The 72,089-nt window shown below is 34.4% G+C and overlaps 3 protein-coding genes across 6 annotated transcripts; 2 read left to right on the top strand and 1 right to left on the bottom strand.

The window, feature by feature from the left end:
- The first annotated feature begins 21,426 nt into the window (after nucleotides 1–21,426).
- On the top strand, nucleotides 21,427–33,894 carry LOC127858792 (uncharacterized). 3 transcript variants are annotated; one of them, XM_052396077.1, is made up of 6 exons: nucleotides 21,427–21,550; nucleotides 25,044–25,154; nucleotides 25,550–25,711; nucleotides 26,143–26,304; nucleotides 30,743–30,905; nucleotides 31,835–33,893. In XM_052396077.1, exons 2-6 carry the CDS (start codon nucleotides 25,082–25,084, stop codon nucleotides 32,139–32,141), a joined length of 867 nt encoding a protein of 288 aa, XP_052252037.1. In that variant the 5' UTR covers nucleotides 21,427–21,550; nucleotides 25,044–25,081; the 3' UTR covers nucleotides 32,142–33,893. The 3 variants fall into 3 exon arrangements, with proteins under 3 accessions (XP_052252037.1, XP_052252036.1, XP_052252035.1); XM_052396076.1 differs by lacking the exon at nucleotides 21,427–21,550 and adding an exon at nucleotides 22,307–22,483 and having other exon boundaries at nucleotides 26,143–26,295; nucleotides 31,835–33,894; XM_052396075.1 differs by lacking the exon at nucleotides 21,427–21,550 and adding an exon at nucleotides 22,307–22,483.
- Nucleotides 33,895–40,109: 6,215 nt separating this feature from the next.
- On the bottom strand, nucleotides 40,110–55,892 carry LOC127858786 (uncharacterized). Of its 2 annotated transcripts, none has more exons than XM_052396069.1 (6): nucleotides 55,758–55,892; nucleotides 45,864–46,042; nucleotides 45,336–45,465; nucleotides 44,590–44,772; nucleotides 44,047–44,214; nucleotides 40,110–43,424 (listed from the first exon to the last, which is right to left on the bottom strand). In XM_052396069.1, the coding sequence occupies exons 2-6, from the start codon at nucleotides 45,999–46,001 to the stop codon at nucleotides 42,514–42,516; spliced, it is 1,530 nt and encodes a 509-aa protein (XP_052252029.1). In that variant the 5' UTR covers nucleotides 46,002–46,042; nucleotides 55,758–55,892; the 3' UTR covers nucleotides 40,110–42,513. The 2 variants fall into 2 exon arrangements, with proteins under 2 accessions (XP_052252029.1, XP_052252028.1); XM_052396068.1 differs by lacking the exon at nucleotides 55,758–55,892 and adding an exon at nucleotides 51,657–52,077.
- Nucleotides 55,893–58,677: 2,785 nt separating this feature from the next.
- LOC127858787 (uncharacterized) lies at nucleotides 58,678–70,805 on the top strand. Its single transcript, XM_052396070.1, has 10 exons — nucleotides 58,678–58,926; nucleotides 60,167–60,333; nucleotides 62,045–62,177; nucleotides 62,981–63,172; nucleotides 65,051–65,218; nucleotides 66,027–66,125; nucleotides 67,005–67,232; nucleotides 67,492–67,659; nucleotides 69,635–69,797; nucleotides 70,344–70,805. Exons 2-10 carry the CDS (start codon nucleotides 60,175–60,177, stop codon nucleotides 70,696–70,698), a joined length of 1,665 nt encoding a protein of 554 aa, XP_052252030.1. The 5' UTR covers nucleotides 58,678–58,926; nucleotides 60,167–60,174; the 3' UTR covers nucleotides 70,699–70,805.
- Nucleotides 70,806–72,089: the final 1,284 nt, after the last annotated feature.

Below are 72,089 nucleotides of genomic sequence, written 5' to 3'. Positions count from 1 at the left end.
CCGCATTAGAACAAATTTTAAGGCTTTGCACGTTAAACCTTTTTAAGACGCTCCTCTCGTTCAACAGTGCATTTGTTGTCAGTATCGAAAAACATGTAAAGGCACATGATCTCTCATCTTTTGTATTCCATTAAAAATAAGGCGTAAGAGATCGTAAAAGTAAAAAGTTCATATTTTCAGTATATTTTCAGTATATTCGGTAATAAAATTTTGCGATGTGAAATCGAATGTACATCGCGAAAATAGGTGACATAACGATATACACACTATAAATAACGCTAGTAGATTGATCATTATATATATAAAAAATATACAATTCACTACGCTTGCACAATTTGCACTCCTGTGTTTACCACTTGATGATGATGATCAATCTACTGGCGTTAACTGGTAGTTACCTGGTACCGGTACCCAGTAAAATTTATTACCGACTATACTGAAAATATGAAAACTTAAGACCTTTTTTTCAAGTAATGTAATATACCAGTCGTGATATTTAAATCAATATAAACTAATAATTGTAAAAAATACGGTATTTTACAACTTGTTTTCTTCGTCGTCGTGGTTGACTGTACCTTTAAAGTTTTTTATTATCTTAATTGAAAAGTAAGATACAATATTGACCATCGATATGTCCCTTTAATATCAACAATCACTCAATAAGCAAAGTCTGTTTGAGAAAAAGGTTGTTTGCGACGATGTAAAGCATCCGGCGACGGAATATATACCAATTGGGTATGCCATTATACCATATATGCAATCGTTTACCTCTAATGCACAACTTCTTACATAAAACTAATTATTTAAATCATACTAGATAGTGTGTCAGTGTATCGAATATGTAAACATGATCATCACCATTCAGACGTCGTATATAATAATTCACTTAATGAACGATCCGTTTGCAATGAAGTTCATTCTAAGCGGTAACACGTGGGTCTTGCTACTTGTATGTTGGTCTTTGACTAGCAGTCGGAAAAGATCATATTTATTTATCAGGTGCTTTCTAGAACTACATTTTATGAAATTCAAGTAAACATAACAACCGATCAGGTGCTGTATGTATAAACAGTTGAACATCGTTATTTCAAAGTATATGCAATGTCTGAAAACATTATCAACAAAAAGATATTATTCAGATATATCATAGTCAGCAAAACGTAAGGTTGTCATCACGATCAACGTCGATGAAACAGTCTGCATCAAACAACTTAACAAGGATGATCTCTTCAAGAGTTTTTCCATGTCAAAGGTCGTTTTTAACAATATTCAGAAGATGTTGGGATATCCATTTGAATGAATTGTAAATGCAGGTATCCACCAATGCCTCAAAGCCTCCTGACATATCATGTACTGATGTGCTGATAACGATTGAAGCACTTCGTCTATATAAGCCGTGTTTCCAATTTTATATCAGCCGCGGGCCCTTTTCCTAATAATCTCAGACCATAAAGGAAATAATCAAGCAACATTTTTTTTCAAAAATATGTTTATGCATCTAAATATATTTGAGTCATTACCGCGAATCCTGCGGACGGAACATTGATCAGCCTGAATTGATGAAAACGCGGATGCAGAGGAAACAGCGATGAGTCCACTAAAACAACATATTTATAGATGCAGATAAAAGATAATGATTGATCAAAACACTGAGGAGATAACCCATTCAGGTTTCAGACATTCCATAAAAAACATAACAATTCAATACTGCTGTTTAATAATAAGATTAAATAAAGAATGCACAGAGCTAGTCAATACATAGAGAATACTAGGTAAGCGTTGAATACAGAGAAGTTAATGTTGCGAGGCTTAGAACGCCGGGAGCGCGAGCCTTGGCGAGCGCTTTCGGTGTTCGAGCCGAGCAACATAAATTTCTCTGTATTCAACGCTAATCCTAGTATTCTATTTATCCCATTTGATGTTTTTCAACGTGACATTTAACATAAATAGATCTAATAACCTTAACAATAATTTTAATTCATTCTTAAAAGCGATTAAAATCTAACGAATGTAACCATGCGTAGTGATATAAATGTATTTGTTCTGTTACGCAAAATAGTCTTTAAAAAATTCACACACAAACTGTAAAATTAGTAAAAATATCACCATATGCCTCGATTCAATTTTACGCAGCATGCGAATTGTTACACATTACGACCGCGAAAAGAAGATTTTACTTTACTATAATTCATTTTATTTTCGAAAAAAAATGATCAAAATCCAATATGGCGGCGATTGCTCCTGACAAAATGATGTCGATGTCAACATAGATGTACACCATCGACGACCTTGACAATTTCGACGAGTAAACAGAAAATTGCAGCGACTGACACTTTATTTGACTTAATATACAGGGCAATACGTTTTCCGACTTCGGACGACGAATTTAAGGACGCGCAGAACGTGTTTTTTTAATATAATGTTATGAGTATGCCGTGTGAGATCCGATGCATCAATGGCGCCCATGTTAAAATAATTTCCCCGAGAACAGGGAACGACAAAAGTACAAACAAAAACCAAAACACGTTCGAACTAGTATCTTACCTTTAATTATCCTTTAAAATCCATCTAATAAACCATTTAACTGAATAATTGACGATTTTGCATCTAAGGTCTTTAATAATAATTTAAACATAATTAAATAAAGACCCTTATGCCATCATATCACTATATTCAAATGAGAACTTAATAAACTTTCTTCTTCGTCACACGCTACGTCATGTACTCTATATACATTACTGCTGTTAAAATGAACCGGAGTAGTTTATCAAATAATAGCCGTTGGTAAACACGGTTGCATCTGCAGTTTTCTGCATACAAACATAATAATGTTTAAACTTGCACAATGTTTTATTTGTCTATGGTAAATGCCCTTATTTTACAAGAAAATAATTTAATATATAAATACAGAAAGAATGGAAAATATTCCATTACACAACAGATAAATGAGTGGATAATACTCCTGTACAAAATGGGACGTTCCGAATTCCAGTTTGGTGCTATTTTTACCATCTTATACTTTACACAGCTCTATGCCTAACGTGAATTAAATCGGAAAGCAAATATTGCAGATTATTTATGAATTGTGCGATATTTGTATGGCTTGTTGTACATTCTTAAATGTCAAAAGTACATGCATGGATTATAAACAATGCACATTACACGAAATAAGAAAAATGTGATAAATTGACAATTCAAATATGTCGATATACAGTACTCCTATCATATCATACATGTACAATAAGTCGCGTTTATAATAAATCGTCAAAAAAATTGGGGAAAATGACGCAATAATTATGTCATTTTATGACGCCACCAATAAGCTGATTCATTATACGGATGGCGAAAAATTATGTCATATGACTAGATTTAAAGGTTGAAGGTCGTATAATTTTGAAGCTAAAGTTTTCTCGACTTTATTTCTTATGAAAATTCATTCAGTGGTAAAGTAAAAAGTAGTCCGTGCACGCGACAGATATATCCCACAAGGTTGAATACAGGCTAGTATATTCCATAAGGTGTTATACCGTCAATGTCGCGTTGAAAATGGGATAAATTGTACCCTGAACTTGTTAATATCCATAATTATCCCTGAATAAAAGAGGAAAGCATAGCTTATATTGGGGTCCTGTGAAAGATTGACGCTTAAGGTTCATGTAGAGGCTTCATTTTGAAAAATGTGGGACCCCTAGCATTGAACTCAAATTTGACTAAAGGAAGAGTGCCACATTGAAAATGTATACATATATGCTTTAAAGGATGTTTTTCCTTCAAACTGCTACCAATTTTGTACATCAACGTATCATAACATCCACAAAATCAATCAAAATACAAAGCGATTTTAACACTAAAATAAACATTATTTTCAAAAATCTGAATCATGTTTATTCCACGTATTTCGGCGGAAAATTATATAACTAGTGAATAATATCGACATTGACGAGGGCAAGTTACGCTTAAATAGTAAAAAAAGTTTACATATCTAGAAATATCAAAACTCGAACACATGTCATTTCATCACCATGGGGGAGGCCATTTTTAAATCAATAAAATAGAAAGAAACATGCTAAAAACTCACTCATCGCCTAATTGACATTCCAAACGGTTGACGATGACAAATGCATTGGATTGTAATCTTTCCGTTGATGTTTGCAAACTGCACGATCAGACCTCATAAACACTCAAAAGAATAACTATGTAAGAAGCATTTCACCAATGTTTACAATCGTTGTCGAATCACACGACATATATTATTGCGCATAAAATAGTACGCTTACAGACTGATAGAAAGATCGATACGTAACTCTGTTCAATACATCACGGTATACTATTCTATAGATAATATATAATAATACATCGCTTTAACAATCTAAAAGTAGAAATAATTCTTTTAAACGGAGTTTTTAATAACGAAAGTGAAAACAACGGAAGTTGGATGGATAGTCTGTGAGATGCACTTCGGCTCCAGAAAAACAATACAAATAATCTAAAAAAGACGTGTGGGGGACAATTTTCAGCTGGATAATATTTGTAATAAGGTAAGTGATGATATCTCTACGTGGTCATTTCTATTATTTAGTGCGATCTCTTGCTGATTAATGTTAAAAGTTGTTTTACTAGTTGCCACCCAACTGTCAAAATAAGTATTGTGTTTTCTCAGGTATGTGTATACACATACCCGTTTTTCTCAACACTGCACGTGGTTTCGACCGATTTGTTTTGCACGTTTTTCTACGGATCACAGCGATGGCCACGCTTTCAAAATGGGTAGAAGGAATAGAAATATAAAATCAATCGTTTGCCAATTTCTTTTTATTCCTTTACAATTTTAAATGTCGTCTGCAATCTATTTCAATTTGAGATGGTTTAAAATTTGCAATTTGGTTGAGAGGTAAATAACACAATTGTTAAGCCTTTGAAATAGAATTGTGACTCTTATTATCCACCATACCTGGATTTTTAAAAAGTAGTTACGTTTTAGTTATTTTTTGAACTTTGTTTAGGATATTTATCCAAAAAAGGCAGTTGAATAAAAACTCATTTGTTGTTTTATGAAAATAATTTTCTGTGAAATGTTGCTAACTTGACCTTGTATATGTATATAGCTTTGTATTTATTCCACTTAAGGTAGTGCATATCCTTCCTAACTTTAGATTGAGATTTTGTAAATTAGTGTAAACATATATTGGTTTTAAACCAAAATATGAATAAAGCACACAAATATTGACTGTCAAAAATGTGTTTATGTTATTCTATCCGTCTTTAGCTTTAAAATGATATATAGTTTGACCATATTGTACCACATTCAATGAAGAAAAACCAAAGCGAAGTTTTAATGAATTTTATCCCCCCCATGAACCTTAAGAAGCGACAAACAAAGCAATCAAATTACAGGAAACAATTCTTATATCTCATTAAAACAAATCCTCAATCATAAGTGTCATCAACATTCTCTTTATGTATTATGTATTTTAAGTTTTTCACACAAAACCATAGACCGTTTTTTCGCATATCACGTTAAAGACTAGTTTTGTTTTAACCTATTTTTTAGCTCGATTGAATTGAAAGCATCAGGCTTATTGAAACGCTGTCGAGTCGGTTTCCTGGGCCTAGAGCCAGCACTTGGTGTCTTTTGGGGGAAATCTAAAGAACGCTACCACAGTGGGGATCGAACCCATGACCACCCGGTCGCTATGCAGACACCTTATTCATTACAACAAGACGACCTCAAAGAAGTTTTAAGAAGGTATAACGCACTATGTGTATTTTCCATACAGTGTATTAGTATAAATATCTGTATAAACTATTTTTTCAGCTTACTTTGAAATGGGTTTCTGCCCTGATAAGGGTTGAGGAACCCTGGCTACAGTTCAGTAACAGGGATAATATAATATATGTGAATGAAGAGGGGGCAAAATAAAGAAGTTTTAAAATTAGGCCTTTAAACTCTCGTAAAACATTGTCGTTTTGATTTAGGCTCACTCGTATGACAAATATTGACAATCGTGCAGTGAGAAACTTTTGATTAAAAATTGATTAACACTGATTAAATGACAGTATACTTAAGCGGTTAATGTTATACAGAGTTTGAAGTGAAGTACTTATATACACTTTGAGGGTATAGTAGCTTGCTTTTACTATCGACATCTTGAAATCTTAATACGATCAGTAACATTAAAACAAAACTTGTGTTGAAGTTTTCTTCGTATTAATTTGAAAAAGTATTTACCAAGTATTGACCACTGACAAACTGTGAACGTATCATACATTCATCATTACTTATTTGTCATAATATGTACACTGTGATGATGATGCAGTGGTCGTATTTGTGTAATCCTTCCTTTATTTAAGTATGATTATCTATACCAAAACTTTAACTTCCTTGATCACAAGACAAAAATGATAAAGAAAGTAGGATTGTCAAATTATTCCTGCTTATGTTCTTGTCTACCTCAGTAGTACTTTGTCAACACATTGTCATATATAGCACATGCGCATAGAAAATTAGAAATACATTTACTTGGTACTAATTTTCGTTGCGTTCATTATTATAGCCGCGTTAAAGCTCTAAAAAAAATGGTAAGACGAAGCTAAATTAATTGATTTGTTTTTATTGATCACATTTGCTTTAGATGTACTTTGTGTGTTCTTGGTTTTATATAAATAAAGTTGAACATCAATCGGAATTGCATATGGATTTGTATCCGATCGTAGTAAAAACAAAAAAGCACCATCTAGATGGTGGAAATGGTGTTAGTGCTGAAGATGTTGGTGGTCATGGTGATGATAATAATTATGCTGATTATTGTGTGTTTTATATAAAATATAAGTCCAATTATTGTCCTTTACAAAGCTTGACTGTGTGTGTTGCTGTTTGTCATTGGCTCTTACAACTTTGTTTATAAAAAACAAAATTACCTTCGACACAAGCAGTGAAAAGTTATGTTATGCGCCATCAACCGTGCTTGCTGCTGATGGTAGTTATAATGGCAAAATCTCTAACTTAACAGCCTTCCTCACGACAAAAAAAATCTGCCTTGATGTATATTTTAAGTGGAAAAAGAGATCATGCCTTTTGAGGTTTAAACTGTAGACGATTATAAACGCTTGGACCAATCCTTTCTTAATTAATATTGATTTTATTTTGACACTCTAATCAACATATAAACTATGAGTTGACTTACCATTCAACCATAGTTTGGGCATCATGTATGGCCACTCAATAACTGATCCATATTTATTCAAGGGCACTTCTTATTGGTGTAGAAAATAATATGAATTAAAATATTTATCACAAAGATATATCCTAGTCAGATCGTAATTCACACTTTTTAAAGCCCCATCGTAGGGACACAGTGTATATCTGCTTTTCATGTTGGTGTGTTTAAAGACAGACAGACAGATAGTTTATTCAGACTTATACAACAGTACATCGTCTTTAACTCAAATTTACAAATTATTTCCTGTCACGTGAATACGAGTAATAACATAACATTATGTAACATAAAAGTTAATTACAAAATACAAATACAAATAAACAGAATATATGTCAAGAACACGTAAGTTATATCGAGGGGTGATGAAATCTATCAAACAGTATTATTTAGTAATGTATTTCTTATGAATAAAGCTTCTTTGATATATTTACATACTTTTGAAATTACTAGTCTATCACTTGAAACTAACAACTTGTGGAATTTATACAAAGATGGGTTAATATAAAATTTACGACTAATATATCTTTTTCTTAAATCTATAACAGTGGCATATACATATAAAATGGTATTCGTCTTCTAAATCAACGGAATCACAACACAAACAATAACGCTCATTTCGTGGAATGTTGTTTTGAGCATATCTGCCAGTTTAGATTCTCAGTGGATATGCAGAGACTCTTAATCTTACAAAAAATTAACGCAGACGTCTAGGAAGTAAGTCTAAATATTCTTCGTATTCTAAAGAGGATTTATACACATCTAATACAGGACTGTTGTTCATTTTACCATACCATTATTGTTTAAAATTGTCAACAAGTCTGCATTTGAACTCTCTAATAAAACTATTTACTTGCACAACGTTTGGATTTTCATATACATAACCATATCAACAATTATTTAACATCTTCTTAACATATGTGACCCAATTTTTATAACCTTTATTGCAATCGTTTAAAGCTTGTTTATAAACAATCTGCATAATAATATTTTAATTGTTAAGAATTTTAAACCAAAACTTTATAATTTTAACATACCTGTTTACAAACAATGGGTATCTACCTAATTCTCCATAGTCAGCAACATTACATGTATTTATTTTAACTTGAAGCATTTGTTTGCAAAATTTTAAATGTATGAGTTCAATATCATCTGACTTTGTGAAACCCCACACACTTCTGAAGCATAATTTAATATAGAACCCACAAAGGAGTCAAACAACTGACAGAATATTTTTGGTTTTATATCAAAGTCATGACATTTTATCAATAATGTATTCAATGCTTTAAGGGATTTACCAACCAAATGTTCTTGGTTAAATTTAAAACTTCCAGTATAATTCAACACCGTGCCTAAATAGTTTAAGTTATCAACAACTTCAATATCATTACCATTGTATGACCATTCTGCATTTTCTTTTAATCATCCTCTTTTCCGAAAAACCATTATTTTAGTTTTTGAAATGTTAACATTTAGCCCCCAAGCATTGCAGTATACATATAATTTATCTAAATGTGATTGGACTTCAGCAGGAGACTTGCCTAAAATAGCCATGTCATCGGAAAATAATAATAAAATCAACACAATTTAAAAGGCTACACAACTTAAACACGCAAGAACTAATATGCCCATCCAAAACGTGTATTTGTAAGTGTTAATTTCAGTCCCGACTATGAACAGCATGATATATTTGATAAACACATCATTACGAGGGCAATTGTTTGGTTTGATTGGCGCCGCGAAAATAGATCTCACTACCCTAGTAATAAAGGGAGACTACCTCCAAAGTGTTCCTCACCCAAGATATAAAGGTTACTTATCTTATATTTTTTAAGCAAACGATACAAAATGCGTCTCATCATAGTCATTCGATTACCTGATTGTTGTGATCCACTCAAATATTTGATAAATTCGTCAACGATTAAGTTCTTGTACTCTGTTTAATCTGTATATGTATTAGCGGTTGATCAATATGTTTTATATAATAATTATACCAATTCCCATGCACGCATACCCCTGTAACACCGGAGTTGCCCCTGCGAAATGTTTAAGAATGCTTCATGAACTATTCGCATTGTCTTCATGAACAATTCATGATGGTACTTAATGAAGTTTTCACGGAAACATGTGAAGACAAAATGAGACTTATTCCTGAAAAGTTCATAAAACAGAGTTCATGAACTATTCATCAAGGGGAAAATGCATCAAATCTTCATCATATCATGCATCCTTAATGCCCATGAAGAATTCATGAACAGTTCAAGAAGTTTACACACCCTTATATTCATGAATTATTCATGAAGTATGAACATTTAAGTTTTATTCAAGAAACTGTACATATCTGATATTCATGAAGAATTCATGAATTTCTTGCTCCGTTGTTCATGAAACTTTACTTCATGAAGAGTTCATGCATTTGTTTGTTTTAATATTTTAATGTCTCATTTTTAGTTCAGGAGTATTTACTCCATGAAGTTGAACAATTCATGAATATAATTATTCTTGAAACTTCATGAAAATTTACTTCTTGAAGTTTTCATGAAGTGAAACCTCTACATTAGCCTTGTCATTAGACAAAAAAGTCTGATCACTAAAAAACTCAAACATTAAATACAGCACAGAAAACAAATTTAGTTTAGGAATGTAGTTTAGATGGGATCAGTCTGCTCTGTACAAACAACTTGTCACGTCTTTCACAAGGCTCTGTAGGTGTTTGATCTGAAATCATTTATATAACAAATGAAGTCACAACTCAACTTAAACAAGAAAACTACATGACTACACGGTCTGATACTGTTATATTCTTTTTTTATTTAGTCAGTATTGAGTGAACTCAAATTACTTACATGCAAATATTATATAAAGTGACATTTAGTTCAACTTGTATTAAAAATAAAGATAAGAAGAATGAACCATTGAGCCGCTATTTCTGCAGTCGCGAAAACATGTAATTTAACTTGGAAACTCATGACATCATTCCAGAAATACAAAACAATACGAATGCAGTTCACTTCAAACATTAATCGACAAAGAACCATACCTTATAACCAACGTATCTACTTTCAAATAACTGTCATGGAAGAACGACTAAACAAAGACTGAAGACGTCTTTCTGCATTCAAATTTTTCTTCCAACTGACCACCTGATCAAGTAATGTGCCACAACTTAAGTAAAATAAACCATAAGAGAAAGGTTACGCCTCACTATTAGAAAACGTAAAATATTGACGGGGCTACACTATGATCAATATTACATATATGTATATAGTTATGAAATGCAGGGTCAAGTTTGATTTTGGGTCCTGTACGATAATATTTTATTCTGAGTAATGGCGCAATTGTTTCCTTCATTCTGACAAAAATACCTGATCTGCTAAATGACTTGAAACATTCATAAAATAATTGATGAATAGTTCATGGATGGTTTAAGAATCTTAAATTTAAAAAAAATCATAAAACATGCATTTAATGATTTACGAATAGTTCATTGGTGGTTTAAGAATATTAAATTCCAAAAATAATCTTCATTTATTCTTAAAACATTTTATGAATAGTTCATGGATTGTTTAAGAATCTTAAATTCAAAATATATTCATAAAACATTTATATAATAACTTATGAATAGTTAATTGGTGATTTAAGAATACTAAATTCCAAAAGTATTCTTTATTTATTCTTAAAACATTTTATGAATAATTCATGGGTCGTTTAAGAATCTTAAATTCAAAAAATATTCATAAAATATTCATAAAATAATTTATGAATTGTTCATTGATGGTTCAAGAATATTAAATTACAAATATATTCTTAATTTATAATTAAAACATTTTATGCATAATTCATGAATTTTGGGAATCCTTGATATATTTTTGATATCTTCATGAATTGGAAAAACCTCACTTCATGAAGAAAACTTCATGAAGTGACGTGAAGAATTAATGAAGAAGAGTTCATGAACAATTCTTTAAAGTATGAAAAATTCATGACTTCATGAATATCATTTCGCAGGGGAGCGTCCTAACCACGACCAAAACAATATTTTTTTTTAACATTCAGATAATTCTTCTTAAAACGCCAATGTTTGTTCTTTCCGAGAAATCAAAATACCATCAACGATATCGCCGGGATCCAATATCTGTTTTCAACGCGTTTTTATTTCTTCGCTTAAACTTTTATTACATACATTTATTTTTTATAACTTGTTATCTATGGAAGAGCGCCATGAAATGTGAGTGGTTTCAGCCAAGAAGAACTTGGGTTTGTTATAAACAAAGTGTCATAAAATTAAAACATAGTATAATTTAAGTAATATTTTGAACTTAGTTTTTATAGATACACTATAGACATAAAAAATACCAAGAAATAGACAGATTAACAGTTTACTTTTTGAAATAAAAATAAAAATGCAACATGCATGATTTTCAGAAGTAAATCACCCAATTTAGCGATAACGTTGTTTTAATTAAAAAAAATGAAGAAAGTGCATACAAATTGCAAAATATTTCATGTTAAACTAATGAGTATGAATGAAAGCAGTATTATTAAGCTATCCAAAGTAATTATTTTTAGCATACAAACATATCTAATTCTATTAACTGTAACGGAAGAGGCTATACTGTCAGACTCTGAAGTGCCTCAATTTCACAATTCAAGCCAATATATATGTACTATCTACTTTGACAAAAGCTTCTATTAATAACACATATGTAAGATAAATAGAGGATATTTGTTTGTTCTGAGCGAATATGAAACATTTATTTCAATGCGAAGTGAGGAAATTGCAATGATTTCGCGAGCCCATGGCGCTAATGAAATATGAAAATTTTGTACTTCGATGCATAGTTTGGTTTATACAGGTAGTTATTGCAATTTTTGAGTTATTGCTGGAAAACCGGCTTACTATTTAACAATAAACGTAGCTTGTATGCTATATTAAATCAAATTACGTTAGAAAAGAAATAAAACGCATCGCAAAAAGTATGCGTTGTCGGCAGGATTCGAACCTGCGCGGGAAGATCCCAAATGGTGTCTAGACTATCGCCTTAACCACTCGGCAACGACAACTTCACATTAGAACCTGCGTAAATTAGATATCCATAAGTAAACAGGTAAAACGGCTCGTCAATCTTCAAAGAAATCGCGGGAAATCATTACAGTTGCGCTTCCTTAAGTTTAAGTCTCGACCTATATGTTTCCGGCTTTTCCCGAAAAAATATTTGGTCGACATAATCTAGGTAATTTCACTAGTATACTACGGAAGCGTAAATGGTACATCCCAATAATATGGTCATGCCGGATTAATTTATATCGACTTACTGTGAAATAACATGGTATGCCGACATAGTTTTGTAGCTTTTTCCCACTTAATTTTACTCGCCATAACGACATTAAGTTAAAGTCTCGACGTAAATGTTTCCGGCTTTTCCCGAAAAAAATATGTGGTGGACATGATCTAACTCGACAAATAACATAATGTTTGGCGTCATGCTTTTGTGAAAATGACTTGCCGTCATAGTTTTAGTCGACACGATGTGTGATTTTTTACGCCATGACACCTTTTTCATATCATGCCGTCATATAATGTTGACATCATCACAGCATCAGGGTGTACTATATACGCTTCCATACGTTTGAAAAACTTATCTCACTTTGATCAAAATGTATTTTTCTTCATGAACAGTTTAGTGAATCTCACGCCGAAAAGTTAAAATCATCTCTCAATTAAAAAACACCCTTTGATATTACCTTAATTACAAATAGCCGCTAATTAAACACTTATTTCAATCAGATTACCTCATCTTGTTAACTTAATAATGCACTTACCTCGCATTCAGTAAGGAGCAGACAATCAAGGCGGTGCTAGACGGGAATAGCCTCCATTGTCACGTGCAGTTCCCCAGGGACAGATTCATCAGCGTTGGAGGTCAGACCATCAGCACCAACCACATCCCCAAACTGCAGTTCCGGCATGTCTTTGATGAGTTGTACCTGCTGGGAAACTTCATTGTTGATGGTAGGTCTAGAGAAAGATGGAAATAATGAACTGATTTGGTACAGACAATTCTTTTAAAATGTCGCCATTTGTTACTGACAAAAATGACAGTATTGACCTAATGTCTCATTAACCATATAGCAAATATGAGATGTAATTGACTTGCCTTAATATCTCTCTACGTTAACCCTGGTGGGTAATTAAGGATTGTGGACTAGTCAAAATTATTATTACATAATTTCCGTTGTGTTCCAATTCGTATACAAAGAACTAGATTTTTGTCGTAAATCTACTCAAGATAATTACAAAGGATCTTTAATTTCCATTTGTTATGACCTCAATTCTAAAAAACGTTGTTAAAATGATACAGTTTAAAATACATTTTAATTACTTGAGTTACACTGTTTGTATAATTGCGTATAGTATGAAGTCACCTCGTAATATTTTGGGTAAAAATAAACAAGTATTCTAAATGCATGTCTAGCTTATCTCGTGCAACAATATATATTTGCCCATGCTGTTTATCTAGTCATATTTACAATGCTGTCATATATGCACAAGGCGTGTTGGGACTGGTTATTGTAAACATGCCACTGTACCTGTCTCAACTGCGCATTTCCATCGTGAAAGGCCTTAAGGACACGCCTCCCAAAAATGGCCTGGTTACCCGGAAGAACTGGCACGTTTGAGCTCATATATGAAGTACGACAAAGAGTACGGGAACAAAGGTGGGAATGCAAAGTTCAGGGATATTCAATTGATATTGTACAATTCTATACGAATACTGTCAGCATTTCCAAGTGTAAATGATAAAATATGGTTGAATGTTCCCAACAATTGTCTAAAAATAATTATGCATTTACACCGATAGATACATAAAGCCGGTTTTATTATTACTAGGATATAATCAATTGAATGCTTTAATATTTTTTAATCATAATTGGTAGTGTTCAAAAGTCAAACAATACCAAAACAAAACAAAATATTATTTTTACTTTCAACTGCGTTCGGTACTAAAACCAGTTTGTTTTATGTATACTTTTTTGCCCAAGCGTTCCATACGCTCTTATGTTCTGACGACTCCTTTTGAACACCTCTTTAGTCAATTAAACTTAAAATAAGGTATTGTAACTACTAAAACAACAAAAAAAGAGCGTTCTGGCATGTTGTACATAATGAAAATCATAGTATAGACAGTATAAATTCTATATATTTTATTTAAATGTTATTCTACTGATTAAATTCAGTTAGTTGTTAACCAATGTATATGGACATTATTGTTATCTGTCATTTTTTTATTAAAAAAAGGATTTATCATTTGTATCGCTTGTTCTTGTTTGATTAAAGGAACAACGGACTACACTGAAAAGAAGATATATTATAATTAAATTTTTACTATTTAGTTAATAAGGTACACAATGCGCATTTCTTGTTTATGTAAAGCACCGCTGCGATACAATTTGTGTTGAAGTGTGTCCTTTTGTGTAGTGACTTTATTTTGAGTATGGCTTTGCTGATGATTTGTCCTGACCATATCTGTCTGTCCGTCTGTGTGGTCATTTGATCATGCTTGAATTGTTGAACTAACTATTTTAATTAATATTCAAATAAATAATATAGAAGTAAAATTGCTATTTGTAATTTAATAATGTTTAGTTTGTTTAACGTACTATTTTGATTCATATGTAAATTAATAGTTTAGAAGTAAAATGTCTACTTGTTTCGGCTATATGTTTCTTTCTAACAAATGTTCAGTTTATATAGCATTAATTTAAGTTGGACAGGGATCGAAACCCAAAACCCAAAACTACAAACTGGATAAGCACAGGGTGATCATATAGAGCAAAACAAGCTTCAATTACACTAGCAGCTTTACATTCCGATTTATTTCCGACACACATCCGATGTTTTTATAAAAAGGGGGACACATTGTCGAATACAAATTCTCAAAAATACCGCTTAGTGCGAATTCACATTCTTACCTTTTTTCATGTTATATCACTTTAGCAAAGATACATTTCGAATTACACGAAACAAAATTTCACAATGTACGTTTGCTAAAAAAGTAATATCCGTTATATGAGTTAGCAAGCATAAGGCGTCAAAAAGTGTGTTTGTCATTTTTATCAAATTATACTCGTATTTTCTATGCTAATGCTATTTCAACTGTAGTTCAACGTTGTCGGAAAAGTTATGTTCTGGCAATACGGTTGGTGGTTATTATTGTTACCGCGCGCTAAACCGCGTGATTGAGTAAAGACCGTTACACATTTTCGCTGGAATGACTAGTTTGCGAGTTAAACAGGTGGAAATAAGTACACATTGATTACGCGCGCATATGAACTTGCATTACACACGTGACACCCTTAACTAAGCATCAAAACACGCCGTCTTTATTGTATTATAAAATTTATGCGTCCGCTATATCCTTCCAATGATTGCTTACAAGCGTAATGAAAATGTTTTTGTGTGCAATTTCTTGGATACATTGTATGATAAAATATATAAACTTTGAGTAATCAAAAGTAGTATAAATAAAATAAGACATCATCATTTAATTTGCATACAACATTCGATTATGTTCTGTGCCTTTTGTACCTTAGTCATTTACCGATTTTGAAAGTTAACGAACATAATTTACGGCCCTCATCTGGCAAGTTTTTTGAACGTCTGAGTATGACTGCACACCGCTCGCAGATGCCGTTTGCCTGAGTGTATTCTATCAAAAATAGGGACATTGAAATGCCTAATTGAGTTTTAAGTATATTGTTTACCGATATTCGGATCCGTATTACTTCACGAACGAAAACCCAGAATCCGAAAATTCGTTGATTTTACAAGACCAAAATTTCGATATTTAAAAAGAAACAGAACGTGCAAAGTCAAATTAACAAAATGAGGCGCTCGAGATAAAGTTAAACTCTTACCTTATGCATTAGATATAATGAACTAAACGGACACATGTTGATGGCGCCATACGTGCACACACATTTGATGTTAAGTTTGTTACACGTGGTGTTGTTCATATTGTCTTTAAAAGCGCAAATAGAAGCACCATGTTTTATATCAGTGAATGATTTAGAATTTATGTCACTCATGGTAATAAAACAAGGCAATTTACACTCGTGCCTACGCAACATGAGAATTTTGTCTACAACAACTAGATCTATTGTCATAATATTCGATAATATAATAAATGATATTAGTCATGTCATGCAAAAAGTCATATGTGGTATAAGACAAAAGTTCTCTAGACCAACCTCAATATCTATGATGTACGCTATAAAGTCGCGCACTTTTATGTAGTCTAATTAGCGGACAAGGTAGGCTCTGACCAGAGTGCGCGGGTGCGTAGACGTGTATGTAGGAACTGTGGCCGAATAGTGCATAATACCCAGTTTCGCATGACGCAGGTAATATCATACATACAAAACAACTACCGATGAGTAAAAATATTCCAGTTCATATATAAAGAAAAAAAATATACATATTTTAAAACAAATGGCTTTACCTTAAGCTGTCCTTATGCACAATCACAGTGTCCAAACGCCAGTAGACGTCAGAACTTAAGCCTTCGTGTCATTTGACGCAAACAACAACAAACCAAAAGCAAAATGTGCAAACAGTTGCAGTGTAGAATAAAGTTGGATGCTTATAAACTACTAGACCTCTTTCGAATATTCTAACAATTTATCTAGTAAAACGTACGTTTATTTTGGACACATGTGCAAAAGCTTCATCATAGTAAACACATTTTGTGTACATAAGCATTCACACCAGCGTCACTGAATTGTATGCAATATAAATTAATATAACTATAGGCAAACATATTATGATTGCATTCACCATTTTAAATCGTGCTCAGTTCAGGGCATCACACTGTTAGGAATTTCACAAGGGTCAAGGCAAGGATACAATGGAACCTTAATTCTATTTTGTATTTTAAGGTCGCACTAAGCGCTATCAGTTCTTGCTGGAAATCCTTCAAAAGCTTTACCCCATTCTGGGTCATAAACGAGGTTCATTTCATATTCTTACTCGACATCGTGTGATGTTCACTCAGCAACTTCAAAATTATTTAAGAATCAAACATGTTTGACCTTCTCGGAAGTGCATTCAGGATATTTAGCATCTGGCGCGGAGTGTTCTCCCTTGGCGGCAATCCTTGCAGTTTCGTTGGGTTATTCGGCGGGAAGGCGTGTTCGTCATAATTCTTGAAGGAGACGACTGCGTGCGCGTCACTGCAGCCACCTCCGCGCAGAGACTTTACTGGAACCAGCAAGCTGGATTAATTCCCAGCCTTCATAATCAACCATAACCATTTTTATCCCCTGCATTATTCTAATCAGCAGCATCCAATCAGCATTTAGTCGTGTACTATTATTTATCTGTGTAATTTCAGTGATCAGTAAGTATTCAATATAAGTTGAACGTCATCACCATCATGTTAATCTACTTAATCCGCCACACGAATATCATTAATACAACCGAGACATTAATTCTAATTGTTCGCAAAATCATCAACAGTTGTGTCGTCGTCTTCACTATCTCTATCATACTATACGCATTATCATCATTTCCATCATTAGCTGCATCACCAGCTATGTAATCGTCTTTATATACCATCGCTAGCTATAGGCGGGATCATAATCAGATTTAATAATTTTTCTGTTATTTATCTGTGCATTTAAAGTGATTAATGCAAGGTCGAAAGTATTATTAAATTATAGCTTAAATGATAATTTTATCGTTAAGTTCGATATACACCGGTTATTTTGATAATACATGTATAGAAAGGTATCGATGTTTTTTAATACCCAAATACGTGATATGTGAAACACGTTGTTTTCGTGAAAGGAGTTAAACTAAAGCTTTATATGGCGTTTATAATGTCCTCATCACTTTTAAGGAAACACACAACATGCAACACACATTAAACAACCGGAGCGTTATTTCTAACAGGTATCTGACGCATTACTAACCATTGTTTATTGGGATTTAAAAAGGGAACATACATATGTTTAGCTGTCAATAATTGTGCTTGGCTGAACACTCCGTTTGACACGACGTCTGCATATAAGACTTTTCAAAGCGGTTTTCGTGAGCCGTTTTTTTAGAAATAATTTGTGTACGTTATAGTTTGATGTCGAATAACCCACGGCCGGAAGTTTAGGTGCGTAGGGATAAAATCACGAGTGCGAAGCACGAGTGATTCGAAACCACGCATCTAAACTTCAGGCCGTGGGTTTTTCAACAATAAACTATAACGTACACGATTTATTTCGATTCTAACACGGTGTATTATTTTATGTGAAGTTCTTTCATAAATACGCCCATAGTTTGTTGTCGAACAACCCACGGCCGGAAGTTCTTCTGTGTTTATATGAAATTTGGCACGTGCCGTGCTAGAATATAAAATAATTGCACGAAAATAGTGCCATACATGTGCATATTTTGTTAACGCTTACTGTCTATAACGCATGTATTTTTGATATTTTTTTAGGAATATACTTTTGTTCTTATTTTTTACAAACTCAACTTTGTTAGACGTCCTTACTGTATGAAAAGCCGTTGACATTTAATTTTACATTGTATACAGCTTTAAGTAATAAATGAACGTTTTACAGCAATTAACGAAACAAACTCATGCTTTATCACATACTTTATCAAGATTAATGATCACATATTAAGCAATTAAATTTCACGAATTACAGCACTTAAGTCGTAACACTCGTTTTGATTTACTGCGTTTGTAAAAGCGAGTGAAGTTTCAAAGTTTTAGTTTGTACTGTTAAATTTGTTGTTGTTTTTCTCTTGTACTGACTAACTTGTGAATACCTTTTTAATTGTGAAAGTGTTTAAAACAATTTAATAATAAATAGAGGACTTCGACACGATGGTACATATCGAATTTCCACCATGAGAACCTCGTTATTTTAAATTTCATAAAGTTCTATAATGTTATATTCTAAAAGAGTTATAGATTTGTAGTTTGTGACGACGACGGTAAAAGGAACAACTTCAGAACACAAGAATCAAAACCCTTAACGTTCACTGTTGGACATTAAATATTTTAGAGGAACGCCTAAGCCGATTTTGTGTCTAAAGACAGAGAGACAAACACACGGAAATACACACGGACAAATAGGTGTCCACTGTCATTGGAGTATCGCACATCCCCTTTTAACTACATAACTTGAATAGTATTACCCAAAAATCAGTTAAAAGAAAGGAGTATACCAAGCGTTTGCAAATCGTTCAAAGTGAGTATACGATGTAAGACAGTAAAACGAACTAAAGAATGGAGCGACCCAAATAAATCAGTTTTTATATATTTTAAATATTTCATTCACGGTTTGTGCAAAATGCATGTAAAATTTAACCGTTTGATTATTAACAAAGTTCTTTTTGTACTAAATCTTAACAAGAATCGATAATTCATCATTTAATGATAGAAATTTATGCACGAATGTAATACGGCTTCTAATTTGGCTCAACCAGATACACGCGCATTTGATTTATGAAAGAAAGTATCAGTTATTTAAAATTCAATGTTTGTACCTTTCGTTGTCAATAACACATTAGATGCCCTTTATCAAAACCAAATATTATCCTTTTATTATTCATAACCATTAGCAGGTTCATAGTGTATCTTTTCCATTCCGACAATGAACCCTATTGCTATTCCCATATTTACCTAGCATACAAAAGCACTGCCATTGACAGCACATCCTCAAGCTCAAAATATGTTTTGGGATAATATTCTTGTTTTGTTTTCTTTTGTCTTATGATTTAACAAATAAATCAGACAAAGCATCTCGAAAGTTTAATGTTTCAGATTTATTGATTAAAATTCTCATAAGCAATGCTAAATAGTGAACTTAGTTGAATCGCTCTGTATTTCACATCTGCACAATCCCTCTTAAGGAAATGTGGTTTTGTACTCTGTATTGAACATGTAGAGGGGCCACACTGCGTGCTAAGGGCGGTTATCATTGCCTGATGAGGTAAATATGCAGTTGCAATTGTGCAGCAAAAATGCTTTAAGAGAACAGTGCGATTACATATGGGAAATAACTTCATCGAGTTGATAAACACGTGACGTTGTAATTCACTTTTAAATACTTGATTTCAAGCCATAGATAGTAAACCTTTACTGTCGCTTCAATACAATTTGCACATTATCTATCTTACACCCAGTACCTGTGGACACCTCGGAGAAATCCGTTAAGTTAGTTCTCATCTTTTTTCCTGACTGTGGTAGATTGTGATACGAAACTTTCTGAACTATTAGAAATCCTTTTAAAATCACATATAATAAACAATTTTAAATGCTTCCATTAAAATAAAATTTCTATCGGTTTACAGAATGGAACATCGTTGTTTTCTTTGAGCTATTTACATCCCAAAGTCAAGCGCATTTTAGATTGTGTCACATACGCTCATGTTGTCCATAACTCTTCAGTTGAATCTAACTTAATTGATGAGAATCTACCATTTGGCTTTTTTGACAGATACACCCAACATTTCACTCACAGATATCTTGTCTGCGACCCTTTTCACAGGTGTGACGAACCGGCGCATGCATCTTCAAACTAGACCAAAAAGAAACTAATGTTCAATTAATTGATTTTAGTGTGGAGTTAAACGTTCTTACAACATAACCTTCTTGCAAGCATATACATACACATATATGCAGTTGTCCGCGACAATGCCATACTATTGTCGGTCGACTGTCGCATTCGAAATAGTCGGAGCACTGTCAGCATTTTGTCGGGACCCTGTGGGGACGGAATTGAAACATTTTTTGTAATGTATGAAAATATGATTGTCGAGTCAAGACTATCAGATAATTGTCAAGACAATCGGTATTGTCTTATTCGGGACACTGTTGGCTAAAGAACGGGTACTCAACACTTAAAGGCTTGATCTATAAGATTTTTTTGTTAAATTTATATCTTATTAAAAAAGGCAATTAAGTTAGACTCGGGTCCATCTGTACAACTTGACGACAGGTCGTGGCATACTAATAATACTGTGCATGACCACTATAAAACATTTCATGTTATGCCCTAGACATCAAGGACAATAAATAGCATAAGTTAATGTACAAGTACCCATTTGTTATATCGACAACGAGGACCATAATCGCTGATGTCATGAGCGTATTATCTAAAGTGGCACAGGGAAATTAAACATACTTTGTACGCAACATTTACAGATAACATCTCTCTAACGCAAAAAAAACATGTTGTGTTTGTTCATAGGGCGAAATATAAATTACAACATACATGTGCACCAGACGGCTCTATTCAGTGTTTATCTATCAACAGGATGCAATAAGGTTATTTGCATTATTTCCCGTTTCCGAAATATACAATACCATGTTATTAACCAAACAAGGTTGAATTTGAATTTACTGTGTTCTTTATTTTGTTTATTTTATACGGACTACCGTTAGGGCCATCGTTGTTACACATTAAAATCAAAAGGACGACAATGCGGTAGTGCGAAAGTACGATGGCGACAATGCGATAGTACGATGGCGACAATTCGATAGTACGATGGCGACAATAAGACAACGCGATAGTACGATGGCGAAAATGCGATAGTCATAACGTACTTTCGCCATCTACTATCGCGTTGTCGCATTGTCGCCATCGTACTATCGCATTGTCGCCATCGTACTATCGCGTTGTCGTACTGTCGTCATCGTATTATCGCATTGTCGCCATCGTACTATCGCACTGTCGCCATCGTATTGTCGCACTGTCTTCATCGTATTATCGCACCCTCGCATTGTCGCCATCGTACTTTCGCACGGTCGCCATCGTATTGTCGCACTGTCGTCATCGTACTATCGCACTATCGCATTGTCGTATTGTCGCCATCGTACTATCACACTGTCGCCATCGTATTGTCGCACTGTCGTCATCGTACTATCGCATTGTCGCCATCGTACTATCGCGTTGTCGCCATCGTACTATCGCATTGTCGCCATCGTACTATCGCACTATCGCATTGTCGCCCTGTGGATTTTAATGTGTAGCAACGATGGCACTAACGGTATTCCGTAATTTTATTTAACGGGTGGTTTTGTTCGAATAACCATGCCATTACATGCGATGGTGTGTGATTTCAAAAAGATAAAACGACAATTTTACAGTGGTTGATTATATAGGTAGATAGTTGCAGTCGATAATAACAAAAAGGAAATTAAATATATTGCATGCGTATTTCAATGAGTAATTTGTAATTCTTCTCAACAAAATGGAAGGTAAGAAACGTACATGTATATTTGCATTAATGTAGCTTTTTGCAAAATGTTTGTGGAGATTGAAATATTGTTGTAATTTTTTAAATGTGTTTGATTTAAATGAATTGCCATCAGCTAAATGTTTGTTTACTATTGTTATTTGTATTGTTTCAAGACTAAGTGTCTTTTTAACGGTTAAACCCCAATTATTAGCATTCACCATTTTGATTATCAGGCGAGCTTAACGTATTATTACATATCCATAAGCCTATATTTTCTAGAATACTTTATATGTCATTTTGCATACAAGAATTCATTAAAAAAAAGCTAGTGTTCAATTCTTACAAATTATTGTATTTTACAAAGCACAACAAAATGCAGTGTGATCACTTCATTCAAAATTGAATTAAAGAATATTTATTAACACAGATGCGGGAGGGCTTAATTATTGTTTAGCATTTAACATAAAATGCATTTGTTATGTACATAAATAATACATATGACGGTATAATTATTTTCTTCGTGTCGATATACTATTTTGTATTTTCCGACTTTTCGATGTAAATAATCGTTTGAAACGTTGCAACAACTGATATCAAAAAACTTGTTCACAGTTTGTTAAAATGATGATTTACATAATAATTGTCACAATTTCAAAAAACTATGTAGTATATAACTATGTTATTTTTAAACAAGCGAAATAACACCCCTTACCAAGACAAATATCAGATATAATGGTAAATTATTAGATTATCAATATACGCAAACGGTAGAATAATATCGAGTTTCAAACGTTTTTTATCATTTTTTTTGGAAAATATGAGTACTACAATAGTTTATGTTTCACCAATATATGGGCAGTGAATTGTGAAAAGGAGTTTAAATGCATGTGCGTAAAGTGTCGTCCCAGATTAGCATGTGCAGTCCACACAGGCTAATCAGGAAGGACACTTTCCGCGTTTATGATATTTTGCGTTTAAAGAAAGTCTCTTCTTAGCAAAATTCAAGTTTATGCGGAAAGTGTCGCCCCTGAAAAGCCTGTGCTCTAATATGAGACGAAACTTTACGCACATGCATTAAGCCCCTTTTTACAGAGCACGGCTCATATATTTAAGCCTGCGTAGCGCAGAGGTAACATGGACGTTTTGATAGTGCAGTTGTTGGTTAACGCGCTTCTCACCAAGGCGACCCGGGTTGAATCCCTGATCCCAGCGCATATGAGCTTGGTTGGAGTTCACTATAATGGGTTTCCTACGGGTACTTAGGTTCCCCAATACAGCCAAGACCACGCCGACACTAGATATCTTTCAGTAAAAACCAGTTAGCTGTAAATTGCAGCTTATTCAAATTTTCATCAGATCATTATTGAGTCTGGTAAATTATTTAAGGAGGAGTGCTGAGACACACTGAGGGTCCTCACATAATGCAGCCTCAGGAGTAGAAGGACCTCATACCCTTTTAAACACACACGCACAACGCAATGATAAGGGATACGCATTTGCTTTTAGAGGTCACGGGTTCGAATGCAATGGTGCCTTTATGTTTTACTATTTACATATGTAAGACAGTTTAACCATTGTATATGTTTTAGGTTGAATATTCGATGCCATCTTTTAAATACGAAATTCTGCAAACAGGTCCCTTTAGCGATAGTGTCGTCTGTCATTAGTAATACATTTAGGCGATAAGTTGTTTATTTGAACGATTTTATTCAAAATATAAACCTGCTTTTAAAAATCTTCATCCTTTAATCATCGGTTTATTGTCAACTTGCCATCCGGATTTGTTTTCGTTTATCAATTTTACTTGTTGATTGCACCTTTACATCCTGATGTGTATGTGTATAAGTATGATAGAGGCTGACTTCTGAATCTGATTTCGATTCTATATGTCTTATATAGCTCTTGCATTTCATTTTTGTTTTGCTTGTTTGTATCCACTGCAAATATGCGTGATTTATTTTGGGAATTTGTTCAGTTGAGGCAAGTTTTGCAGTAGAATTAATATGAATAAGCAGTAACATTGATGATTCTACAATTCGTTACAACGAGGAACACACATACACTCCGCTATAAACAATATATTGGAGGAAGAAAAATAATCCACAAAATGTACTCTTCTATGCGAACACATTTTGTTTCATAACTACCTTAATATTAAAAAACATAATGCACACGTGTAAAAATATACGATACGCATATACGTCAACGCAAAAAGAAGCCACTCTGATTTAATAATTAATACTTACAATATGTTTTCCTCAGTATAGACCAACACTATTTGTTTGCGTCTAACCTATAACATGTTTTTGCATTAAGGACGTACTTCTAGATCGTGTTTTCTTCTATTGATACAATTCGAAACATATACAGCAAGAATATTGCAGAGATGATTTATAAAATTTAATCTCCTTATCTTACTGATTAAAAATAAATAATGTCTTATCAATTATATATTAACGAAACAAAATGGCCGACACAATAAAGTACTTAAATTGCGAAACGAGTAGTCAACAAGCAACATTCATGCATGCATTTATAGAAACTATGCATGATATTTACATTATTCTCCATTATTACAGATTGTGCCAACAACGATAACCGGAAGACCATCCCGTTGATGGAAGACGGATGTGTACTTACTCTTAACACTACTGTCGTCACCGGACTGCAGCAGATCCCTGGGATAATATGTAAACACTTATATATATAAGCTTGCCCCCGTTCGATACTTTCTATTACTCATTAACACAGCATCAACAATAAAAGTGGTCGGAGAACACTTCTAAGTACACTTAATTTACTTCACGTAAGACGTCAAGTGCAATTCAGCATGTATTATTCAACTACAGTATAGCCCCACATAACACATACGTCGGTCTGTCGCACACACCATTTTCACATAAAGTATTCATACTGAAATAGCAGGCATTGGTTATAATCTATAGGCATAGTCATCGATTGAAATAATCTATCCGGTGCGTCAATGTCTATAATTCTTTACACGGCATTGTAGTTCTTGTGAAATTTGATGCAGAATTATATATTGATGTTGCTGTTTACACTGCTGTTTACCCTGCCATTTCAGACGATGTTGATTATAATAATGAGCTGCCACCTGAGCTACCAATCAGATCCACTCCCACAATGAAACCCGATTCAACGGAACACAAAGATTCGACAAATAAAGGCAAGCCACATGACGATCTACCAAATAAGGATCTGATACAGTCAGATTTGAAACTTAAACGTAAGCAAAGTATAACATTATTCTAGATTATTTTACCTTGATGATTGTATAACGATACGTTTACGACCCGCTGGATGGATATATATTTTTCTTATATAAATTTGTCTTCAAACACATCTTTGTGATGGATATTTTTCCTGGTAAAATGTATTTAATTTATTTCATTTGATGTACACCTTGTTTTAATAAACACATGAAAGTTCCTCGCTTAGTATTTAATAAAAAAAAAACACGTTAACATGGCTGACTACACTTAACGTGAGGATCGAAAGATCCTTGTAACAAAAAGGCGCAAGTTCATTATACTATATATATATTTCTCTCATGACACCTAACAGAGCTTTTCTGCATTTGTTTTCAGCAGCCGCATCAAAGTTCTTTTGCTATAAGTTTTATATAAGTGACTCACGTCAATTTATTCTAATTTTCAGCAAATATGGAAAACAAACACGCGCATGCTAAGAAACTTTCAAACCCACTTGCAGTGAGGTCGCCTCTGGCGCTAGCTGTAGATTTCAGCGATGAGAAAATTCCGGCACTTCCTGCTCGCAGGCGTCTGTCGCAGCCGACCATTATACCTTTTGGTAAACAAGGTGTGATATCCAAAACGGTTATCATTTAGAGATCGTTGAGCCTGAAATTATTTGTATTCACGTACAAAACGCGTTTGAGTATTTTTATGTAGTTTGCAATTAAGTAAAGCGCTATAATTGCCAGAGTTTTATTTGTGTCTTGTTCTGAGAAAACTGGGCATAATGCATGTGCGTAAAGTGTCTTCCTAGATTAGCCTGTGCAGTCCGCACAGGCTAATCAGGGATGACACTTTTCGCGTTTATGGTTTTTTTAGTTTCAAGGAGGTCCCTCCTTGCCGAAAATCAAGTTTAGGCGGAAAGTGTCGTCCCTGATTAGCCTGTGCGAACTGCACAGGCTAATCTGGGACGACACTTTACGCACATGCATTAAGCCCAATTTTCTCAGAACAAGACAAATTTGTATTTTAAGCTGATGTCTTATTTATTTTTGTTTAAATTACACATATTAAAGTCCCCGTTGATAGCTATATACGAGGGGTGTTCCAGAAGTTCGTGGATTTTTGCTATAACTTTCATTTGGTAACATAAATGGACAAACAAATAGCATGTTAAGAATATTTCGTCCTTTCCAAATATACTCTCCAAATATCATGGAAATACATAAAACAATAAATATATATCAGAGATTTAAACATGTGCACAATGCGCACACCGACGCACGTGTAACGTTTCTGTTAAACGTCAATGACGTTATGAAGTTAACAACTGTCAAATCTTTTCCACATAATCACCTCCAACGCGAATGCACTTTATGTATCGGGAAATCCACTTGTCGAAAGTGTCTCTATACCAGTCAGCGTCAAAAGACGACACGATTCGCTTTGCTGCAACTGTACGTTCCTGTTTACTTGCAAAGCGAATACCGCGCAACTTTGATTTAACTTTCGGGAAGACGCGGAAGTCCAAAGGGGCCAAATCCGGGCTGTAAGGAGGACTTAGGCGCTGTAACGTGGAATTTGCAGTAAATTCTGTTTATCAACGACATTTAAACCAAATTTAAATTCGCGTAACGCTCATACTTTTAATAAAATACACGCGTGCGCCGCATGTCGTTACTGAGGTCTCTATGGTAACGCGTTTCAAACGCGCTTTATGGAATTCATGCATTTTTAGCTTATATATAAAGTCCGTGATAATTGGTTTGTATAATATGTAAATTTAATTGACTTTTACTAGCAAACTAATAAGTTATAGCGAAAATCAACGAACTTCTGGAACACCCCTCGTATATGGGCAGACTCGTAAGAAAACGCGTTTTTATTGAGGATTTCGCTGAAAATCCTGTGAAAATCGGTTTAAAACAAACAATATAGTGATTTTTATTTTGGAGTCGAGTACGTTTAAGTACGAAAACGACCTAATAAGTATTCATGATTCGACGCGTTAATTCGAACCTAAACGAACACAATTGCGGATACGGGCGAATTTAGTGGATAGAAGGTAAGAACAAATGCAAATACGTCGGTTACAGACGGAAACTGAGTTGCAACGCTCCATTTTTGCTAAATCTATGTATGTATCTTCCATATGCTAATAATGTTTAGCGAAAGCTAAATATAGATAGAATTTGCATAACTCGCGACGCTGCAATGAGTTTCGCCTATTGCATGTATTTATGATCATGTAACCCAGACACCATTATGTTTGACGGAATGGCAATTATGCAGTCAATTGTTATACAGTCTGAACAAAGCACATTCACAGATATGGCAACAGTGTTTGAAAAATACATTGTTTCAACAACCCAAAAACACAAATATGTACACCAAATCCATATAATCTTTGACATAATTTGCAAATAGCTTGTTTTTTTAGCCTTATTTGATCGATTCGATTCCAGGTTTTCGATGTCACCCTCGATAAAAAAATATATTCCAATGAATTTATATAAAGTTTATTTCTCGCTATACGATTTATTTGCAAAAAACCGATCTATTCCGCGAACGATGACTTTAATGTAAGTTGTAATGACATGCTATAACAGCATTTGCACGGAATAAAGCAATTTAAGGCAATAGAGTCCATGAAAAGGTGCTTCGTCCCTTTTAAGGTTGATATTTCGAGAAATGATAGAAACAAATACATAATATCAACTTATTAATTTCCCTTATATTTGGTGGTTGGGAAAGCTTTACTTTTAGTATTTTTTATGTACTTGCTAGTTAATAAATTGTCATAACGTTTGACACGTGGATTAAAAATATTACCAAGTTTTTCCGAAACGCATTTAACGCATATTGCGATACTGTCAATCTGTTTGAACTTTTTAAAGATATCTTTTATACAAGTTTTATTTAATGAAATATACGATTCTAACGCTATTGAATGATAATTTGTATCAATTGCTATAGCATGTCATGTTGTGTTAAAATTGCTTTGCTAGATACAATAATTGCACGGCATGACACAAGATGACTTGCAAATTTACGCATATTTCGGCCTGCTACTTTATTTTGAAGGGTAAAATAGCGACATCAAGTAGTGTTATTCCGTGTTATTTTTTGTTTGTTTTCCATGCGACTTATTTTGTGACTGTGGAAACAATAGCATTCCGCTATCCTGATTATTCGTTTTGACCAAATATATTAAATTGTTTTCGAGCAGCAAATTAAGCAGTTTTAAACAAGCCGTCGTTCCAGCAATAGAATCGACCTCTTTTTAATGCATTGCATTCCAAACCGTAAGGTATCAGGGTCATTAAGCGGTCAGTAAAATGATCGTCATATAATAAAAACCAAATCGCGTTAACTACATGAACTGGAATTTTCTTTCGACCAGACATATCTTAAATGAAGATATTCGGCGATATAGTTATGGTCACAGGTGGAAGTAACGTGCCCTTGATGGAGTTAAGTATTTATTTATTTTTATGTTTTTAGGAGCCCAATATATTCAAATAAATATACAAAATCATGTTTAAAGAGAAAACAATTGACATAGAGCCATGAAAAAAATCCCCACCCTCTGATATTGGAACCATAACAAAGTCATTAACTAGAATTTATCATACACCTGTCTTCGCGGGCCGCAAAAATGTCAAAAGTAGCTTTAATCCAAAGCATCCCTTGATCCTCCTATGGGCAATTGGACAACCTTTCAAAAAAACAACTCTGTCCAGCCTTTAACTAACTTAATTGATAGCTTTCGTCCTATTTCTTTAAAACAACGAGGCGTGTCAAATAATGCATGCCAATGCAACCACTTACCCCTAAAAACTAAGTCCAATACAATCAGAATGATAAGTATTTTTCATTTATTAACATTTATTAAAACGTCGTTGTTGTTGTTGATTGGTTATTTATGTGCCTGGCTCAATAAGTGTAATTCAATGCTAATCCGGGTTCAAGAGCAATGGCTACTTTCGTTTTCAAGTAAACCAAATTTAGAGTTAAAACAGTTGTTGCAAAGAAAATATAAACGTTTGAATAAGTTTTTAGGGGAAAGAGGTTGCATATGCATACGTTACTTCAACCTGTGGTTATGGTATGCAAATAATAGATTCTTAATGAGTTTTCAACAACCCCATGATAATATTATTTTGTATTAATTTAACAAGAAAACGAGTATTCCCCATATTGACAAATTTATAATGCATGAGCGCGATGACTCCCGATACTATAAATAATCGAATCAAATACAAACAATAATAATACATTCGCTATATTTGATCTCATTAAAGTTATATTTTGCCCATTGTTCACTGTTGAATTGAGCTGAATAGAATTTACAAGTCAAAAGAGTTAGTTAAACTGTGGTAACTGACCAATTATCTACAACTCATCTTGCTACCAGTTATTTATAAAAATATATATTATATTCGATATTTTACATGACTGTCCCAGTCCTCTAAGCCGAGCGGAACTTAATAGTTCTATTAGGATCAGAGTGAGTGTTCGTGTGTCGTAGGAATAGATATCGTTGCAGGAAATTAAAATGATCCGTAAAAAATGTGTGTCTTTGTGTTGTATGAACGAATCTGCACTAAACTAAATTTAGATTCACATCGTACATCAAATCATTTCTGTCGTCAGTTGTCAAAACGAAAGTACGGTTGATATTCAAATGCATTATTTTTCTCTTTACGGGATAATTTTTTAGTATGTTGATGCTGCATTAACAAATATAAGTGTATATTAAGTGAAACCACCAAAAATAAACAACGGTTGCGATAGAAACCTATAAACAAAGCATATACTGTTAGATGCTCATAATATCTCTTTAATATAACTCTTTATCACTAACACATACCACCGCCGTATATCTTTTGGAAGATATTTCTTGTTAAATTTAACACCTCCTTAACATTCAAACACCAGTTATGTGTGTGTTTGTGTTGCTGCTATGTTATGTAAGTTACATGTCGCAAGCATCATGTAATAATTTTTTTTCTGTATGTTGCAAAATCTTGTTTGTAATAATTGTACAACAACTTTTTCAGCGGCGGAAGCGTATGTCAACACGTCAGTTGGCCAGGTAGCAGTTCGTCCTTTCACGTGGAAGAGCGCGGATCCGACCGAAAATGACGTCAATGTTAACACCAATGCCTACGAATCCGTTGGAACAGAAAAATACGTGTTGTCGGTGGCCCATGGTGACATTAAGTATGTTGCACGATTATTGAATATTGGGCGGTTTAACCGTTTGTGATCGATGATGTTTAAGATGATATTTTAAATGGCATTGTCTTTATTATGAGGAAATATAATTATGATAACAACAACAACCGTAATATTAAAGTAACAATAACGCTCAAAAATATCGAATATTTCGTTAAATAAAGCTAACCCATACAAAAATCAATGTTCCGTTTAGCAAAATGCAAAATTTCAACGTTAGATGTTGTCTGGTAGAATTGATTTAACGAGATACAAAATGCTCGTTTTTATTTTTTTGTGGCCACAAATAATTCCATTTATATCTCCCGCGAAATATCCGAACATTTACGGGCGGACACGAGATTAGATACGGTAAGCGTCGGAAGCATGACGTAGCTCTCATGAATAATCATTCTGTGAAATCAAAATGAATTCTTAGTAACTGGAACTTAACGAATGCGAAAATGGCTTGTATAAATTATGCAAATGAACGCAACCCGAATGAATCCGATCCTGACTCGAAAGCGAAAGTAGATTACATCGTGGAACGATATTTAGATATTTAGATGCTTAAAACTTGCCGAATGCTTGTAATATTACGTTTTTACATCAATGTTACTTGTTTTTAGGGTCTTCCTATTGTAATTAACCATCGTATGATACTACTTGCTGTCGAATGTATTTTTATAGCATAATACAGTAGCCGTATGTATTGGTGAGCGTGATAGTGACTTTAATAATAATATTCATTTATAATAATAATAATAATAATAATAATAATAATAATAATAATAATAATAATAATAATAAACAATAATAAAAATAATAGCAATAATAGAACGTATATGAATGCTATTGCTTGCTGCTGCTGCTGCTGCTTAAGATTATTAAGTGAGAATAATAAGGATAATTGTGTTCTTTTTCCAATTTTTAAGATCTGTCGCGAATGGAAAAACAAACGAAAGCAGAATAATTTCTAATGATGATGGTGACATAGATAAAGATCAGAATATAAAATCCGCCAATATCGAGAGAGTAAACGACATGACAATAAATGAAATTGGCGACATTTTAAGGCTTTTAAAGCTTGAAGAATACGTAGAAATTTTCAAAGAAAATCACGTGGACGGAGCCATCTTGACAAGTCTCGAACGTGATGATTTGGTGAATGAGTTGGGGATGAAGAAACTTCCGGCGACGAGACTTTTTATGTACATAACTGCAAGCCACATCCCAAAGTGATGCCATAGATGACCCTCTCGAGAATGCGTTGTTCATGTTGTGAACTGCAAATGAATTGAGTGATTTGCTTTTATTTCTTTGGCTACGGGTAATGTTGATATCGGAATTAAATTGTAGCATTAACTATTGCACATAAGTATGTATATGTTTAAACAATGATTGCAGCAAATGGCATATTTTTTTCCAGAAGATTCACACCAATAAGTTTAGCTTTAAATCACGTTTCCATCGGCGAATATCGTTTGAACTTGATTGGATTGGATACATTTGTAGACCACGAACTGATATTTCACTACGACTTGTGTTACGTTGTTAACGAACTTCTACGGGAAGTAAATATCGATTTTCATTTGGTTGATGGGGTGCTTTGATTTGTGTAATGTAATCCGCAACTTTGTCTTAGTATATAACTAGTATTTACGTGTTTAACTATAGATTCCACACAATCACAATTGCTTTGGTGTCTTCAACTTATATTTATTGCTTAAATCAAGAGTATTTGCGCCATCGGCTATTAACACGGTTCCATTCCGGGAATAATGGCACGTTTTAGTCTTATTTAGATAGGCTTATTAAATCTAGTCACGCGTTTGATAACTTCGAATCTCGGATACGTAGGTTAAGTTCACGTATGCTTTTGATTTTATTAAGTACCCTGACGAGCCTTCACCATTATTATACATGTTTATTCCATGTATCCAACGTAGCTCTTGTTATTTGTTTATTTTCCTTGATGAAGCGGTACCTATAGCAGTATATTATTAAATGATAACACACCGTTAAGTATTTGCAAAATAACAAACAATTATCTGACCTAATAATAAACGAAATCCATTGAGGGACACACGGCATGCGTTGCTACCAATAATATGTATATTAATTAGTGTTCATTCTGATTAATTTTGAATATATGTTATTGTATGAGATTTGCAATTACAATGTTAATAACTGTAAAACCGAATTATGCACGCTTTCAATGTATTTTCATGTTTGCCATATCGATTGTTTGATTGGGTAAGCTTGCTGTTTGATTACCGCGTTACGGTAGACTTATGCTAACATGCTTCGTTTAATTCCTTTGGTTTGAAGTCTGCTGCGTTGTTTCATACCAAGATTTTGCAAATCGGTTGAACATGGATGGGTAAGAGAGCTTCGGAAATTGGCTTGTATGCCGAAATCAGCATTTCAATGGTCGAAGTCAAATACCTCTATATATATAGATAGATACAAAATTATTTCGACTATCTTTTTTGTTTTCATAATTGGTATAAAAATTGACAATTTTGATGGTATTGGGAGGGGTAGCAGCATGGGGAGAGAGGCAGCAGTATGAGGAGGGAGGGGGGGGGGGGGGTAGCAACAAATACCGAGTGCCTGTGAATCCATTAATATATATGCTAATTATCTATATGTTTTCCTTTAGACTATTTGAAACGTTTATCTTATACAAACTACAATTATTATTTATTAGTCACTTGTGTAATGTGTCCAGTACTTCCAGTGATAGCCATTTTTGAGATATAAGTGTAATAGTGTAATTATGTATGATGTTTATGAACATATTAAATTTTAATTGTCAGTTTAGTGAAAAAGATGATTTTAAGAAAAATAAACAGGTAATAATTCATATCTAAAAATTGTCATGTGTCTGACATGTTGCGGATTTATTTGTTGATGGAAAGAATTGTGTAGCTGCTTAATTTACGACTTTAAAAAGAAAATCATATATATATATATATATATATATATATATATATATATATATATATATATATATATATATATATATATATTGTAGAGGTATTCATTCTGAATAATAGACTAAAGGTGTAAATGTTCCAATTTGTAAAATGTGCTGCATATCAAGTCTAAGAGGTTAAACATAAATAAATACAATATTTTAGTTATGTTCACATGTATCAACAACATAATAAATAAATGGCCAAACATAACCGTGCGTTAAACGATGCTCAAGGCTTTTTTACTACGTCTGTTTATATTCTATGTAAGTGATCTAGATGTTTCGCGGAAATAAACATTAATATTAAAAAGATATGACTCGTTTTGCTTTTGTATCGATTTATGGTTTGTACCATTATTCCAATACGAAACGTATTTGTGTTTTGAGCCTCCGTCTTCAGTTTATTTTGTTAATGTATAGTATTATTTTATTGTTTGAGGATTTGATAACAAATTGGGCAAATGTCAATTTTGCAATATGTGAATAAGTCCCTTTAACTAAAAAAATGAGTAGGCTCTGAAGATGTTTGAACCTTTAAATCACTGCTAAATAGAGATCCACGTGATACACTGATGCAACGCATCAAAGGCTTTTACTAGTTTGTGAAACAGGTACAGGTAAACGTTAGAGATGATGGTATCTTCAAACAAATTGTTAAATAATAGTCATAAATGTTGTGTTTGCACTCAGGCGTGACTTAAAACATATCCATTAAAGAAGAGATTAAAATTGTGACCATGATTTAACATTTAAACTAATATGAGCTGTCTTCCGACCAACTTTAGTACCGTACGATATCAACCCAGATATGTGTTTGTCTCCAGCAAATTATCAAAAATGTATTTGATTTTATAAAAAATCTGACACACTGGACTAGGTAAAAGTGCAGAACTGCAAATGTTTCTTAAAATGATGGACTTTCATGTGAACGTTTTGTATTTGAACGCAATCGAACCGAACTGTCCTAAAAGGAATGGTTGACTCGATTGTTAATGGTGTTATTGCCGGACTGACAAATAGAATCAACGAAGTTGAAAATAAAAATACATATCTTATAAAGGAAAACAAAACCTTGAAAGATCAAATCTTAAAACTGGAAGCTGCGCGTGATAACACCGAACAATATAGCCGCCGAAATAGTCTTAGAATTTCAGGTGTCCCGGAATCGGAACCGGATGGTAGGGAAGACACAGACAAACTCGTCTTGCAGTTGTGCAAAGACGTGGGTGCAAATGTCAGCCTGGACGAGATTGACCGCAGTCACCGATCTGGTAAAGCCGCTAAGGAAAGATGTCGGCCCATCCTAGTTAAATTTGTCAGTTACAGAGCTCGACAAAAATTGTACCACAAAAGGCGTGAACTTAAACACTGCCCTGGCCTAGCCAAAGTCTATGTCAACGAGAACTTAACAAAGGAACGTGCACAGCTTCATTTTAACGCTCGAATGCTAGTTCGCTCCAAACACATCGACAGTGCCCTGAACAGCGGATGGGTCAGTTCTTATCAAGGCTACACGACAAGGTATTTCCTCGACCCATAGACTTAATAGCCTGTCTGATCTTGAGGCGTATAAATAAGTGTTCGGGACAAAACGTATACGCCTCTATCTTTTGTGCGCAGTGTAAAAGTTTTCTATAGCCATAGATGTCACGTGCGTAAATGTTTACATTCAATATATACCTGTGGACACTTGATATGCTTGAACAAACTTTCGCGAGTGACCCACATTGTTTCGTTCTACACGATTGCACCGATTGGTTGAACAGTTTTATCAGGTACTGATGGTCTTGTCTGTCTTATTGTATCAACAATAGCAAAACGGGTCATCTACTTATTTAATACGAGAAATACTCGTGCTCATATCAGTTTTAGCCTAGTTTTAAAATGTTCGATTGGCTATTATCAGAGTAACAATGAAGCGAGTTAAGCCAACATGATGTACTATATACTATATTATAATAAGTATAAATGCCCCCTCTTATTTTTGCTCTTATCAGAAAAACATTAAATATATTTACACGGATAAAGTGTTTCCTTACATTAACCTAACTGTAACATATATTTTTGCGGTCGTTTGTTTTCATTTGTCTACATTGTATGACATATCTGGGGTACTCTGTTCGGTGAACTTTCACGGTTCACTGTTCACTGGTCAAGCACGATCTTTCTGTATGTTATGTTTAGAACAACTTAGGTTGATCTCTCACGGGTCGTAATCAAACTCAGCCTTGTCGCAATTTGTTGTCATGATCAAATGCAACAAACGCATCATGTCAGCGTTTCTGGCTCATCTCGTCTTCATTGGAGCCTATCATTATGTTGTACATTAAACAGAGACCAGAAAACGCTACCATGATTGCATATAGATCATCAGCTTTTTTTCCACTCCTCATACACGTATAATATGCATGTCAATTATGGCTTAATGTTAATGTTATCAGCCTCTACTCACTACAAATAAGTGTACACCAGTCTATGAACCTGTCAATGAGTATTGAACACCCATGTAAACGCGTCCTGATAGGAAAAAATATACATACTGATATTCTGTTTCTCAAGAAACTACTAAAACGCTTCTTGGTTGTTTCAGTATGCTGTTGGTTCTTTTTAGTTCTATTACGATCAGGTGATGTACATCCGAACCCAGGGCCTTCTTTGTCTAATGCATCTCTTTACACAGATGATGCAAACAGTTCTTTATCCACTTCCAATGATTCAGCAACAAAACACTTAAGTTTTGTTCATTATAACATTCAAAGTCTTATGCAAAAATTAGATGTTCTTTACACAGGTCTACGTGAATTTGATATAATTGGTTTACTGAAACATGATTAAATAGTTCAATTTCATCTACTGATCTCCTCTTTAATGGCTTCCACCAACCAATTCGTAAAGATCGACCATTCGATTCACATGATGGCGTTGTTATTTACGTAAAAAGTATTGCTTTCAAACGCAGACATTATCTTGAATTAAATAACGTAGAATGTATTTGGATTGAAGTGTTTCCCTCAAGAAATAAATCTATTCTTTTTGGCGTATTTTATAGACCGCCAAGTGCGGATAGATCATATATGCATTCCATAGAAGATTTCATTGCGCTAGCCAGATAAACACGAATAAATGATATTATTATAACAGGTGATTTTAACATTAATGCTCTCGCTGAATCGACTGCACGAACAATTAATGAATTATGTCAACAGCATGACCTAACGCAACTTATAAACGAACCAACACATTATATTGAACATTCATCTTCCATAATTGACCTTATATTTGTAAGCAATCGGAATACCGTACTTCTTTCTGGAACAGGCGAACCCTTTTTAGATCAAACGGTTCGGTACCACTGCCCTGTTTTTGTGACATTAAAATTTACGAAACCAAGATGTAAAACGTTTTATCGTCATATCTGGCGTTACGACATTGGGGATTATTCTAAACTACGACAATAATGTCAGATACCAATTGGGATCTAGCAAAATGCGAAGATGTTGATATCTACGCGGAAAACATAACTGAAACAATATTGAACATTGCACGCACATGTATTCCTAACAAAAAATGTGTGTATCCGTTCTCAAGATCTTCCATGGATAAACAATAACATAAAGAAAAAAAATCGTAAACGGAAACGTCTTTACCGAAAAGCAAAGCAATTTAACAGTATTACTAATTGGTCAAATTTCCGTCATGTCAGGAATGAGGTTGTTCTACTTTTACGCAATTCGAAAATTGAATATTTTAACAGTATTGCACAAAAACTCAAGTCATCCGATCTCTGCGCTAAAGACTGGTGGACAGCACTTCGAAAATTTATTCCCAGTAACACAAATAACTCAATTCCGCCTCTTTATGATGATCAAACCAATATTTTTGTAGTGGAGGATACAAGTAAAGCGGATATGCTCAATAAGTACTTTGCACGTCAGTGTTCAGTTGATGAAAGCAAACATAATCTTCCACCTATGCACCATGCAAGCTCTAACGGCTTTCAGTCTATGCATATAACAGAGGAGGAGGTTATCGACTCCATTAAATGTCTAAATGTAGGAAAAGCGTCCAGTCCCGATGGAATAGATAACCGAATCATCAAAGAGGCAATGTTTCAATTAAGTTACCCCTTATGTGATTTGTTTAACTCTTGTTTAAATACTTGCAAAATGCCTTCTTCTTGGAAAAGTGCAAATGTGTGCCCAATTTTAAAAAAGGCGATCCATCCCTAGTGTCTAATTATCGTCCAATATCACTGTTAAATACTACTGAGAAGGTATTTGAGAGGATATTACATAAACACATTTTTAATTTTCTTCGTGCGAATGAATATTTTGCTCCCACTCAATCTGGTTTCTTGCCTGGTGACTCCACTGTCAATCAGCTTACATATATCTATGATACATTTTGAGCAGAGCCCTAGACAATGGCCTTGAGGTCAGAGTTGTATTCTTTGATATCAGGTCTATTATGCAAATTATAACATGCAGGCATTCGAGGAAATCTTTTATCGTTTTTGTCAAATTATCTTACCGATCGTAAACAGACAGTAATATTACCAGGATCGCACTCAACCCCTATTGAAATGCTCGCCGGAGTCCCTCAAGGCTCTATTCTAGGACCACTAATGTTTTTAGTGTATATAAATGACTTAATTTCTGATATTAATGCACACATAAATTTGTTCGCTGATGACACCAGTCTTTTCATGGTCGTAAATTCATCTAACGTTACATACCGTATTGCAGTCAGACATTAATACAATTTCCAGCTGGGCTGAAAAATGGTTGGTATGCTTTAATCCATCAAAATCCGAATCAATGCTGATTTCACGCAAAATAAATAAAGCAACTCATCCACCATTGACTATGCAAAACGTTGATATTCCTATTTTTGAAGCCCATAAACATTTAGGTGTTTTTATGTCCAATGACTGTACATGGCATGCACATATATCCTTTGTAAAAGAAAAGGCATGGACACGATTTCATATAATGCGTCGATTAAAAATAATGCTTGATAGAAAAGCACTCGAGAAAATATATGTATCGTTTATAAGACCGATCCTTGAGTACTCAGACGCTGTATTTGATAATTGTACGCAATATGAAAAAGATGAACTAGAAAAAATCCAAATCGAAGCCGCGCGAATAACATCTGGTTGTACACGTCTATGCTCATTAGAAGAACTTTATAATGAATTAGGATGGGAAACTCTCAGTCAACGAAGACACAAACATAAACTAATATTAATGAACAAAATGAACTCGAACAATGTTCCAAACTACTTACAGTCTCTTTTGCCCGCAACAGTTGGGTCGAGTAACAATAACTCATTAAGAAATTCGTCACATCTCCAAACAATTCAAGCGCGAACGTCACTTTATTCAAATTCGTTTCTTCCGTCCACTGTATCTGAATGGAATAATCTCCCCGATGACGCAAAAAACGCTGAATCGATCAATTCTTTCAAAAGGCTCATTAATACAGATCGACCGATTGCAAATCCCCTATTTTCATATGGCGCAAGACGATCTCAAATGTTACACACGCGCCTGAGAACAAAGTATAGTGCTTTAAATGAACATCTTTTCAGACGCAATATTATTACATCCCCGTTATTTCAATGCGGACGTCGTGAAACGACGTCACATTATTTCCTCGAATGCACTCTGTATGCACATATTCGCGACGAATTTCTTAACTCAATATCCGTATATTCTGTTCCCTGCATTGAGACTATTCTATATGGAGACAACACTCGTGACTTCTTAACAAATACTAAAATAGCTGATGCAGTTCACAAATATATTGTAAAAAGCAATCGATTTGATTCGTAATATGCTACAGAACGACTCTCAACCTTCTTTCCCTCTTTTGCCATAATCATGTGTTTTAAAACTTCTTATATTCCTTTCCACGAACTATGTCAGTCCTTTTCCTTCACCCTTCAAATGTTAACCTATAACATTTTTGTTTTCCTTTTTAACAAATGAAACTCAGAGTTTCTCTTTCTTTTTTTTGCATGCCAATATTATTGTGTAATCATAAAACCCCCAGCTATGTTCATCTAACAACATGTAATTGTATTTGTATTAGGAGAATAACTATATAAGACATTGTCTTTCGTTCCCATCCTATTCAAACATGTTAACTGTATAAATGTTGTATGTATTTCGATGTATAACAATATGTATTGTTTGAAATAAATATGTTTAAACTAATCGAACTGAAATTAAAAATGGAATTTAATGTTAAAAACAACACAGTTAAGACAGCATATAACTGAACTATATAGCAATAAACACGCAGTTTATGTAGATTTAAAAAGCAATAAGTGAATGATTATATACCAACATTGTTTGAATTATTACTAATAAGTACAAATAAGGTAATCAAACAAATATCCATACTATACACACATTGCACTTTCAAGTTAAAGTAAGTTGTTATATTGCTTCTTAATTTTGAAGATTGATACCTGATAAAAAAGTGTAAGCCATTTTTTGAGGAATGCTAAAAAAACAATGGAAAGATTTCATGCCGTACACTTTGATAAGAATTTTGTTTGTTTCATATATCTGAAAAGAAGTGCAGTACTTTTCACTACTTCTGTCAAAAAAAATGTTTATGGAAATAAAACAAAACACTTTTACCTTTTTAATTAATTTTGATTTTTATATTTTCTAGTTTATCAAAAACATCTAGAACATTTAAACAAAATACAGCTCTGGTAATTTCACTGTTGGATGTGTCTGTCCATTTGACAGTATCACGTGAAACACTCATTTAAGAGCCCTACACAGTAGGGATCTAAGGACCAGGTTTTGGTATGACCGTTCAGGGGCGGTAACCTTGTTTTAACATATTGTTTATGTTCGTTATGGACTTGTGTGTCTAGTCTAGTTTGTCCTGCGTCTTACTATTGGGTAATATGCCACTTTTCACACACACATTACTTCGTGGTGATGATACAGTTGTTTTTAAACTGATACAACTAAGGTTTGATTTAATTGTTAATATTTATGGAAATATGCAATTATTCAGTCTTCTTTTTTAACAGTTAATTGCATATATACCGATATTTCGCCGGTATAAATATGCATTAATGGACACTTTTACAATTGATATATAAATTTACAACGGGTAGTCCATTTGTCTTGTTGGTGGTTCATTATTATTCAATATTGTCAAATAAAGTTTAAGATGATAAAGACATTTTATGGCGTTTTGTAAAATGGAATCATAGAAAAGTATTATATGCATAATTAATCTGAGCCACATAATTAAATATTAGCTAAACAGACTGCTGTCGAGTTTAAATATATGATTAAATGTATATTTGAAATATTGACATAAGAAACGAATGTAACTAACAATGTCATTGAATAAACAAACGGTTGCTCATTAAAAAGCGTCATGCAAAAACAACAGTAGAAAAGTAGAAAACACGGCTTCAACGGGTGAAATTAATACAGAATAATACAGCAAGATATGCGTCGCTCTAAACAAGCGTTTACAACGTGCACAGTCTATATAAAGAATTCGAAAAGAGAACAATTCTGTTGAAAAAAAGTAAAAGTATAAAACTGCAATACCATGATTCTTAGTGCAGGGCTGTATTATTATCGCCATGAACAGAACATCTTACACAAGTTTTAGCAAGATATTGGTATCATTTGAGAAGATATAAAACGTTCACAAGACTTAATATTTCATACAGGTACAATGTATCCCTCCGAACCGGTGAAGGAATTGATGGTGATGATGATGATGATGATGATGATGATGATGATGATGATGATGATGATGATGATGATGATGATGATGATGATGACGACAGGTACAAATGGAAATTACAATAGCAATCGATATCTCACACTCAATTTAAATATACGATGCAGTTAAAAAAATGTTCTAAGGTATGCAATAATAAATGCAATATATATCTATTGAATCTTTATGAAGCTTCAAATTGACATGGGCGTATACTTGCATATGTAACTGTGCACATTTGTTTCTCAAACAACTAAACGTGCTTTAAGCCGTTGAAACTTAACCTAACTTAACATTAAACGTTTGCTGCACGTAATATTATTGACAATGTTCATCCATCTGACAAAGTGTATATATTTGTTATTTATGACGTTCTGCAATAATAGCATTATTGGAAAAAGATTTAACGAGTGGTTTCCCTCACTAATTCTGTATATACTCAACAATTTAGAAGAAAACGAGTGTGTCACTCAATTGCTGAGCTGATAACATAATGTGCCATTAAAATAAAAATAAGATAAAACAATATCAACTATCTCACTAGTTTATAAGCACATTTCAAACGAACATTTGGTATGAAATTAATAAGTTCAATATGATTATACAAATTATAAAGACACATAAAAAATTTCGTATTATTTTTCTTTATGAAGAGTGTGTTACATAACTGCATTTTTCGTCTATAATGATGAAAGAAGTTGCACCACTTATGGTTAAATACTATAATACATGTGTATTACAAACGTAAGCAGTGTATTATTTTACGTAAAAACTGCGTTTAAAACATTGGAAGCCCAAGTGCCTTTATGAAGATTTAGGTTTTTCCAAAAGACACAAACGACTTACAGCCGCTGTTATCTACCTTGGCAAATGACCTTCTTTGGAGAACTTTAATATTCTCACCGCTTCCAGCCCATTCATACCAAACTCTTTTTCAAAATTTTCTTTGGACAGGGCGACCAACAGCGAACCATCAATAAGATTATCTCGGAACTTGGGCTCATATTTATCAAGATGCAGCACTTTAAGGTAACCACATACATCGTTAATAGACAGTTTGATAACATCAAGGTTGTCGTTGACCGTTGGTAACGGTTTACGAACCTCGTCTGGCTTTTTTGGTGAATCCAAAGTGTTGCTTAGCTGATCGGATTTTGATGAGCGTTCCTGCTTAAGTTCACTTGCTTCTTTGAGTTCCGGTTGGAAAGGGCGAATGGACTTGCGGGGAAGGTCATTCGAGTAGATGTGTTTGACGGTAAGACTCGGAATCTGTGAAGGAGGCCTTGGTTGGCGCGCGGGAAGCTTCGGACTGCCTTGCATCTCTAGAATCTGCGGAGGTGGCCTTGGGGGCTTGATCGCGACAGGTGGGGGAACCTTTGTGTTTGTGTCGTTAAGCGGACTGTAGTTCAATTTTTGGAAAGAATGATTTTCTGGTCCTATTGATTGTAGGCTTCCATGTGTTGACTTAACCGCCTGTGAAATTAGGGAAGTCGAACCCTGAGCTTGTGTTCGACGGAAGTAAAACGGCGACAATGATGGCCTGTGAGTTTCTGTCTTGGCATTGTGAATCGCGGACTCGCGTTCCACTCCGATTGTATCGTACGTGTTGTCTCCATGCTGGTTCACGTCGGTCAGTTGGTAGTTTGGGTTATCTACGGCGTTCCCACGGCGATGTTGAAACACCGAGATTATGTTAGAGTATGTCTGTGGTTCAACAAAGGAGTAAATGGCGTCAGAATGAACCGCTGACGGGTCGTATTGGGCAATTCCTAAAAATAAATAAAACACGTGTTTTGCTGTTAATCATAACTATATGACTGACGAAAACATATAATATCCGTCTACCATAATATGCTGAATTGTCATTATTCATGGACAAGACTTGTGATTGTACTACTCTCATGACAAGACAATGCAACCGATGTTTCAATGTTTCTACTTAATGTTACCGAAATTTGTGTTTGTGCATCTTATAACTTTATTCCATAACGTATGTATTGAGTAGCGACATTCTTGATTATTTATTCAAGTTACCTTCAAATAAAACGGGCATTTTTATTTACTCTTATAATAACACCTCGTTTTTCTTGTCATAATCTGGACTTGTCAATGACTTCTTAAACTTCATATAAACTGTTTGCTTTTCCCGTCCAGTTTAAATTCCTTAGTAGCATGTTTGAGGTCTAAATTGTCCAAGGTCAGTCTGTTTGACGATGTTTGTTATTGTCATCTCATGAAATAGCACAAACAACGATCAATCCTTACTGAAGTTTTACCTTAATTTAAACTGATGCCCTGCTAAATATTGTTTACGTTTGTTTTTCCTGAAATCCATGTCGTGAATGTTTAAGAATTACTTTCCTTTAAATATTTACAATAGTTTTCTCATACCTTGGTTTCCGTACTCTTTGTCGTATTTCAGATAGGAACTAAAGCGCTCCAATTCCTCAAGGTAACCCCGCCATTTCTGGGGAGGCGTGTTCTTTAGGCCAATTACGCGCGCCATGCGAAGTTTAGACAGGTACAGGGGCACGTTCACCACGTCTGGTCCCATGACGCCTGAAAGAAATAAACAGAAAGTCTTCAATATGTTTCGTAACACCACATAGTTTCTTATACATGAACGAACAAAGTATCGAATTCTGCTCGGTTAGGGCCCAAAGATTTATATCATGAGGTCGTCAATCAAACTGTTTTATTCTACCAATTGTCTGAAAAATTGGATTTATGCTGAGATCAAATATTAAGTATAGTTTACTATTGTAATTTACTTTGGGACATAATTTGAATATATGTGGTGGTACCATATACATATGCAAGACGATTTGTAAAAAGTGACCATTTTTTGAGGAGGATCTCTGAACCTTTTAAACGAGAGTTTTAAACGTGATATAAAACCTTTCGTCTAAAAGAATGATATTACTAAAGGCTTACCGTCGACAATGAAGTTTCCCAGCAAGTACATTTCATCAAAAGCTTTCTGAAGCTGCAATTTCGGGATGTGGTTGGTGCTGATGTTCTGGCCGCCCACGCTGATGGTTCTGTCCCTGGGGAACTCCACGACACATGGCAGGCTCTGATGTTCGATGACCTCCTTTATGGTTTTTTCTTTGCTCACTAAAAGTTGAGGTTATATTCAATACGTTTAACTAGTTTTACTACTAAGTTGGAAAGTAATGTTGAAGTATGTTGGATGTGTTAAGCGCCGTGACATTATTTATATGCACTTTTTCTATGTTGAAATGATTTTTTCCATAACAGATGCAGAGGAGGCTATTGTGTGTCTTAGATAGTATTGTATATCGTGCACAATGAAGAACGTATTTAAAACATGTGTTAACGTCAATGCCTTGGTGCGTTTATATTATTTAAAAACGGTATACATGAGAGTCTAAGAACATAATTTAATAATCACTTTTTATAAAGTTTGGCGTTTTGCAGTTTGTATTTTCAAAGTGTTTCCTATACTAGGCTTGTAATGAATTGATTAATATAAATCCATACAAAGTTTTAAGGTGGATACTGTCTTATCAAATAAATAAAAACACACTCCTTGTTATCTAATAAAATAATCAAAGCATAAAATATTCAAATTTCAATACCCTGTTATATGTTTGGGACATTTTTGGGATAGGTATGTTATCGGAAACCCGCTTTAGTAAACGCCCTCCAGAACATACATTTGTGTTTTTTGACGAAACAGACTTTCTCAGGGTATGTAAACGGGATGCTGATCAGTTTAGAGTGATCTCCCATGTCGGCCCTGGCGACCACGCGACGTTGCTTAGATACCGTCTGGATGCGAATAATCTGTAATTCATAGACAAATTAAATGTTAAAAAGGCTTTTAGAATATTTTTTATCATTCCTACGCCAGATTTAAATTATTTGTTATGTTAAGTGTTTTTTTATGAGGTCAAGATCTATACACGAGTGTTACGTGATTGATTTATCCTATCTACATTGTTACTTTTGGCATACTTTCAACCCTATTTAGCCCCCAAAGTAAATGTACTTTGATTATTTAAATGCGGAGACTCAGACATAATTCGTGTTTTTGTCTGTCAGTGTCTGAGGCATTATTGTTATATTTTAAGTTGTTCAATTAGATCTGGTAGAGTGTTTACTTTGGACTCCATAAAATTGGTTCAACCCAAAAATGCGTTGCATTTAATTAAAATCAGCTCACAACTGTTACTAGAACTCACCATTTCTCTATCGAACGTGTCTTCCACGATGTCTCCAAAGAATCCTTGACTTATCATGATCACTTGAGGCAGTTCCTTACCAAAGCGCTCGTAGAACTCGGGCACGCTGTAGTCGTTCTTCTCTACGTCGAAATCCATCGTCTTTACTAGTCGCTTGGGCTCATGCACACCGCTTTTACCTGTAGCGACACAGATATGCGGTATGGAAAGCATTTATTTATTTCCATTTCTTCTCTGTAGCCGTACAACATGCTCCGAATTTACGTGGGATTTAGTTTCATGATTATAACATGTCAAAACGTCTAACCATAATGTTCACTCTTTCAACTTAATTTAAAGACAACATTTAAAAATACATACGATGCAATTGAACATACTAATGTTCTATTACCGAATAAGTATATCAAAATAAAATTGATCTACAAGTCATGCTCTTGGTTCTAACACTATTTTTTAAAAGAAAAAACATGTGTTCCTATCGTTGTAATATTCGTCTTTTATACTTAAAAAATGTACTAAGAATGTTTGTATTGGTTGTTCAATGTTATACAACGAGTATGTTTCAAATATGACAACTGCAAGAGTATGTACGATAAATTATACAGTGGAAACCCTCTAAACCGGATGCTCTCTATACCGGAATCCTTTCTAAACTGGACATATTGTCCGGTCCCATTTTTTTCCCTATAAAACCGTGCTTAAAATATCTCCTCAAGACCAGACTCCCCTCAAATCCGAATACCTGTCATTCTTTGGATCAACATTGGGTCATTCCATACATAAGTGTACCTCTCTTAACCGGTCAGGACCGGTTTTTGCACATCAGACCTAGAGTCAATAACTTGTGAATAGCGGATTAAAGACGTGTGAAATTAAAAAAGATGGTAGAAAAGTTTGCAAATTGTAAAAATCGCAAAACAATTTACAGAGACTTGGCTTGTGATGTACCTAAATAACGATCAATAGAAGTGATAATACTGATTATAATTACTGATAACAAACCTAGCGTTCTTTAGTGTGACACTAAAATGTATGTACGTGCTCAGGAAATGATCAACAAGGTGGAGAAGACTATCATGCGTGGTAGATGTTTGAAACAAAAAATTGACATGTTTTTCAGTCTGAAGTCACCTAACACATGCACATAACATTTTTTTTTGTTTTTCAGGGTGCACTGTTTGATCTATGTTGTGACTGATATTGCTTTCGAATCAACATATTAAGTGATATATGTTGTTCTTATGTGATGCAATATGAATTAATTTTATATAAATAAACTATTAAAATTTGGGAAATTGTGTGTTTTTTCAACATAAGGCTATGTCATTGATCCTCTGAAAGTAAAAAAGTCAATTTCCCCTCTAAACCGGAATCTTCTCTAAACCGGAATTTCCTCTCAGTCCCGGTGAGGTCCGGTTTAGAGGGGTTCCACTGTATATGGCTCCGGTAAACATTAATTTCATTTCTTTCACATGTTCCCATTTCTCTTTGAAATCTCCATTTGGAAAACAATCATTAAGTTTACAGAAGCAGCAATGTACATTATTGAATGACGTTAATAGACCGTGCTCGACTTAATATCAGATTTCATCGATAATAACTTCCTTGTTCCCACTTAGTTTTTGCAAAATATGATTATGAAAGTCCAAGCTGATGTTCCATTTTAGTTTATATATAAGCATACCTTAGGTAGGCAAAACATGCTTCAACAGGTTTAAACGAGTTGATTGTTTCAAATTAGACCTTGAACTAATTGTGATAATTGCATTTTGTCAATATGAGTAAGCATGGATCTGTACCATATGGACAAACAAACGTGCATGGGGCATTGAAGCTTTAATATCGGTACTGAAACAAAACACATAAACATATTATCAATGTTCATTTATTCAACTAATTTATCTTTGGTATTGATTGAAATGTTGTGCTGCTTCTTTTTTCCCTCATTTCGACTTTTTCTACACATTAAAAAATGACGCTTACGCTTAAATGTTCTGTTACACTTTTTGCATTCATTATCTTAATGATATTTTCCATTTTGATGAGATAACATTCTTTGGAGACACTTTGTCAAATACGCTGTAAAAGGAATGTTATATTTTACTACTTTATATTAAGATGAATTGTTCTGCCTTGACATGTAAACGCAGTGCATTTAAAACATTCATTTATATCAACCCAAGCTTCATCAGAAGCGATTGCACGCAAAACTACATGATCTTAATTTTACATAATACATCATCATTTTTAGCTCATCTATTTTTTGAAAAAAAAATTATGAGCTATTGTCATCACGTTGGCGTCGGCGTCGTCGTCGGCGTCGGCGTCTGCGTCGGCGTCGGCGTCCGGTTAAGTTTTGCGTTTAGGTCCACTTTTCTCAGAAAGTATCAATGCTATTGCATTCAAACTTGGTACACTTACTTACTATCATGAGGGGACTGGACAGGCAAAGTTAGATAACTCTGGCGTGCATTTTGACTGAATTATGTGCCCTTTTTATACTTAGAAAATTGACAATTTTGGTTAAGTTTTGCGTTTAGGTCCACTTTTTTCAGAAAGTATCAATGCTATTGCATTCAAACTTGGTACACTTACTTACTATCATGAGGGGACTGGGCAGGCAAAGTTAGATAACTCTGGCATGCATTTTGACAGAATTATGTGCCCTTTTTATACTTAGAAAATTGAAAATTTTGGTTAAGTTTTGTGTTTAGGTCCATTTTATTCCTTAAGTATCAAAGCTATTGCTTTCATACTTGAAACACTTACTAACTATCATAATGGGACTGTGCAGGCAAAGTAATGTAACTCTGACTGGCATTTTGACAGAATTATGTGCCCTTTTTATACTTAGAAAATTGAAAATTTGGTTATGTTTTGTGTTTAGGTCCACTTTATTCCTACAGTATCAAAGCTATTGCTTTCATACTTGCAACCATTATTAACTATCGTAAGGGGACTGTGCAGGCAAAGTTATGTAACTCTGACTGGCATTTGGACGGAATTATGGGCCCTTTATACTTAGAAAATTGAAAGTTTGGTTAAGTTTTGTGTTTTGGTCCACTTTACCCCTAAAGTATTATAGATATTGCTTTCATACTTGGAACACTCGCAAACTATCATAAGGGTACTGTAAAAGGACAAGTTGCATAACTCTGGATGTCATTTTTACGGAATTATGGCCTTTTTTTGACTTAGTAACTTTGAATATATGGTTAAATTTTGTGTTTCGATCCACTTTACTTCTTAAGTATCAAGGCTATTGCTTTCAAACTTCAAATACTTTCATGCTATCATGAGGTTACTGTACCTGGCAAGTTGAATTTTACCTTGACCTTTGAATGACCTTGATTCTCAAGGTCAAATTATTAAATTTTGCTAAAATTGCCATAACTTCTTTGTTTATGATTAGATTTGATTGATACTTTGACAAAACTACTCTTACCTGACATACCATAATAGACTCCACCCAAACCATCGCCCGTGCCCCCCCCCTCACCCCCCATTTTTTTAACGGTTAAAAAACTAAACTATTTATTTTGATTATTTTATGTTTGAAATACCGTCCAACCATCGCACCCAAGAAACACCCCCCCCACCCCCCTCCCCCCACCCCCCACCCGAATCCCCCCCCCTAAATTTTTTTTTTTTTTTTTTTTAAGATCATCTCACAAATTACCACCACACCCTCACACTATACCCCCCCCCCCACCTCACCCCCCCCCTCAATTTATGTTTTTTGAAACGGTTACAAAACACAAATATTTATTTTTATTATTTTATGTTTGAAATACCGTCCAACCATCGCACCCAAGAATCCCCACCCCCCCACCCACCCCCCACCCCACCCCCCCCACCCACCCCCCACCCCCCCCCCACCCACCCCCCACCCCCCCCCCCCGATTTTTTTTCCTTTTTTTCGCATTTTTGGAAGATAATGTAATAAATGTCCACACCCCCACACAATGCACCCCTCTTCTATCCACCCCTCCCTCCTTTGTGATTGAAAATGAGAGTCCCTTCACCTTTAAAAAGAAAATAGATGAGCGGTCTGCACCCGCAAGGCGGTGCTCTTGTTCATCATCATCATTCCCTTGACTGGTCTGCCCGTTAATGGGCAATGATGAACGACAACACCGATACCTCCACCAGTCAGGTCTGTTTTGGGCATCCATGGTGAAGGACATACACTCTTTCATATTGTCTATACAGCTTTTCTTCTTACGGCCCTACTCTAGTGTGCTCTAGAGCACAGTCTTTAAAAAAGATTAATGCCTGGTGAAGTGCCAAAATTAAGCCAGCTATCGTCTTTTGACGGTCGCCACGAGGGGTTATTGTGGGCCAACAAGTGCTGCTATAATTTTCCAGACGTACTTGTTGGTCTTTTTGTCTATGTAAGAGATGCGGAGAAGTATTCGGAGGCACTTGTGTTCGAAGGCTTGCATTCAGCGTTCTGTCCAAGTCTCGCAGCTGTACAGTATGAGAGAGACTACGAGGGCCTTGTGGGGAAGCGGATGGAGCTGCTTGTCCAAAACCGCTAAGATAGGCAATTACTGCGGGCTTGCGCCACGGCAATTCTCATTCGGACTTCAGCAGTACTGCTACAGTCTTTTGACAGGGTTGCTCCCAAGCTGGTCAATTCTTCCAACTTCTTGCCGTTCATGGCGACGTCTGCACTGTTTCTGTTGGTGCTTTTCACCGTGATCCTTGCTGACCTCCACACCGCAAGTTTTTGCTCTTTTGAAGAGTGTGTTGTTGAGGTCTTGGTGGTTGCTGCTGCTGCCACCCATTAGTTCAATCTTATCCGAAAATATCAAGTTGGAGATCGGCCTGCCATCCGATGGAGATTGAGGTGTGGTGTTTTTATAGAGTATTCTTAATTGTATTCTCAAGGAAAAGATTAAACAAGACGGGGGAAAGTAGACATCCCTGACGGACGACAGTGATATCCTGACAAAGTCACAGATCTGTCCACTCCTTATGCAATTTATTTTTCCTTTCAGATCTTCTGACATAGTGCTGTGATGGTTGCAGTCGTTGCCTCCCCCCCCCCCGTGCTGTATCCGCTCGGAAGGGACGATGTCCATTCCCGGAGATTTTCCTCTTTTTAGACTACGCACTTCCCCCCTCCACATCTGCCTCAACCTACATTTACTATGTTCGAACTTTCAACCGCTTCTAGTCTGGGATCATTCTGAAGTCTGATTGAAGCGGTTTGTTATAGAGGTCGCTGTAGTAGTTTGTCCATCTATGGAGGACTGCGGCACTGTCGTTCATGAGGTTCTCGTCAGCGTCTGCTATAACACTGACTTTGGGCTGAATGTTTGTCAAATTGCATACATACAGCCGCATTTGTGAAAATATATTACCTAGGCAAAAAAATTTCATGGTTACTGGTCCTGAAATCTCTCTTTCAGACGATATCTTTAAAAAAGGTTGATTGTAATTCTTTATTCGACCCCCAAAACCAGCGAAAAATTAGATTATTCTTAGTGCAGCGACAGTTATAAGAGGTGGTAAATACACAGATGCAGAGGAAACTGTACATTTAGCCATTGACACACCAGCTGAGAAAAAAAGCTGAATATGAAGAAACGATTTGTTATGGTGGATTAATACATTAAGTGACATGTCAATGGAGGATCCACATAATCCTTTAACTAGGTATTTTAATAAGCTGCTAAATATCAGTCAAAGCATATTTCCTATCCAATGGAAACATAATGCACTATGTGAAATCATTGAAACATATACTTAAAATAAATAGAAAAAAATAGTTTAAGGTGTTCTTACCTGGTTTTGTTACCGGTTTAGGAAACATAACGTTAATGATACCGCGATGTGACATTATAATACTCTTCAAAGATATGTCAGACTTTGCAGGCGTCTCCATATTCACGTTTTGGAGAAAACTGATTTTGCAACAGTATTAACCGTGTCTTGTTACGTCGCATAACTCACACGCACATAACAATGCTTACTTAAACCACTCGATGAATAAAAACAGGTTTACATACAAATCCTGTTAAGTAAGTTACTATTGATTGGTTATTGATTCGTATATCGATTGGCAAACTTGTTGTGTGCAAAGCACAGAATCACTAGAATAACTTGACACTAATCGAGTTTTTTATTTGTACTTCCGGCTCCACAAATTTCACTACACACCGGCCTTTAATACCGCTAGTTCATTGCTTATCTGCATGCATACAGATTAATGCCTACTTCCAATAACAGTTTGTAATTTATTTTATTTGCACTGTACTGTATATTCAAATATTTGAACGTGATCATTCCGATAAAGCTGCATAGTGCACGTTCGGACCCTATTTAAGCATACTTCTTAAAACAAACACTTCTTGAGAACCCTTCCTCATTTAACTTAACTTAAAACATATGTTTTGTAAAAATATATTACTTAAATGCCATGCGTCATGTTGCGTTTTAAACGATCAATTGAATAACTCCACGCATCAATTTACATATTTTGTACACGAATGCTACACTTGTTATAATTTCTTTTCATGCATACCATTTATGATTAGGCTGAAGAAAAATAATTGTTAGATTCTCATAACCGCTTTCCCATATCAACTACCGTGCAGATATTGGTTTATAAAATATAGGCAATAAAACAAGAACGCAACGCATCAATTAAAATATGGTACACTATTTGACTTGCTCAATTATGCAGCTTAGTGGTTGTCTCTTGCAAGGGACATTCACATAAGACGTTAAACAAACGCTTATTATACACCTCGTTAAAAAAACGTTACGAGTGAAATATGAAATTTACTGTTCGTTTAGAAATAGAAGGGACATCACTGGATTCAAATGAAACTCTGTCTGTCTGTCTGTCTGTCTGCCCGCCCGCCCGTCCGTCCGTCCGTCCGTTCGTCCGTCCGTCTGTCTGTTTATGTATTTTGTTTACAATCGCCATAAACAATAATAAAATGACCCTTGTTCATTACGTGACTTACTGATTTTGAATAAAACTATAAGTAAAATAACAAATCCAAATCAATAAGGTTAACATATTTTACATTTGGTATTTAGGTATATACATAGCCTCTACACTATTTTTTAAATAATGCCCCTGGGTTAAACACTAACCAATTTGTTTTTGTCACGCTGTTATTCAGACTTATATAGCAAATTAAATCTTAAAGTAAAAAGCCAAAAAGGTCACATATATAAATATAAATATATATATATATATATATATATATATATATATATATATATATATATATATATATATATATATATATATATATATATATATAATATATATATATATTGTGTCCATCGCAGTTTGGGATTACACATATTATGTTTAAATAACTATTTTCTACGACAATTATTTGACACTAATCGAAGTGAGGGTATACACAAGCAATCAGGCGGTGACTAGGGCCTGTCGAATTCGGTTTGCGTGCTTGGCACATTTACATGAACAGTAAATTCAATCATCACCGAGAACCACGACAACACGTAACTCTCCTTGGTTTTCTCAAATGAACAACAATGTTCGGCACATTACACCATTGCATATATTGCCTACACGGTCATTAAATAGTTGATTCAATCTGTAATGATCGAAACGATAGGTTCAAGACTAAGACCATGATTTTAGCTTGAGTTTGATTAGGGTTACTGTAATATTTCTCCGAATACGTGCCTATCGGAGGCGCATGTATGCTATTTTACGCTAAACAACTGACCTCCTTCAGTGAAAGCTTTCTCCGGGAACATGCCTTCTATAATGGCACGGTTGGACGAGTTTCAGACCTTACCTGCCGGATCCTTGTGTTGGCTGTAAGCCATATTTATGTCAACTTTCTTTGTTATTTTTGTCTAATTACCAGTATCCGCTGTATGTGAATTATCTTTCAAAATCACATGCTGATCCTTTACGTAAATGTGATTCGCGTAATAAGGTGTCTATGCTTCTTGACTGGTTTTTTGCAACTTCTTTCAAGTTACATTTAAAGTGAGGGGAGTAGGTTTAGGTTAAACAACCAGTTCTTAATTTCGCTTTAAGTTCTTTTTTTTATTGTTTGTCTCAATATTGACCAGTGATGACTCATAAATTTATAATAATTCTTTATATATCACAATCTGACTAGCATTCGATTTTCCTTCTTTATTTAATCCTCTTCGTCAGAAATATCTATGTCTAGAAAATGAAAGTTACAACTTTCCTGTTGTTCGAAAGCATTTAAATATAATCCACGAACTTAACTCTGCAAATATAACTTCATTCGAACATATCTTATAGGATGTAGAAAAATAACATTATTTACAAAATGTAAGACGGCAAATAATATCAAACACCTATGCATTTGCAACGCATTTGACTGCGTTATTTTGATATATGGTGTATATTGAGATATCTTCCGTCTTAAGATCTATCCACAGCTCCCAGCAACACCACACGACTTCCTTCTTGTTGTTACCATGCTGTTTAAAGTAGCTACCATCAAAATGCATTGAAACGACTATTTATAACAATACATTGGAAATAATTTAATGTGCATTATGTTTCTTTTGAAATTAGCAAAAACCGATTAGTATTCACCAAAAGTGTCTTTTGAGAAGCAAATCATGGCTTAATACTGTCTACCCGTCAAGGCGGTCACGGCTGATCGTGATATTTCTCTGTAGTTTCATCAATATATACTATGTTTTAATCTTTTGATATGATAACTTTCGCTAAGATCTTTTTACGATGTTATTCTAACTTGAACCAAAATCTAATATCTAAAACAGATAACATTTTAGACGATCCTTTTATAGTAAATTTTGATAGAAACACACGCGTCCAACAAAACCTTATTCGCGCCGTATGCATACGGTTGTTGTTGCCATGTTTTGTGAACGATTATATCGACGGTGTCAACGATTTTAGCAAATACTGTAGCGGAAATATATCACAGATACAGATTCTTTAATATCGACTCCAATAATGATTAAAAGGAAAATAGAGCGCTTAAGAACAGCGCTTTATTGCTAGATATCGACCATGATTACCACGATGCGGACGTACTATTATACGGTATGTGTCGCGCTAAGTTGCATCGCAATACGATATGCAAACTACCCGCCAAATATAAAACATAATTATTCAATAAATACAGCAGGTGATTTATACTAGCAGCATATAGATCGTTTTTGTTTTGCAAGAATAACTTGTATTGAAAGTTCCCCATGGACGGCTGATATTTCAACAAATTAATCAGTTAGTTACTTCTTCCACTTCCAATGCATACATGTATAAACCACTTTAAACAATAAGTCGAAGAAAATGTTATTTCAAAAATCCATCGCAATATTGGATACGCGTCAAATGCGATAGGAGGCTTAAATCACCATCCAAATGGCGTTGAAAACCTGCGAAACTAAATAGCATTTATCGTTTAATTAAGAGAGAGGAATAAGTTTTCCGCAAACATGTAACACTTTACCGCATGACTAATTAGTTCAGTGCTTATTCCGTAATATGCTTGCTAGTTGCAGTTGTCACAATAATTATCGTGAAAAAAACAACAAGTCGCGGTCCAACAAAAATAATCATATACTTGAAAGTTACAGAATCCCGACAGCGAAGCGGGACTGACGTGTTCAGTGAATAGTCGAAGGTTTAATGCAAGCACACCGTATTCTGCACAACAAGTGTTATTCGTTTAAAAAAAGATGCAGCATATTTATGTTTAATGAGTCATATCAATTGTCGATTTTGAATACACAAGCAACATGATCTCCTATTTTTAAACCCTGAGCCGTATTTTTAAATACAAAGCCTAGTTTACACAAATAAACAATGCTGTATAAACCTGTATACTTGAACTGAAAACCAATAAAGAAAAAAATAGATTAACTAAATTATCTTACCTTCCACACTCGTCCGTTGTCACTCTTCCTAACATGTGCAAGTTTGCGTAACAAGGAAGTTAAGAAGATATCTTACAAAGTAAACCATAATATCAGATGTAAGGACAGTTCATTTGACTGTTTATACCGTAATTAGTATATTTCGCTGTGTCTATGTTACGTTCAACAATATCATAACGTTAAATGTTCGTTGCATATTGCGACAAACAAATGTTGCAGCTTCATTGCGTTGATGGTATTTTAATATGGTTTAGGGCAATATGACTTTGTAGATAATACTGGTGGCGGTATTTTTGGCCTGATGATTGATGTTGGTTTAATAACTTTGTCATACGATTTTTCAAAAGATGGTCCCAAGTTGTTTTTGTTTTCATGAACATCAAAAGACTGTCGTATAAACATTTATAGTTGTGCTAACTACCAATCATCGTGTTTTGTTTTGTTTTGCGTATTTCTATCCTCAATGATTCTGCATTTGTGTTTTAATTTAATTGATGGTCAACTCTGAACCATTACACCAGAAGTCTGAAGAAATAAAAGCTTGCAGCAGTTAACTTTGTACTGGTTGTGTTTAAAGTTTATTAAATACCAGTGACGTGTGCCCTTTTGTCTCTATAATACAGTCAATAAATACAACACAATCCGAACGGACGTATAATTATTATACGTTTTTTAGTAAGACTGATAAATGTTGAATATGGAACAAGTCGGGATTAAGGCGCAGGCAATAGCGGTCATTTCATGAGCTTATATGACTACATGAATGTTACCCATAGTTAAATATTAAAATGTTTAAAGTATTAAATGTGAATAATGCAAATTATAAACCCGTAATCGTAGCATAGAACTTCCTCATTTTGCCGTGCATCGTAATATAACTTGTGATGATTATTGCACATAAGTTTATCTCCGGTTGTTTATCGCGAACGATGAATGCAAGTATTCTTGTATGCCATTAATTAAAAAAACACGAATATCTTATCACGGTATTTGACTTTAAAGGGGCCTTTTCACAGATTTTGGTATTTTTGTAACTTATTCATTAAATGCTTTATATCGATAAATGTAAACATTGGATCGTAAAAGCTCCAGTAAATAATCAAGAATAAAATTAAAAAAAGGAAAAGAACATTGCCCGGACCAGGTTTCGAACCAGTGACCCCTGGAGTCCTGCCAGAGTCCTGAAGTAAAAACGCTTTAGCCTACTGAGCTATTCCGCCGGCTACACGTATTTGATGTATTTTATACCTTATATAAGCAATCTTCGTAGTTTCACAAAATTTAACGACAAAAACAGAACTCTCCAAATTATTCAATCGTTTCGCGTTGCAACGCTTTATAATTTTTAGGTTTTAAAATCGTCAAAAGATGCATATAATGGCTATATTAGACCATGGTAAATGTTCAGTATTACTGTTTCCTCACAAATATCATAACTAAAACGAAAATTTGCGAATCTGAAACAACTTTTTTCAATTTTGTCAATTTACCAAAGCGTGAAAAGATCCCTTTAAAGCCTCGCAATGATGCATCAACACACATGCATGATTAAGATGAGATATGAGGATACGTGCGTGTAAAACTGTATGAATTTAAGCCCAAATGTGCAAGCGATACCTTAACTAGAGAATATTTATTCTGATCTCGTATCAGTATTAGTGAAGAGTTATCCGAAATGGCCATTCTGAATGCATAACTTATGTCTGACTAGAAATTACTTAAGTGCGTTTTAGTTGGTTTATAACTCACATAAATATTATTAGTATTATTCTCTCTACCTAACGGGTAATTTAATGTTAAACTCGGTTTTATAAAAAAAAACGACACTATGCCCTGATGTGTAAGATAATACAATAATTCACATCATAGCATCACGATTAAAATAAACAGGCCACACTTTACCAATAAACGAGGATATATTTCTATTCAATTGCATTCTATCTAATTGGACCAGAGAAACGCAGCTGTGTTTTTTTTATAGTAACGATGTACAAGAACAAGTGTTTTTGTAAGGATTTCACAATTTGTACGCCATATGGTATTTGGCGTGAGTGGATGCCTGACGGTTTATCTACCAATATACATATCGAAGGCCATAAATCATTCCGAACCATTTATGCTCTTTTATCAAGATGGCGGATAACCATTATTTAGACATCTTCAAATTTATTATGCAGAAAATAAACCCACTTCACAAAGTATCCACAAAAGAGACTCCCTTTGTGTCATTGAAACAATCATTGCCTTTAATACGATGATTGGCGTTTAATTCTTCCGGGTTTGAACAATTGATACGCGAGGTCAAGGTGTTTTCATATTACTTTAAACGGAGTTTTAAAGCCAGAGGTAAATAGTTGCTTGTAAAAAAAGTGTTACGCTTCGAATAAACATATGTAGTGAACAATAAATTTGTGCTTTATGGTTAAGTTATTAAACTGTATTTAATTACATTTGTACTTGTCAATAAGCGCTGATCTTTATATATTAGAACCTGCACACACATGTGTATTTTCGTTGGTTAATATATTTGAAAGTACATTTAGTTCCAGAATTTAAAAAGAAAAAAAATAGTTTCCAATATCAAGAACATAAACCGAGTCATTGCATGGATCCGAATCAAAAGCCGTTCATATACATGCCACTTCAAGCGCTCGGCCGTATTTCGAATAATATATTGTATAATAAACTTCTCACACATATAAACTTAAAGACGCATTAATAATGAATAAATAATTTTAGCACACAAAATATTTTAATTGGTTTTAAATAGTATCTTAAAAAAAAAAGATATTAAAGAGCAAACAGGGCATTCTTTTTATAGTTTATATAAAAGTGATTATTTGTGGCAATTTAAGGTTGCATGACTGTTAAGGAAGTAAATACGTGGAGGGTACCATAAACCATATTTAATTTTTAGATTGGTTGGTAGTATTATAATTACGACAGTTTGGCCTTGCTCAAAGATATGCTCATAAACTACTGTTCATAATATACACAGTGTTCAAATAGAATCTTTATGTGCCGATTAAACGAAAGTATCAGATATCTAATGCGTGGTATAAAAAGAGCGCGTACTTTAGTGGACAGCTCAAGGTACATTCGTTTAATATCAATACAACTGAGTGTAAAATGTTTGAATGTAGACTGTGCTGGTATTAAATATTTGAAGGTAGGTGCTGCAAAACTTCGTTTAGAAATTTAATTAATACGGTGGGAATATGTTGAAATCGAAAGTAGAATCGGTATATTCCGGAGTCAATGATCATGCCTTGTTATCATTACCATTATTATTATAACTTCTGCAACATCAACAACAACCATTACTATAACTACTACTACTACTACTACTACTACTCTACTACTACTACCTATCGACTACTACTACTACACTACTACTATACTACTACTACTACTACTACTACTACTAACTAACTACTACAACTGCTACTACTACGACTACTCCTACACTACTACTTCTAACTACTTCTACTCCTACTACTATACTACTACTACTACTACTACACTACTACTACTACTACTACTACTACTTTATTCTCTACTACTACTACTAACTACGACTAATACCCACCACTACTACTACACTACTACTACGACTACTACTACACTACTACTACTACTACTACTACTACTACTACTACTACTACTACTACTACTACTACTACTACTACTACTACTACTACTACTACTACTACTACTACTACTACTACTACTACACTACTACTACTACTACTACTACTACTACTACTACTACAACTACAACTACCTACTACTACTACTACTACTACTACTACTACTACTACTACTACTACTACTACTACTACTACTACTACTACTACTACTACTACTACTACTACTACTACTACTACGACTACTACTACTACTACTACTACTACTACTACTACTACTACTACTACTACGACTACTACTACTACTACTACTACTACTACTACTACTACTACTACTACTACTACTACTACTACTTCTTCTTCTTCTTCTTCTTCTTCTTCTTCTTCTACTACTATTACTACTACTACTATTACTACTACTACTACTACTACTACTACTACTACTACTACTACTACTACTACTACTACTACTACTACTACTACTACTACTACTACTACTACTACTACTACTACTACTACTACTACTACTACTACTACTTCTTCTTCTTCTTCTACTACTATTACAACTGCTACTACTACTTACAACTAATACTACTAATTAACGTCATCATCATCATCAACATCCAGTTTTATTAAATTTATATGTTCGTCAAATGAAATAATCCAAAGAAAAGTTCATTATCTTTGATCGAAATACATACTATTATATTATTTTCATGAAACTCATAAAGAAGCATACAATTGTTCCATGTTTCATTCGAGCCTCCAACATGTCGCGATATGCGGCCCAGATGTTCGAGTGGGACGAACGGCAGGGCCTGAACATGAAGGAGTATTTCCGGCTTTACAAGGACAGGTTCCCCATGCTAGGGGTCATACTTGAGGGATGGTACGGCGACACGCGCTTTGATTGCTATGACAACTTGCAGGTTAGGCAGAGTGCACATAACTAATCCTGCTTGATGAGGGTGAAGATTACCTCCATGTTTGAACAAATCTTACTGGCTTAAAAAACATCTTTAGAACGCGCTTTGAATTATTATCTTTAACATCATTAAGCAAAACAAACGCTAAAAAACACTTAAATGTGAAACCTTATATTGTGTTTCGTGTGTTCGCATAGATTATTCTTACACAGGTATCTTAGGATTGTGTAATAAATCCCCGGGTACATTTACTTAATACGATTTATATTGTATTCGTTCTAAAGGTCTAAAGGAACTGTTTTAATAGGATAAAGATCACGTGCGTCAATTAGAACTGTAAAATAGTAAATATATATATTGAACATCAGCTCATGCCTGAGGTTATTGATGAAGCTCGGCAATGATCTAGTGATAACGTTTTATATTCTCCCTCCAGGGAGAAGAGGCTACACCGAATCATTTTTCTCACCAAATGCATAGATTCCTAAATGTTTCAAACCGAGCTCTTACAATCTCAATGTATATGCCGGAACGGGCATCGTTTTTTTGCACCTACCCCATAGCATAACCAACACGCCTTCTTTACGCGATGTAAATAAGGTGGAAATATCCGACTTTACAAAACATTAAGTGCACTCTGATAACAGAAATAAGAGTGGAACGCTCGTTGCATGTAAATGGCATGAAATGTTCACATGGTGCGTACATTGTGTTACACATACTATGAATTGGCTAACTTTGTTTGCTGAGGTCTATGTATTTGGTGACAAGAAAGATTTGTTTTCTATTTATTTAAATGCACATTTGCGCGCTAAATAGAAACATTTACAGTTAATATTTTATTTTACTTCCTGAATTTATCTTCCTCTTAACATTGTTAATGCAAAACAAACAATCGCAAATCACTGATCGACTCTACACGTATCTCATTTATTTTAAAAGACATTTCAATACTCGATTGCACATTGCGGAAGTAACAATTGCAGTGTCTATAACTTTGCAATTGGCTAAATCAGCTCCACTCTTAACACTTTTAAAGTATTTTAAAGCAAATGCAGAGATAAGTGTACACTAGGATAGTGTTACAGTGATGTAACACAAATTGGTTTAGTTAAAGGTCCTTCTCTTGATGCATTAAAGTAAGCCTTGCGCTCGAACGTAAAATTTAAGTAAGCGTTCTATTCAGAAAAATGTTACACAAAGTCTCCAACAATCGTATGACGCATGCAAACAGTCTAAACATACAGACTTGAAAATAACGACATATTTAAAAACTAATTCGTGTCGATTTTATCATTTTAATTACGCAAATATACAAAACTATGGGTCTGCGAGGTTTTTAAACTAAGATTTTTATGTTGATGTAACCTTTTATAAGAACGGTTAATAATTTATAACCTAATATTAATATTGAAAATAAATCATTATACGCAATATATACATTTGATAGTTTTACTCTAAAGAGGTTATTTCTCGCTCCTATTAAGTATTTAATGATAACTTTCATTCCATCAAATATGATGACACAGACATAACAAATTTAACTGTTTTCTAAAAATTAAAAAATCATGAAGTTCAGTTAATTTGTAAAATACCAATGTTTTTCATATGTGTAACATTTGCTTTAACTCCATTAAATTAAATTACCACTGTTTACATTGGTAAGTATTACATATTCGGATACATTTTTAGTTGTTCGGTCCCTTTTCCGTAGGTGGTTCGGATCCATAGCTACTCTTCACAGCCTCGGGTGGTGATCCGCGACTCCAACTCTCCGGACTTCCGGTTCCTCACACTTCCGGTAGACAGTCAGGTCAAGTTCCAGTTGGTCATGGGCCCGAACAAGTGTAAGTTAAGAAAATGTGTCACAAAAAAGATATAATATCATATTATTAATAAGTTTAGAATATAAGCAATAACTGAAAAAAGGAGCACGTGTTTCCTGACAGATAATGCTAATAGTTTCAAATAAGGAAGACGATAACATCTCACTGTCAATTTCTGCAAAATATTATGTAAAAAAGCAAATCAAGATTTGTTATCGCAGTGACTATAAATAGGTTGATAAGCAAAAGATTAATGACTGCATAGTTACCAAAAGTTGCTAAAACATATCTATTCAAACTAACGATATACAATGTTTATAACACCCACTAATTTATCTACACTAAAAATTATACTGCTAACTGTATGATTTGCCTATGTCAATATTTAATTTTATTTGTATGCAATTCCTTCTTAAATGCCGTTTCGTTGTAATAGTCGCTTTTAATCGAAACGATAGTTTATGTCAAGTAGATTACCGTAACGAACTATAAATGCCAATAGTTCCTACTTCAGATAGCCATCAACGTGTTGCAGTTTAATAATACTTATAATATAAAGGTTATGCTAAGTATAAACATTTTACAGCGCTTAACTACACACATGCCAGACATCATATGACTTCTCCAAACTAACTGTATAAAAGCGCATTGTGGAAGGTTGCGATGTGTTCAACTACTTATCTTTGAATATATTTTACCCCAATATGTATATTATTCGCTTCCGCCGTGAGGACTCGTTGAATTACTTACAGATGAGACTACCTGTTTTTTTCCTGACGATTTTCTTCACACAAAATTGACGTTGTTATTGTTTTCGTTGCCAGTTGGCAATATCAAGACCATGGATTTCCTCCTCGATAACCACGAGTTGCCGTTCCTGGTGAAGCTCGCGTGTCACGAAGACCATCAATTCAAGATCGGAACCACCCGATGTAGCGCGAGCTCGTTCGGAAACCTTCTCATTACGGAGAAGTACCTTGAACACTATTACATGGTGAACTGCATTGATGGAGCAGGTAACTATTATTTACTTAATTTTTTCCTGAGTCGTTGAATCTTACGATGTTACGCGACGTTTTAAAAAAGACTTTAGTTTAAAACAAGGTATATTTTGTAGTTAAACCAATATCGATATTCATATAATATGCCTCTTGATACGGTCAATTTAAAGATCTCTTATGTTTTGCAACTAAAGTTGCAACTCCATCGGCCTATGATTAGATTGAAGAATCACAACCTTACCCTAAGCTACAACACGTTTTTTATGAGAATTAATTTGAAAGAAATTTAGCTTTTTATCGCAAAATATGACGTTTCACGAAAGCACTTTGCTTTAAATATAATGATCTGCCAAAGAAAGAAAATTATATAAAACACATATCGTTTTAAAGGCCATTTCACTTTCTCTTGATATTTTGTATGTGTAATTTGTACCTTGTAAACACAAAAACAATGTAAAATGTTGAGGTTAATACGGTAAATAGAACTGAAGTGTTCAAACGTTCTCATTATACTAAATATATACTCTTGCTTAAATGATACATTGCACGTCCATACACCTTTAGTACGATAAAGGAACAAGTAGAACGTGATAAAATAGATTGTATTGACTTAACCAGAAACCAATATGTTTTCTGTACAAGAGAACGTGCGCTGCATGTGTATTTTACTTGTTTCGCTTTAAACATCTTTATTTATTTTGATTAAAATCATTAAACGTTTGCATTTTGTATTAAAATAAAGCATCTTGTGCAAAACGTTGAATTGCATGCATCTCATTCAACATTTTCATATAATAAATTGACTCGCAGTAAATAAGTCCTTAAATTAACACACAGCCATATATTTTAGCGATATGAACATTGCTTTTAAGTCAGATGCAAACACTACGTCTGTCTGAATGCTTACTCAATATGATGTAAATAGTTAAATGTTTAAACAACAATCTTAAATAAACTTGCCCGACAATAAGTGGTTTTCATCAGCCTTATTTTTAATATCACCAGCATTAAAAGGGTGAAGGATCATCGGGGTTCTCAGGGGTTTACACACGGGCTTGGGACAACGTTAAGAAATATATTTTTGCAAATATCTATGTTATTGAATTTTGTTTGAAAAAATCTTTAGTGCATAATAGACGCTTTTTCTTGCAGTCTTTGCCGATATCTTAAGATTTAAGAATACATTCTTGAATATGACTAAAACCGGTGCCAAAATTTAACGTTTTGTGCAGCTGACCGTGTATATGAATTCAACACACATCGAATTTTTTGCCAAGAAGACAGGCTTATTAAACAAATTACTTCCGATGTTTTTCACATTGCCATTATCCGCGTAAAAACTATATTTTAAATTCTTCACAAAAATGGTTTAAAAAATTATTTAAAAAACCAATCACCACTTACCGGTGTGTTTACATCCATTCCACTTGTGAACCCAATAAAGTCACGTGATCCTGCACTCTTATTAAGTGTTGGCTTTAAATTAAACTATGGAGTATGGAACACGAACCAAATTAATAATTATTCAATCATACTAATTTTGAAGAACTCCACCTAAATGCAGGTTTCGATATTATCCATGTTCACCGACGTTGTTCTTCTTTCTCATAAAAGATTTCTTTAACTGGCAATTGTTGTTTCTTCTGATTATATTAGAGCAATACACGCGTACCCATAAATATTGAATTTCCACTAGACACCTTCTCCCTAAAGGGTATTTGTAACCGTTTATGTATTACCCGAACAAAAACATGATATCGTACTCCTGAATATTTAAATCTCGATGGTGTGTCTGCTAACAGTTATGTAAGACTTTGTGTCGCTTACGAAGTAAATATTCAGTTACAATAAAATGTGTGCACAGCTTAAGCTGTGAAGTTTGGCTTTTTTCAGATCCAAAGATGAACCCCATAGTTAACCTTATTTACCTGACAGAAAACCTGTCGATGGCCCCTGTCACAGGCCTAAAGAACCGTCCTAAAGCGGACTTTGACGCGTACATGGGAAAACTGGACCAAGAGGCGGTCGGAATCGTGTATGACATAAAAATGGGAAACCCAGGTATGGTTCTTAGCGAAAATCGTGTATGACAGAAAAATGGGAAACCCAGATATGGTTCTCAGCGAGAATCGTGTATGACAGAAAAATGGGAAACCCAGGTATGGTTCTCAGCGGGAATCGTGTATAACAGAAAAATGGGAAACCCAGGAATGGTTCTTATATATTTTAAATATTCAGCTAATGAGTTCGAGTTTACAATACACTGTAAAGGTTGTGTGATTGTTGAGAGTTTGTTTGTTTTGTTGTTGTTTTTTTTGGAGGAGGGGGGGGGGAGTGAATAATTTTGATGATCTAAAGAATGGAAGCAAATATCGGTGATATGTGACCGAAACTTAACCCTGATTTGTTTTTATACGTGCACTCGGATAAAACGTCTTAACTTAAAAGAAGATCAAAGCGGCCTAAGGCAATATGCATGAACAATGTTATTTGTAACTAGCGGAACACAAGGTGGTTTATTTGAAGGAATGCCTAAATAGTTGATATGAATGTGAATATGACCTTGTTCAAGTTTCGAAATTTCTTTATATTTATTGTAAGATAGGTGAGATATGTTTATTCATTAGTCGATAGGCGCAACATGTATAATACGTAAAATGGTATTTATTTCCACTGACCCAAACGAACCTATTTTGTCGCGCCGACGCTGGACATTTTGGAAGTTAAAATGTTTTAAATGAAAAAGTACATAAAACCGATTCGCCGTATTCTGATGGAGTTGTAATGTGAAAACAAGCATCGTTTTTAGGCTGCTTAACGTATGTATTAATATTTTCTGTATAGTTCACATATTTCTTTCGATTCTCAGATTTCGCTGAGTACGATACTCGCAAGATTGACCCTATGACGGGCGACGGAGGTATACCTACTATTGACCCTCCGGCAATCCCCGGTCAGATTTTGGAAGGTATGAACAAGTAGATACTTGTGATCGTTTGTGAGCAATTACACATGATACATTTCTTAAGGTTCGATACGTTCAATTGCCTATCATCAATACTAGTATGCGGATATGACGTAATGACGTGATGTAGGAAATGCCGTTGATACCTTGTTCACATGTATTATGCATATTGAACATGTGGACATGGGATACAATATGTACGCATATCCACGAATCTAATGAAAAACGGAAGTAATTGCATCAAAGTCTTAAGTTGTGAAGGTTACAGTATACTAAATTATCTTTTCATAAAGGGTTGTACTCTCTAAAAAAATATCATAGTTGACTCGAAGGCATGTTTTACATTTTAAACTATTGTTCGAATCTAATCTGTTGGAGATAGTGGTAGTGCATGACTATATGTTCACAACTGAATCCCTGAAATATGATAAACTTCGAGACTATAGTAAAGCATTGCATTGAAAATGGTTACATTCAACTAAGAAACGGCCAGAAAAAAGCTGCAAAAACAGTCGATTTTGTTTTGTGTCAAGTTCTTTCTTGGTTTGAACACGACATATCTTTTGTATGCATTAATCGATTCCGCTGAGAATGGCCTTTAAGAAAAGGTATGATTATAGGGGGTCTCTATGTGAAAAATGGTGCATTTATTTTCGCTTAAAGTTGTCGCATTTACATTTAACTAAATAGGGAAACTATTTAGTATAGTATGGCCTTAACATTAAAGTAAATGTCAGACTATTTCTTGGAAAATTGGTGATACTTTGAAGGCAATTGTGAGAAATGAAATGCGAGATCAAGTTGGTATGTTGCTGTTGTATTGATTTATATACTCCTTTTACTGTTGTCGTCTTTAAATTATCGTTTTATGTGTAAACCCAGAGGATGGTGACTATAATGAGATTCCACCTGAGTTGCCTACTAGATCAAAACCACAGATGGAAGCACAATCATTGGCAACACAAGATCCGGCACATAAAGATCCGACACATAAAGATCCGACACAGAAAGTTCCGAAACATAAAGATCCGAAACATAAAGATCCGAAACATAAAGAACAGAAACATAAAAAACCGAAACATAAAGAACCGAAACATAAAGATAAACCGGGTATATCATTTGCACTATAAGTATTATATTAGTATATTATGATTGTTTTAAAAATATATCGCACGAAAGATATTTTACACAACACACGCTGGTATAGAAATACGTTTAACTTGCATGACAAAAGTTTAAATAATAAGTTTAATTATGATTTGAACGATTCCTTTACAATAGAACTGATTCACATATTGATCAATCTATTAAAAAAGCCTTTCATACATTTATCAAATTTTGCGCATATTGATACATTGTGTATTTTCAGCAAAGGCGGAGAAAAAACCAGCGCCTGTGAGCGCTAAGAAACCAAAGCCTCCTCCGGCAGTACAGTCACCTCTTGCCGTGGCGGTGGATGTAAGCGACGTAAAGAGCCCGGATCTTCCGGTTCGCAGGCCTCTACCGCCGCCGAGCAACGCGCCCCTGTACAAACAAGGTGTGATGTCTAGCATAGTTACCATTAAGCGATGGTTAAGCGTGATCCATCGTGTATTAACGTAAACAAACGCGCCGGGCGGTCGTCCAAAGGGATGTGTAGTGCAACTAAGTTAAACAACCCCAACGCCATGGCTTTATTTATCCCTGAATCTGGAGCAGTGTTATTCATTAACGCTATGAAATGATAGGCGTTCGTCGAAGTCAAAAGTTTACCATCTCGATCAAATATAATTATTTCGTGAAATGCGAGCTCTGTTTTAATGCTGTACCAGCTATATTTAACGGTTTTACGCCGATACCATTGTTCTTTTTCTTCATAATGTATTTATTTCCCTTATGTTTGGTTCTTTGGTTGGCACTGGTGCAAAAATACTTGCCCATGAAAGTGTGCAGGTACGGTTTCCATAACAATAGTTGGTTGGATACTCTTTAAAGTTCAATGTCTTTTTTTTTAGATCGATTATTTATTTATTACAAGTATTCTTAACCCTTTAAGCGCTGGAACCGAATTTTGAAGGCCTTTGCAAACAGTTTGTATCCAGATGAGACGCCACAGAACGTGGCGTCTCATCAGGATCCAAACTGTTTGCTATTCTGATAGTATTCTTTGAAAAAAAATCGAAGAAATGGCTAATTTTAGAAATTCAGCAGACGACATTTTAGCAGATGACAAATTTCCCAGCATGCAAAAGGTTAACATGCACGTAAGAAACCTGATACATTTTATATTTAACGTCTGTAAAGCTCATTGAACATTATAGCTCACAACGTTGTTTAACCATTGATAGATTCCAAACAGAAAGTAAGTATACGTACTCGTTAATTGGTTGTTGGTGAAACGTTTGATAGTTTAATATTAACTCGTGTAGGTATGGCTAATTATGGAACCGTCGTATATTGTTACAATTGCTTAGTCGGTTTTCGTTTTTTCAATAAGAGCATAACAAAAGACTCACTGCAACTTAACCTAACAGTTATAGTTGCTTCGTTTGTTTTTAGCGGCATTATCAACGACTAGTATTGATACACACTTTGTGCACATAACAATCTGTACGTGATATCGTGACTCATTTCGCGGTTAGGCAAAAATGTGTACTAATAGTAATACCGTTGTGAATATAATGTACATAAAATAAACTCTAAGCATTCCTACTAACGGTATTGACGTGTTACGAGCTTATAATAAGTTCGATCCCTATAACTGCCAGATGAATCCTTTTTGGACCATTTAAAAAACGCTTTTCCGTTAGACAAATAATACGGTACTGCCTCTTAAGCGATATAATTATACATTTACAATGTTGTTTACAAAAGGCGTTCATTTAGCACATGTCTATATTTTGGTTAACGTTAATACGGTCTATATGTCCCTTTAAGATTTTAGAATCAACTTTCTCCCGTTTTTTTAACTTTAACGCATCTTGAACATTTATGCCGAAATTCATTATATGAAGTAGTTATCCCCCTCTTTTTTACAGTATCCACTCTGATTCAGACTGAACTTACACTTATAGAATGATGTATGGGAGAGCACTACGACAAGTTTGATGATGATTATCGTACATTGTTTCATAGTATTTTTATTTATTTATTTATAGCATTTCCTCATTAATGTCGCATCGATTGGTGGCCTAGATTTATAAATAAAGACTCTTTTAAAACATTTTAATACACATTATCTTTAAAACAACAACAGTAATCAACTGTGTATGTAGCACCAATGTGTTGATTATAATGTGCATGTCTAGAATAAATATTTCGCCCCATTATGCATTCCTGATTTACAAATTGTACATTTTAAATGTTATTAAGGTACCAATTACATTGCGTTCAAAAGGGTACGAGCGCATATTTAGGAAAACGTAAATTAAATTAGATATCGCACACCTCAGGTTATTGCATATCAATATTTTTCTTCCTGCTGTTTTGGAATTGATGGTACGCGTTAATGTACAATATAATTGCGTTTTTAGGGTCGGTACCGTATGCCAACACGTCCGTTGGCCGCGCAACAGTACGTCCCTTCACGACAAATAGTATGGAACCGGCAGTAAATGACGTCATTGATGACGCTGGTTCTTACGAACTCGTTGAAACAGCAGATACAGTGTACTCAGAGGCTTACGGTGACGCCATGTACGTTGCGTTTTCATTAAATATTATAGTTTTAAATATGTTCGTTATCATTCCAATGATGGCTTTACAAGACAAGTACGATGTTGTGATGAAAATATTAATGACGAGAAGGAGGAGAAAGGGATTACAATGTTGATGATGATGGTGATGATAATAATATTGATAATGATGATGATGATGATGATGATTTTGATGATGATGATGATGATGATGATGATGATGATGATGATGATGATGATGATGATGATGATGATGATGATGATGATGATGATGACGACGATGACGATGATGATGATGATGATGTTGTTGATGATGATGATGATGATGATGATGATGATGATGATGATGATGATGATGATGATAATGATAATGATGATGATGATGATGATGATGATGATGATGATGATGATGATGATGATGATGATGATGATGATGATGATGATGATGATGGTGTTGATGATGATGATGATGATGATGATGATGATGATGATGATGATGAAATCAGGATAACAATGATTAACGTATTTGTGATATTTTAATTTTAAGATCTGTCTCGAAGGAAAGTGAAAACAAAAGTCATATTTCGGATGGGAATTATGTGAAACTCGGTATGTCAGCGGTGACGCCTTCTTCTTACCTGATGACGCAGATATTGAATACAGATCAAGACACTACGTCAACCAACATGGAAAGAATTAAAACGTTGACAATAAATGAAATAGGCGACATTTTGAGGCTTTTGAAACTCGACGAATACGTAGAAACATTTAAAGATAACCAAGTTGACGGTGCCATTTTGACGAGTCTCGAACGTGATGATTTAGTCAACGAGTTGGGGATGAAGAAACTTCAGGCGACGAGACTTTTTATGTACATGTCTGAAGGCCACATCCCAAAGTGATTTCATTCCATTTTGTGTATGAATCACCTTACGCGGAATGCTAATGTATGCAATTCTTTAATACCGAGTGCATAAATAAAATATTCCGGCATACGGCTATTATGATATTTAAATTGTTAATTAATTTAAACACAATAAACAGAAAATTATAGCATCATGTAGTCACCAAAACTTTCACATATATAAATATGGTCTATATTGCGAAAAATATGCAAAACTCAAATAATATTCGTGTCCATTTTTGTCTTTTGCCCAGCATCATGCCAACTAAAAGAGAGTTGAATGTTCACACAGTTTTTTGCATCCGCAGTGACATCGGCTATTTTTTGATGACTTCGAAAACGAACAGCGGCTGCACGGGTAAGTTGTTTGCGCGGTTAACAAACATGTGGTTCATGCAGTGTCTGTAGTGTGTCGCCCGTGCTATTTGATTCGCTCCTTTTCCTAAATTACAAGAAAATGTCAACGTCTTTAACAACATAGTCAACACGTGTGCATGTATTTAAATACAGACCTTTATCGCCACTGCCCGACGCAATTTGGTGCTGATTGTGAAATGATTATAATCGGGATCACCACAATTCCGGAGAAATCGAATATGTAGATTAAAGCTGATTCCTTGAACTGATATATTATAGTTCTAAAGAAGTGTGGTTGATCTGGTTTGTAATAATGAAATAATTGTAAACGGATGAGCGTCATTTGTACTTCCATATTAGGAGCTTTGCGAAACTATAGAACAATAAGGAATACTTTTTTTTTCATTCGATTATCAAAATAACATATCTCATAAAGCGGGTATATACGATTTTGTCAAATATTTATGAATTTATATAAAATGTGTAAAAAAATTATTATATATATATTTCAATATAAATTAAAATACAAGTTATGAAGAACATGTGTCGAAAAATGCGAAATAAGCTAGATATTTAATTCCGAAATTGAAAACGGCTGTACAGCCGAATTCGCCAGCATGTATACCATACATGTACGATGTGAATCTAAACTTAGTTTAACGGTTTATTTGAATTCCTGCAACGATATCTATTCATACGACACACGAACACTTACTCCGATCCTAATACAAAGACGAATGCTTCGGTTATTGTAGGAAAATATATACGTCACAATCGGCTCGGGGCGCTAATTTGTCTTTGCTGCATTTTATGAAATTCGGCTTTAATGTATAATTTTTCTTGCCTATTTTGTGTTATTATTACATATTTTATCAATATATTACAATAAAACACATATAAAAAATCGTATTTACCTGCTTTAATCTTTTTTATAAGACGCGCAAAGAATTTAAAGATACTTGTTATTAGGGCTAACTTCTTTTGAACGTCTTATCGGCGAAGAACCAATTACGTGGTGGAAACCAGAAAGTT

Source organism: Dreissena polymorpha, chromosome 14 (assembly GCF_020536995.1).
Source record: "Dreissena polymorpha isolate Duluth1 chromosome 14, UMN_Dpol_1.0, whole genome shotgun sequence".
Lineage (NCBI taxonomy): Eukaryota > Metazoa > Mollusca > Bivalvia > Myida > Dreissenidae > Dreissena > Dreissena polymorpha.
The sequence above is the reverse complement of the archived record's forward strand: the minus strand, read 5'-3'. Positions and strand labels throughout refer to the sequence as shown.

Coding starts and splice junctions, on each gene's coding strand:
- LOC127858792 (XM_052396075.1), top strand. Junction 25,155..25,549: donor GCAGATCCCTGGGATAATAT/GTAAACACTTAT, acceptor CTGCCATTTCAG/ACGATGTTGATTATAATAAT. Junction 30,906..31,834: donor GTGGCCCATGGTGACATTAA/GTATGTTGCACG, acceptor CCAATTTTTAAG/ATCTGTCGCGAATGGAAAAA.
- LOC127858786 (XM_052396068.1), bottom strand. CDS start 51,756: ATGGAGACGCCTGCAAAGTCTGACATATCTTTGAAGAGTATTATAATG. Junction 44,215..44,589: donor GGGAAACTTCATTGTCGACG/GTAAGCCTTTAG, acceptor TATTTCTTTCAG/GCGTCATGGGACCAGACGTG. Junction 43,425..44,046: donor CAAAGAGTACGGAAACCAAG/GTATGAGAAAAC, acceptor ATTTATTTTTAG/GAATTGCCCAATACGACCCG.
- LOC127858787 (XM_052396070.1), top strand. CDS start 60,175: ATGTCGCGATATGCGGCCCAGATGTTCGAGTGGGACGAACGGCAGGGC. Junction 65,219..66,026: donor CATAAAAATGGGAAACCCAG/GTATGGTTCTTA, acceptor TTCGATTCTCAG/ATTTCGCTGAGTACGATACT. Junction 69,798..70,343: donor GAGGCTTACGGTGACGCCAT/GTACGTTGCGTT, acceptor TTTAATTTTAAG/ATCTGTCTCGAAGGAAAGTG.